At 38.3% G+C, this 60,948-nt stretch overlaps 1 protein-coding gene across 5 annotated transcripts; it reads right to left on the bottom strand.

Annotated features, from left to right (window-relative positions):
- Nucleotides 1-7,082: 7,082 nt before the first annotated feature.
- On the bottom strand, nt 7,083-60,686 carry kcnc2 (potassium voltage-gated channel, Shaw-related subfamily, member 2). 5 transcript variants are annotated; one of them, XM_077235037.1, is made up of 5 exons: nt 59,765-60,686; nt 19,660-20,575; nt 16,035-16,211; nt 12,117-12,210; nt 7,083-7,637 (listed from the first exon to the last, which is right to left on the bottom strand). In XM_077235037.1, the coding sequence occupies exons 1-4, from the start codon at nt 60,317-60,319 to the stop codon at nt 12,149-12,151; spliced, it is 1,710 nt and encodes a 569-aa protein (XP_077091152.1). In that variant the 5' UTR covers nt 60,320-60,686; the 3' UTR covers nt 7,083-7,637; nt 12,117-12,148. The 5 variants fall into 5 exon arrangements, with proteins under 5 accessions (XP_077091152.1, XP_077091150.1, XP_077091153.1 ...); XM_077235035.1 differs by lacking the exon at nt 12,117-12,210; XM_077235038.1 differs by lacking the exon at nt 12,117-12,210 and having other exon boundaries at nt 7,083-7,698.
- Nucleotides 60,687-60,948: the final 262 nt, after the last annotated feature.

The raw sequence follows: 60,948 nt of genomic DNA on the forward strand, positions 1-60,948 counted from the left end.
TGCCGACTGAAACCAGCATTTCAGATGTGAGCGGATGTAAGACCAGATCCGTTTCAATGACTGTTTGATTACAGTAATTAAAGTGCCTATAAAAGTGTTGCGTTATAAAAGACAGCGAGGCAGCAGTGGTGGCATGAATCAGAGCCTCACACGTTTCCATATATGCAACACAATATCACGTTTATGATTATAGCTATTCTGTTCTGAATATATGAGAGCTCTGTTATACTAAAAACTGTTTCAGATGCAACATTCTATTTCATAATGATGTAATGTAATGCAATCAAGATATAGCTCTGGCTCAATGACTGTGTGTGTGTGTGTGTGTGTGTGTGTTGACCTTGAGAACCCAGACACAAACACACACAAACTGCCTTCATCACTATGATGCTTCCTCTAATGAAGCAGCCCGTCTCATAGCAACAGATTCAGGTTGCCTGTACAGTGTATGGATCCAAATGTTGCCGTGGGTGAGAGTTTACGATTTATGACACTATGTGTGTTTTATGTCTTCAGAATTTGAGATTTATCCCTGTTAAGGGTTAATTCATACAAAAATCTTATTCCCCCCCCTTATTCCCCCCCCTATATAAATAATCACACATATATATATATATATATATGTGCTATATATGTGCATTTTAACTTTGGTTACAATTGTTTATGAAAAAATATAAGGCATTAAAATGTACTTTATGAATACCTTTATAATGCATTATACATAAAGGCTTCAAGTAAAGTGTTACCTAACTTTATTTTGCGTAACACAAAAGATGTATGAGAATGCTGAGCTCCAAGAACGACAACAAGAAAACATAAAACAGCCCATAAAACTGGTACACGATTAAGTCACAAAAACAGCTTTGAATAAGAAATAAGAAATTCCACTGTAAAAAAAAAAAGTAACAAACCTTGAAATTAGCAATACCTTTATAGTCTTATAGTCACATATAATCCTTTTAGTTGTAGATTAACAGATCATATTGATAAATATACTGTAGTTTTCTTACACACTTGAATGGACAAAAACACAAAATTATTCCAATATGTCCATTTTGTCGGGTATCCTCTCAAGCACAGTCTTAAATGAGTCAAATAAAGTCTTAAATGAGCACAAAGTGTTGTGAGAAAATGGGACACACGTGAGATCCGTGTCATGTGCAGCAGGTCTTAAAGTGACAGCAGCCTAATAAACCTGCTGCTTACTGTCATTAAGGATAATCAATGAACATAAAAAAAGAGAAATTCACCCATTTTTCTTAAGTAAATAACTTTTGTAGCTTTAATAAAAAATTATCTATATTTAATTTATAAATTATGCAGTGAAGACTGAAGTGTTTGCTTTATTCAATGTCTGGATATTTCCTACATGTTAGACCAAATATTTAAAAGATACTGTGTCTATGTTGTTTCTACATTAATTTGGAGATTAAATGTAAAATGTTATTATTATTATTATACTAAAAGAAATGAAGTAACATCTAAATTAGCTAACTAATTTTATTCAAGTCAAAAATATTTAGCATCTAACACATTAACCTGACTTCCTGACCTAACCTGAGTCAACCCAAATGCATTCATTTATACCAATAAAATAATTTGTAGAGGTCAAATCGGGTTGAAATATCCCTTTAAGGTAATAATTGCTAAAAAAAATTAAATTAAATTTTAAAAAAAACTATATTATCCCCAGCTCTAATTGGCATAATGCAACTATAGGGTATGAATATATTAAGATATGACATTAACATCATGATTTTCTGTAAAGCTGCTTTTAAACAATGTGAATTGTGAATTTGTCTTGACTTAACTTAGCAAAAATCCCTAAACATAGTACGGCTCTGTCATGAACAAGACTAGACAAACAAAATACTTTTTGGGAGAATAAAAACTGCCATGACCCTGCGGCTACAGCGAAACATTTAAAGTTTTCATGTCCCTGTAAAATATTACAGTGTTCGTATAGTTCTGTTAAAGTTTCAGATCCGTGTTGCCTGTCGGGATTCCGGCTGTGCGTCGAGTCAGGAAAGCGTCTGTGCTTCTGAATAACACATCAATTTATCAGTTTGACATCCATTGACATATCGCAGAACAATTCACAGTGATGCTGAAGTATCATTTGAGTCATGTATATCTGATTTCCATTTGTGAGCAATCACACTGCAATAGTACAACCTCCTACACGAACACACTCGCACACACAGAAAATGCTGCGCTCAGTTCAGCCGGCTGTATTTGGAGGGTAATTCAGCTGTTTTTAGTGTGCTGGTTAAACTTCATTACAAACAATACAGACTCACTGACTGTCAGTCAGACGTGAGTGTTCTTATACCCAGCTAACAGGGTTCTCAGGTTATGAACAAATGTCCTTCCAATAACGTTGATAGAACGCTCTTTCAAAGTTATCTAATGTGCCCAAAACGTTAAGAACATTTTTATTCATCGTAGATAGAACGTTTTTCTCCTGAAATGTTTTAGCTGGATGTTATTTAAATGTTACTTGTTTCGGAATGTTCAATGAATATTCAAAAAGTAACATTCCAATAATGTTTGCAACATGATAGAATGGAATGTTCCCTTAATGTTCGTATATACAAGAAGAAAAAAACAACGCTTGGAACGTTCAGAAAACATTGAGAAATATAATTAATTCCTCCTGATATTAAAAATTCAGAAAATATAAATCAAAAATATGGCTTTCTGTTCATATCTTTTAGCATTAAACTCCCATGTATGCTTAAGTACTCCTAAAAGTTGACAAAAGAAACTTGAATTCATTTAAAAAGTTTTCCTTGATGACAAAATATTCAGCATTATACAACATTTTTATTTGTCTACTAAAATACTCAAATGCAGAAAAGAAAACAGTTACATCCACACACCAGTAGTTGGTGACAAGTATCTGTCATTTAACGATTCATTCAAATGATTTGATTAATTCAGGAACGAAACATGTTACTATTTTTAATAAAGGAGTCACTGAATCATTCACTCAACCAATTCGTTTAAAATCCCAGATTTGTTCGGGATGAAAACGCCTTCGAGATGCGCAGTTGTTTCCGGTTGACTTAGTTTAGTTTTAAACTATTTTGTGATGGAGCAAAAATGCCTAAAATGTATGTTCCTTAATACTAAATTGTTTATTGAACAACTTAACTATAGTATTATTGAAGTGTTGTATAAAAGCAATATCACACTCGCAGTTGTGCTGTTGGTACTTGTTGGAATTTTTCACATATTTTTATTATAATATAGGTAGCAATTTGTTTTCATATTATATTGTTTCTTATTTTAAAACATTAACATCAAAAACATTATAAATGTATAAAGAAATAGATAACCGTTTTGCAATATGGCAGAGGGGGAAAAGTTATAATTAAAGTGCTGGTATCATCAGTTCAGAGAAAATCAACAACAAGAATCCCAAAGTCTTCCAATCAAACTCATGTTTTGCATACAACAGTTGATATTGCAAACACTGCACGCTTAGTATGTAAAAGATGGTGATTTCTGAGGGTAAATAAACAAAACTTGATCTTGTCTAGAAGCTGTGCTCACTTTAAGTGTGTGTGCGTGTGTGTGTGTGTGTGTGTGTGTGTGTGTGTGTGTGTGTGTGTGTGTGTTGTGGAGCTGTAGATCACACAGTGGTTCATACAGAGAAGAGCAGAGAGACTGTGATGCAATATTCATGCTCTTCGGTTCAGTCTTCTCAGAAGCGGGTTTGTGCAGAGATGGAGTTGTTATGGATACGGCAACTCCCTGGTCGTTATGGATACAGTCGCTCATGGGAGGCCCGCGGCCATAAAAACACAAACTCACCCTCCTGCTGTTTTGTTTCCCCACCATGGCAACGGTGTCCGTAGTGACGGGACAGAAGAAGACCTACATATTGAGACCTACATCAAGGCTGATGTCAGAGATGAGTGTCTGTTCATCTCGTCTGATCATCTGATTGTGTACGTGAAAACAGATTTGATCTACCCATAGGGGAAAAAAGAAAAGAAAACAAATCTAGGTCTATTTCATTCACCGAGGCAGCAGTGAGGATAAATCCCAGCTAACAGGTAACATTCTCAGAACACTCAAGGTACTCTCAACGATATGAACAAACATTCTTCCAGTAACGTTAATAGAATAGTTGTTCAAAGTGATCGGGTCTTTAATAATGTTCTCAAAACGTTAGAACAAAAGCATCATCTATGCATCATTCATGGAACGTTGTTTAAATGTTGCTACTTGTTTCGGAATGTTCAGAGAATATTCAAAAGTAACAATTGCATAATGTTCAAAGAATGATAAAATGGAATGTTTCCTTAACGTCCACATCGCAGAACACTCAGAAATAAAAATTTTAATGGGAATGTTAGCAAAACATTTTTAGAAAAAAAAAAAGTTGTTAGCTGGGATGCAAAGCAAATTTAGACTTTTGCTGAAAGTCTCAGATGTTTCTCACACATCTGGTGAAAAAGTGAAAGAAAACTCTGAACTATGAAAGAGCAACATCTGGCATTGTATATTACAAATATTGCTGGCTCTTTGATAAATTGCTTCTGTTCCTTTTTGGATAAATGCATAGATGTAAATCTGAGCATTGTCTTTTTGTTATAGTCCAGGTGATACAGCATGGTTTAAACAGAAAGAAAAGAAAGCTGTTTTTTTTAACAATGTTAATATGTTTATCTGACTGTCTCACATGGCATTTGAACTATACATATTCTTCAGACGTAGTTTATACATTTTGACCATGGGTCTTTGCATGCACTACAAAAGGCTGACAAAAGACTCCACAATACATGTTCAAAAGTCGAATCACTGAAACATGAAAACACTCCAGGTTCACAGTCTGCACAGAGTGGACGTACAGATACACCGCGGGACAATGAGACTCTTCAAGAGACACAAAAATACAAGATCTAAGTTCAAAAATATATACCTTTACATTTTGTAATTTATATTTGAAACGGTGCCCTGACTTCATAAAGCAGCAGATAATATTAACATGAAGAATACTATCCTCTTAAGTTCTGTGGGTGGTGGAGACACACACACACACACACACGCACACGCGCACACACTCACACACACACGCACACAATCAAGAACATGTCTGGTTCACATTTTAAAACCAGATTCCAAAGAAAGAAATTAATGCTTATTTTTATAAACAATAAGATTTCTTGTATTGTTTTTTTAGTAACAATTATTTATTTTCACTGTGGAATTTTTTTTTTTTATTATTCAGCAAGAATGCATTAAATTGATCAAAAATGACATTTATAATGTTACAAACAATCACTATTTAAAATAAATAAATAAAAAATGTTTTACTATTCCTCGAATAATCTTAAAGAAAGAAGTATCACGGTTTTCACAAAAACATTAAGCTGTTTCAACACTGATAATAACCAGAAATGTTACTTGAGCACCAAATCAGCATATTAAAAATGATTTCTGAAGGATCATGTGACACTGAAGACTAGTAGCCTAGAAATCTAGACTCACTCTAGCGGCAGCAAATTTTATTTTGCAGCCAGTTTAGTCTAGCAACTCTCCGTTGGCTTGCGAGCTGGAAAAACCAAACTCTATTCAGGCCAATCACATCGTGTATAGTCGGTGGGCGGGCTTAACATAATGACAGCGGTCTTTCGAATCGGCTTTGGCCGCAACTCTGGAAGACTTGGAGTTAAGCTCTTTTTTTTAAGAAAAGAACTAAGAATGGCACTGAAGTCCGTCGCTCTGACTACGTCACCTTCTTCGTTGCTCTGGTTGGTTGTAGCGCTGTCCTATTGCGTGCAGAGGGAATTTGAAAGACAACCGTTTATCCCGTTGAGCCCTGCCAATGGTGAGTTCCCAGACCTAACATCTTGATGTGGGTCTGGCTTGTCAGGCTAGAAGACTAAAGTAATGATGCTGAAAATTCAGCTTCAATCTCAGGAATTAATTACATTTTATAATATATTTAAGTAGAAAACAGTTCTCTTATATTGCAATAATATGTCACAATTTTTATCAAACAAATGCAGCCTGGCTGAGCAGAAGAGACTTCTTCTCATGGACACCTAACTTTTGAATGCTAGTGTATTTATTTTTCATTATAGGCTATATATAATTCATGTTGGAATTAGCACTGCTTTTAATTTATAAATAAAAAATGTGACCATAGTTGCCTTGAATATAATAAAAATCTTTCTGGTCTTAAAACGGGCTTCTTTTTTGTTATGCACAATGTAATTTATTTTGCAGTGAAGTGGGACCTGGACATGTTCTTGACATTCTCTCTCTCTCACACACTCTCACACACTCTCACACACTCTCACACACACACACACACACACACACACACACACACACACACACACACACACACACACACACACACACACACACACACACACACACACACACACACACACACACACACACACACACTCTCACACTCTCACACTCTCACACACACACACACACACACACACACACACACACACACACACACACACACACACACACGCTGATGTGACAGCTCTAATCTCTCCATGGCTGAAAGAAATGAAAGGATCTAATTAGAGCGAGTGTGTTCACGGCGCAGAGCTGCCGCGCGTGTGTTTCCAGAGGCTCTGCTGCGGCGTCTGTCACGGACTGAACTCAAATCACAGTGTGAATCGGTGCAGCTTTGTTTCACATCATTATTGCACATCACATCTGATTGTAGCACTGGGCAAATTTTCCAGGAAACGTGGACGGGAAAGAGAACTGCGATTAATCAACACACACATTTAAAGACCCCGTGACATTCAAATGGAGAGTTTTGTGGCTTCATATATGCTAGTGCACTCTTAAAAGCTGACAAAAAACAACTTTTAGAAGATGTATACATAAAAATAAAACATTTTAGCTTGATATGCATCTTAACTGGGCATGATTGACCAATGGCATGTAAACTAAGATATATTGGTTATTTTAAAAACGAAAGAAAGAAAACTGCTTTCATGAGGTCTTCAAGTGTCCCATTTGAGATGAACATCTCTCTCTCACACACACACACACAGAGACAACAATGAATCCACCAGAGATACTAGAGCAGATAAAAGCATAAATGACTGGAGGTCACATTTATTAAACGGATCATGTTTACTCTCTCTCTACTCTGTAGTTTAGTATAGTCGATACACCAATACTTCATTTTTAAACACTTGTGCCTCTACACATCATAATACACTTATTGCAACGACAGAGGCCTTGGAAAGGGATTCGAGGGGGTGTTGGATTTGCTACCTGACACAGAAGGGAAGCCACGGTGGATGTGTGTCCTTTATACAGATGCGACATTTAAATGGAGAGCCGACTTGTTTTAAGCAGGAAACGTTTCACTATCCATTTCGTGACTTTTTTTTTTTTGTGCCAGCTGGCTTTAGTCTGTTTCCACACAGAATAAACGGGAATTTCCAACGGTCATGAGGAGTCCGATCGATCAAGATGTCCGTTCACAGAGCGTCCGCTTTCAGAACCGTCCAATCACAGGCTTATTCTATTCCAGACTGTCCAATCCAATTCATCAAATCCATCTGAGTCTCTGCTGGCCCCGCCTTCCCCGTCTCTGGCCGATATAAACTGTACGTCAGCCAGAGGTGATACAGTAGCTGCGAACGCAACAACATCCGTTGCATCAGTAATGCGCAGAAATATGTGCAATTTCTTCTTCTTTAAAAAAAACAAAGAAACATTTATAGACCAAATATATTGCATCTTTGAACAAGTGAATCTCATAAAGAATGTCAAAAAATATCTGGGTCAAATTTCACCCTAAAATAAAAAATAAGAAATTATATTTTGCATGAATAAAAAGGGAAATTATAAAATTTTAGGACCGTTAAGATTTGCATTGTGATACTGTATTTTGACACTATTCTTTCGTCCTGAATTCATAAACTAAAACTGTTAATTGAAATATAATAAACTTGAACTGAAATAAAATAAAGTGTAAAACTTAAACTAAATGAAAATGAGAAATGTTGACTTGGCAATTAGCTGAAATAAAATAAGTTTAAGGCGAGACACTACATGTGAATAGGGTCTTTTTTTTTAACTAGCAGATATCACCATGAAACTTTGCCAGTTGATTACCTACATTAAGATGAGAAAAAAATGTATTACAAGTTTTCTGTAATTTAATGTTTAAATATGCAAATGAGGCATTGTGTAATTAAATATGCACTATTTTGCATATATTTAAAAAAACGAAATCTGAGTATTGGACAAAGCCAGGTCCAAAATTATTTTTTCATTGTGTTCATATATTAGATGGGGAAAAAATTACAGAGGGATTTATGGATATCTACTTTTGTTATCCTGTAAATCAGAATATATTGTCAATAGCCTTAAAAAAATTATTTTTATATAAATCAGGCTAGGAATAATACAGGTCCTTCTCAAAAAATTAGCATATTGTGATAAAGTTCATTATTTTCCATAATGTAATGATAAAAATTAAACTTTCATATATTTTAGATTCATTGCACACCAACTGAAATATTTCAGGTCTTTTATTGTTTTAATACTGATGATTTTGGCATACAGCTCATGAAAACCCAAAATTCCTGTCTCAAAAAATTAGCATATTTCATCCGACCAATAAAATAAGTGTTTTTAATACAAAAAAAAGTCAAACTTCAAATAATTATGTTCAGTTATGCACTCAATAGTCAATACTTGGTCGGGAATCCTTTTGCAGAAATGACTGCTTCAATGCGGCGTGGCATGGAGGCAATCAGCCTGTGGCACTGCTGAGGTGTTATGGAGGCCCAGGATGCTTCGATAGCGGCCTTAAGCTCATCCAGAGTGTTGGGTCTTGCGTCTCTGAACTTTCTCTTCACAATATCCCACACATTCTCTATGGGGTTCAGGTCAGGAGAGTTGGCAGGCCAATTGAGCACAGTAATACCATGGTCAGTAAACCATTTACCAGTGGTTTTGGCACTGTGAGCAGATGCCAGGTCGTGCTGAAAAATGAAATCTTCATCTCCATAAAGCTTTTCAGCAGATGGAAGCATGAAGTGCTCCAAAATCTCCTGATAGCTAGCTGCATTGACCCTGCCCTTGATAAAACACAGTGGACCAACACCAGCAGCTGACATGGCACCCCAGACCATCACTGACTGTGGGTACTGGACACTGGACTTCAGGCATTTTGGCATTTCCTTCTCCCCAGTCTTCCTCTAGACTCTGGCACCTTGATTTCCGAATGACATGCAAAATTTGCTTTCATCCGAAAAAAGTACTTTGGACCACTGAGCAACAGTCCAGTGCTGCTCCTCTGTAGCCCAGGTCAGGCGCTTCTGCCGCTGTTTCTGGTTCAAAAGTGGCTTGACCTGGGGAATGCGGCACCTGTAGCCCATTTCCTGCACACGCCTGTGCACGGTGGCTCTGGATGTTTCTACTCCTGACTCAGTCCACTGCTTCCGCAGGTCGCCCAAGGTCTGGAATCGGTCCTTCTCCACAAACTTCCTCAGGGTCCGGTCACCTCTTCTCGTTGTGCAGCGTTTTTTTTGCCACACTTTTTCCTTCCCACAGACTTCCCACTGAGGTGCCTTGATACAGCACTCTGGGAACAGCCTATTTGTTCAGAAATTTCTTTCTGTGTCTTTCCCTCTTGCTTGAGGGTGTCAATGATGGACTTCTGGACAGCAGTCAGGTCGGCAGTCTTACCCATGATTGCGGTTTTGAGTAATGAAACAGGCTGGGAGTTTTTAAAAGTCTCAGGAATCTTTTGCAGGTGTTTAGAGTTAATTAGTTGATTCAGATGATTAGGTTAATATCTCGTTTAGAGACCCTTTTCATGATATGCTAATTTTTTGAGACAGGAATTTTGGGTTTTCATGAGCTGTATGCCAAAATCATCAGTATTAAAACAATAAAAGACCTGAAATATTTCGGTTGGTGTGCAATGAATCTAAACTATATGAAAGTTTAATTTTTATTATTACATTATGGAAAATAATGAACTTTATCACAATATGCTAATTTTTTGAGAAGGACCTGTATATTTACAAATCCCTCTGTAAATGTCTTCATATTATAACTAGGTACAAGACTGGAAAGTTTGGTGTATAGGCTATACATAGGTGCTAATGAAGTGTAGATTTCGGACATTGAGTGAGAGAGAAAAGTCATTTTGAGAAAACAGGCTTTAAAGATTTAGCATCAGCCAATGAGATTGCGCATTTAGAGTAAAATCCCCCCTTTTACTTTCACGATTGGTTGCTGATAAAAAGGAAATGACCAAATTTGGATCTTGCAGTATTGTACAGGAGAGAGAGAGCTTTCTAACGGTGTGTGTGATGACAGGGTGCAGACAGCGATCACGGAGCAGCGGGATGATTTATAACGACAACTTTTGACGAATTTATGATAAATCTACAGATGCAAACAGACAAAGTGTAGTAAAATAAAGACCTAAATGTGTATTTTGGACTTTTTTTCACCACAAGTCTGAAAGAAGACATGTTATGAAGACAAATATCCCAAAATCTCAAAATTGACCAGTGAAAAAAAAACGATGTTTTTGCCTGCCGTGTCTCGCCTTAACTTGACGCACTAAAATAACAAAACTGTGCAATGCAAAAATAAATGCAGGTTTTATATTCATTATGCAAAATATAATTTCTTTTGATTTTGGGATTAAATGTGACCTCACATTTCTTTCACCCTAACATCAACATAACATCATAATTAATCTCTGAGTACATCTCTTATTGCATTTATGATCATATATAAATATTACAGCTTTTCAGTGATTTACAATCAAACATCCAGGCCGTGCAGAGTGAGCAAACGGCATTTCAGGTGTACACTTGCAGTCCTCTTTATTGCTTGTGAAAACATTTCAGGTAACATACTGTGCAGGGTGTGACACAAAGTGGCAAATGAAGTTTATGCTGAGGATGCGTGACAGAAAATCTCCGTATGCCAGTTGCTTAGCAACCTTCCCTTCTAGATTTACTCACATGATGCTCAGGATAAATCTCTGAATTATCTCTCGATTAAAATCCAGCATAATTAGCATTGGCTTAAAATACATAATGTATCACAGAGTATAAAGGACGCAGATGAATGACTCGGGTGACGTGAGTTGTTTGTTTGTAGTTAAAAATGAATGATGAAATATTTTATATCACACCATGTATTAAATTACATATGACTACGAATGTGTCTGCAAACATGAATAGAAATACATGACTTATTGATGCATTTACAGTTTACATCAAGAGAGCGAACTAAAGTCAACATGGAATCAGAAACATGTTCCCGTGCAAAAAAAAACACGAGAGCACGTTTTAATAAAAACATACACTACCGCTCAAAAGTTTAGGGTCAGTAAGATTTTTTAGATGTTTTTGAAAGAAGCCTCTTATGCTCACCAAGGCTGCATTTGTTTAATCAAAAATACAGTCAAAATCGTGAAATATTATTACGATCTAAAATAGCTGTTTTCTATGTAAATATATTTTAAACTGTAATTTATTCCTGTGATCGAAGCTGAATTTTCTGCATCATTACTCTAGTCTTCAGTATCACATGATCCTTCAGAAATCATGTTGATATGCAGATATGTTCAAATATCATCAATTAATTAATAATGGTTCATATATATCTTGAGCAGCAAATCTTCATTTTAACATGATTTCTGAAGGACCATGTGACACTGAAGACTGGAGTAATGATGCTGAAAATTCAGCTTTGATCTTACAATATATTCACATAGAAAACAGATATTTTACATCATAATAATAATGTCACAATTTTTCCTGTATTTTGGATCAAATAAATGCCCCTTCAGTGGGCTTTCAAAAACATTACAAATCATACACACCCCAAACATTTGACGGGAAGTGTATTTGCTCCGCCTCTGAAATGTTTTATTTGTTCAACCCTTAGTTGGGTAACGCCCATTTTTCACCATCCAATCAATTGCAGTAGTTAAAACAGCATTTCATGTTGACTTTGAATGCTTTCTTTAAATTGTATCAACATCTGTCTGCGCTTTGAACAAGTTAGGCCAATTAGAGTCATTCTCTCTCCCCAGTGACATCATCATCACACAGCACGAGCGCGTCTGTTACCTGTGAGTCTCGTCTGGGCCGTTCCCTCTCTTTTAAGACAGAACGTTCCCCTCTGTTCGGCTGAACCCCGTGAACACAAGCTCTGAGCAGTTATCTGTGTGTACAACCAGTGTAATGATGCCGGTTCAGTACGTGCCAAGAGAGGGTGGAGACATGCATGAGACGGTTCACGGATTCTCTTCAATCAGATCAACAACACACACACACACACACACACACGTCTCCAGACAGAGCGGTCCATGCACACACCAACAACACACTGGTAGCTCCAAACATGAACATTTATACAGACAAACAGACAATTAAATCCAAACCGACAGTGAGGTCGTGCTTTTCTAATTATATCTTGCTTTTGGAAGCATCAGTGTTAAATAGATCTGAAGTTAGTTTCCCGCTCTCTCCCTGAATTAATATTTTGCAAGTTGCAAGAAGATCAAATCAAATGTGTGAAGCTCACGAAAGCAAATTAAGCCAGTTTAAGATTTTTTCCATTGTGACATTTTTAGGACAATTTATTTTTTCATTTAAATTTTATCCCAAAAATATATTAATTGTCATATTATATATATATATATATATATATATATATATATATATATATATATATATATATATATATTTAAAATTTAAATTGTAAAGTAATTATACATCATGGTAGTAATTTATATAAAAAAGATAATTCTCATTAGCTACTGTAATACAATATACATATTTATATTTTAAAATGTGAAGTAATTATGCATCATTGTAGTATTTTATGAAGAAAAAAATTGATCCTGACTAATACAATATACATATTTAAATGTTTTATTTTTAAATTATGATGCAATTATGCATGCAAAAATTTAATAATTCTCATTACTGTTAAACAATATATATTTAAAATTTAATTCGGAAATAATTATGCATCATGCTAGAAATGTATGTAATTTAATAACTTACTAATTTAGGTTAACAACATTTTTTTATACTATTATACAAGAATGATAATCTAGTCAGAATAATCACTAAGAATAATAGGAATTACAAAAAAAAATCATGATTAAATGATTCAAGTTTAAATGAAATGTCACAATGCAAAAAAAGTCTTAAAATAGGCTTCATGTTTTTTAATTAAGCAATATATATATTTATTTTTTATGATTTTGTGAGATTCACCCTAAAAATTTTTTTTTTTTAACTTTCTCATATCACTCTATACACAGTTCTATACATAATAACCATTATATTCACAGAGGGAGAGTATAATGTAAAGTGGGCGGAGTCTCTGCAGTGCATGTGTGAGTAGGCGTGGCCTCAGAAGATGGACAGGATAGGGGAACGGGAGCGGTGAATCGGACAGGGCGAGGTCACTGGAGAGAGACGGAGAGTGCCGGCTATGTTGTTTAAGCTTCGGGATTTCTCAAAGCCTTCAGACATGAGAGAATGCAACATTAAGAGCACAAAGACACACAAAACAAATACAAAAGTGTTTCGTAGGACACGGTCACAAACAGGCGTGAGATATGTGCACACAAATAAGACCACATCACATTTACTGAAACACTGAAATGTCTAGAACGAGCTTTTGGCTCGTGTTCGTTTTTCATTTTGATCACTGAACATGTTTTGTGTGCAATCATGTGCTCAGTAATTGTGAGAAAACAAATTGTGAGAAACCAAAATCGAGCTAAATTATCAATACATAAATAGGGCATTATAATTTCCTAAACAAATTACTATGAAAACGATTTTCTCAAAGGACTAAAACACAGTTTAATTATGATGATGATGATGATGATGAGGAGGAGGAAGATGAGGATGAAAAAATTCCAGTCTGGATGGAAATGCCAACTAAAACAATACAAAAGTTGCCAAAAAGCAAATATACAAACTGCATCTTATTTCTGCCATTCACAAACAGAGTTTCATCAATGATCAGCAGTTTCGTATATAGAGCAGTGTACAGTAACACTCCTGACCATATACGTAATTCTAGATTGTTGTTTACACATCATGAAACGATGATCAATGCAAGTAATTGATATTGGTTTGTACATAAAGTATCATGTATATCTGATTGTGATTGTACATTAGAAATGGAAGACAGTTATTCAGAGCTCTTGTCCTGATGACCAAGATAAAATATTCAATAAAATAAAACAATAATATAAACATTGGCTCTGTACTATATTATAGATTGTAGAGTGACTTATCATGCACAGCCATAAAGCAACAATGTCTTTTTGCCTGTTTACATGCAAACCAATATGCTGATAACTCCGCTTAATGAAATAACCTGTTGTCTTGGTTTACATGCAAACCAATAACCTGGCAATGCAAGTAAACTGTCAAAATCTGACTTGAGTATTTCACATCTTATGTTTGTTGTATTGTTAAGTGAAGCATTAAAAACCGAAGAATGTCAGCGGGAAACTTACAGACTCATATATTATCCTCTCATGCATTTACAGATGCTGCATTTTGACTTCTGCACGAGATGAGAACACATTTTACAATTTCTGGGGTCAAAACAAAGAGTCAGAGTTTGCAATATGTCTCCTCAGCGAAACGCTTGCTCTGTCTGCATTCAGATTTGCAGTAAATTCGCAGTAAGGTTGCTTTCCTGTCACACATCACACACTTCAATAAGCCGACAGAACGCAGGTTAATGCGTTTACATGCTGGGAGAAATCGGGGTCGGGGAAAAAATCTAGTTGTGTTGATCGGTTTATGTTTAAGCCGTTTATGACTTTACTCTGATAAAGGAAAACGGGTTAACGTGTTTACATGAGCACATGTACTGTCGGCTTATTTAGTAAAACTGGTGTAAGAATGTGCATGTAAACAGGCTCGATAAGTCTGTTTAGCTGGTGCTGACCTTCTACTGCCCTTTAGCACTGGAAGTGTTGAGGGGACGCCAGCCTGGGACAAGAGTTTGACCTTACAAACTCGGCCCCACCGGGTGCCTTTGCCCTTGAGCTGGTTCACATTTAACCTCCCAGCAGGGTTATTAGCCTAGCATTTGTGTATGTCAAACAGTACAGCCATGTGGTCTTGCATGCCAACTCAACATCTGCCTTGTTATAGGGTCTTCATGCAAAGGATTAATGCAAAATGCAAAAGCAATGCAAACAAAAAACAATTTAGCCAGCCAAATAATTATGCATAGGTCGGACAGCAAAATAAATAGACTTTTAAAGAGGACCTATATTATGATCTTTTGGGCTTTACTATAACAGGTTTTCATGCTTGAATGTTAAAAACAAAGTTTTTCACATATTCTCCATTATTGCAGTACCTCTATTCCCAGTCTGTCAGTAACGCTCGGTTTAGTTTCTGTCTCTAAGAAGCCCCTCCTTCTGAAAAGCACACTGTGCTCTGATTGGTCAGCTGGATCAGTGTGTTGTGATTGGTCAAGCCCTTCGAGTGTGTTTGGGAAATACACTTTACCATAACCAAGAGTTTCAACACACTACTAACTAGCTCAACCAGGCCCCGCCCCTTTATTCTGCGTATAAATTATTTAAATGAGAAATATCGTGTTTGTTTCTGGACGAAAACCTTAAGACTACAATGGATGCGTTTCAGGGAGTTCAGAAACACTAACACTGATATAGAGAATAACTCCATTTTTCAGGATTAAACAGCAACATTACAGACAAATGAGAGTTGAACGTAAAAAAAGCATTATAGGACCTCTTTAAAAAAGGAGGAGAGCAAGGAAAACAGACTCATATTGAGCACGGCAAAACTATACAATATAAACCTTCTGAACAGTTAAAGTCCTTCATTTCCATCCAGTCAATGTTTATGACAATGGATTGACAGATATAAGGGATGAAATGGGTTTAGAGTTTAGGAAATGTGATGGGCATTTGTTTGGACATATATGCTAATATGAAGAATGGAAGGCTTTGATTGGACAGCAGAATATACCTGTTTTTCGAATAGCTGTATCTGCTGTGCAGGTGTAGTCGCTGGCGGCCAATAGGAAGCACGTGCCTTCAGTGTGACGGTCCTGTTCACGCATGCTGGAGTGATGGGTACGCATGGGTATCCGCTCCTCTGGAGACATGGTGATGTCACTTCCTGCGCTGCAGTCCGCAGACAACACTGGTGGGAAATGAAGAGCACGAACCGTGAAAAACAACATCTGCTTATTTGGGACACGGAACAACTAGAGACAGAGGTGAGAGGTCAGGCACAAGACGAAAATAGGACCGAAATTGGGTCGAACGAATGAGTCATCAGAAGCTGTGTGTGGCTCAGGGTTTACCTACATTGTGGGCATCAAATGTCCCAAATAAGGATAGTAAAACCTGAAATTGCCTATATTGTTAAAGAAAAACGGCTTTAAAAATATCCAAAATAATGCCTTAATGAAAATGTAACAATGCAGACAGACATCTGTGAGAGAGGAGACAAAATATAATTTACTCGTAATAAAATCAGCAGAAGATGCATTACTAGGATTTGGAAAATAACTGGATCTTTTTAAATGTATTATCTCATAACAAGGTTCATTTTCAATAACTTTCAAGACCTTTTTGTCATTTGTATGATGCATCACTGACTAACTAATATGTAATATCCATCGGTTCATATCAGTCCATTTACCATAAATAAAATATGGATTTAACGTGCATTTTTGCACTTCTGAGTCGATCATGAACTACAGAGCCTCTAAAGGGACATGATGGTGGGAAAAATATGAGGTGGGAGGATATAATGTATTTCAATGCTTTCCCTCTAGAAACTTTGTTTTTTTTTTTTGCTCATGAAGAACTCAATAGCATTGAAATATAAATTTTCCTGCCATTTCATATTTCTTAAGACATTTTAATATTATTTGTATACATATTATTGCAGCATTTATCAATTTATTGAAATTGCTTTATATTGTCAGTTTTCGTCTTAATTTCAGTTTAAGTATTAGTAATTTCGTTTGTCATTTTTTCATTTCTTTTTATTTCTATTTCAGTTTTAGCTTTTATCAGTTTACTACTTCACCGTAAACTTATTTTATTTCAGCTAGCTGCCAAAGCAGCATTTTTTGCTTTAATTATTCATCTACTATTTATTTCAGAATTATTTTATTTTTTATTTTTTATTATTAATTTTTTGTTATTTTAATTAACGCAAACTCAATTTTATTAGTTTTATTTTTTATTTTTAGTAAATAATAACAACACTGATCAGAAAAAACACCTATGAAAACAGGTGAGTAATGTATAGTATCTATATACTGGAAACCCTTTAAAATTAAACCGATTTTGGGTTCACCTGATCCAGATCAGATGCGTTTCTACTACATATGTGTTATTTGCTCAAAAACAGTTGCACAGCTAATTTAAGGCTCGACTTTTCCCACTGTTAAATCCAGTGAAAACCATTGAACAGTAAAAGCACATCACATGTAAATGACCAACATGCACAGCATCCTAAAATCTGACCAGCATCAAACTGCAGTTTCATCTCTACATATTCAGACTGAAATATCGCAGTAAAATCCAGCCCATCTTCAGGCTCCTGAATGCATCTCCGTGGCAACAGCGCTAGATCTGCTCCCTCTCTTATGCTCCGCTCTGCAAGGAAAACTGTATCTCAAACGCCATCAGCTTTAACTCTCCAGGAGAAAAACACACCTGACTCCGCAGTGGAATAGAAAGCACAGTGTTCCACTCTCAGAAAAATGGTACAAAAGCTGTCACTGTGGCTGTACCTTTTCAAAAGGTACACCTTTGTACCTAAAGAGTGTATATTGGTCCCTCAAAGGTACATATTGGTACCAAAAGTGTACATATTAGTACCTAAATGGTACATATAAGAAGGGTACTGTCCCAGTGACATCTTTTTTTTCTGAGAGTGCAGTTACTGAGTCTTACTTTAAAGTATAGTTCAGCGAAAATGAAAACTTCCTCATATCGCTCAAACCCTCCTTCCCACTTGTTTTCAATTCAAAAACTATGATGTCATTGATGTTTCATGCCATTTGGTTATTATGGCCTGGTATTGACCTGGTATTAAAATGCGTTCTGGTCGATCGTATCACAAGGAGACGAGGGAGACATTCTCGTTTACACCTGGTGTTTTAATCCATTTCTTTTGTCCACTTTCATCCACTGCTATCCTGTTGTCTTCGAGAGGAGGGTAAATGTATGGGCTTTTTCAGATCTTTCAATCTAATGGACAAAATAAGCTTGCGCAATTTACATATGAATGCAACCAGAGACTATCGACACTATGTGTGTTAGAAATCAGGAATGGTGAGAGAGCATTGGTGTGCTTGGTACGTTTTTCATCTTCAAACCAAACTTGGTCTGGCTAGAGCTCCTCCTATAATGTTAACGCATTATGTCAGTATGCCGAGAGTACGTTCGACCACATGAGCGTCTACACTATGTGTGGACTATGTGTTCCATTTTCGGAATGAAAATGATTTTTTTTTTCAGCGTATTAGCTTTTCATCAACTTACAAACCCCCTGCGGTTTCATTGCGGATCCACATTTGAAAACTCTGTTCTCGTTGAGCTCGGTAAAGCCGCAGTTTCCTCTGAATATCGTACCGTTTCTCCTCCTAATCTCCTCCATATCACTGTGGCGGTTTGCGTGACACTAACTTGAAACCAGACTTCATTCGCCCCAATGGAAAGCATATTTACACTGTCTGAATCGTTCCCTATAACCTATATAGTGCACTATTTGCCATTCACCGTGCATATAATAGTAAATGTGTGAACAAGTGACTGATTCAGCCGCAGCTTCAGCGACTATTTATAATGTGGGGGGCGGAGCTTCAGATTCTAGAGAGCATTTGATTGGACAGAAAATCTGATGAGAAATTGAACGCTACTTTTAATGTGATGACCAAAACATTATTTGTTCATCCTTCAAAGATTACCCCATTTATAAAACTAAAAGTTTCAAGATGTAGGAAAAATCACACTTATAAAAAAAAATACATTTTAATAAATAATACAAAATAAAAAAAACAAGGAAAGTTCTCTGCCATTTCTTTCTTTTTCGTATTGAACCGAACCGTTATTTTTGTTAACCGTTATACCTCTATACTACTGGTCTACCTCAAAGTTTGCCTTGATTGTTTTACGTTTACACTTACAAAACTTTTACACATTTTGTAACATTTTATTGAAGTTCAAGAGTTTCTTTAACACTTTATCTGACTATAAGACATAAAGAAGATATCATTTTTATTTACATTTTATCTAGTTTTTGACAGCTAAAACTAATATAATTTATTGTTTGCCTTAATAATGTGAATAAATAAATAAAAAAACTTTTCTACTTGTCTTTAAAAAAAAAAGGTTATAAAAAATGTTTTAGCTATACCGCACATCCCTAAGCTAAAATGCGGAGTGATGTCATCAAAATCAATGATCCATATCAGCGGAAGTGAGAGACTGTGAGTTTTGAATGCTTACATCGTCTAAATGCGAATTTCGTCATTTTTTTGGAGCACAATAGCTTATAGATAACAATAAGACTAACATATTCATACTACAAGACAAAAAACGACAGCATGTGTTGAAGAAGCTCTCACCTGAGCGGTGGCGCTCTAGTCCTCTGCTCTGCCCGAGGCACAGCTCTCCCTGCGTGCTGTTGCATGCCGTACTCAGATCCGTTTTGCAGTAAGACGGCGAGCCGGTCTGCACAACCTGAGGGATGTGTTTCTTTCTCTTCTTGGGGAGCTTCTGTTTAGCCATGGCTAGCGAGTAGTACATGCCAAAGTTATTGACGATGACGGGCACTGGCATGGCTATCGTAAGCACACCGGCGAGGGCACACAGCGCGCCCACAACCATGCCAGACCATGTCTGAGGGTACATGTCTCCATAACCTAAAGTGGTCATAGTGACCACAGCCCACCAAAAGCCGATGGGGATGTTCTTGAACATAGTGTGGTGGCTGGCCGTAGGGTCGTTCGGACTGGCTCCGATCCGCTCGGCGTAGTAGATCATGGTGGCGAAGATGAGCACGCCCAACGCCAGGAAGATGATGAGGAGCAGGAACTCGTTGGTGCTTGCGCGGAGAGTGTGTCCCAGTACGCGAAGGCCCACGAAGTGGCGCGTCAACTTGAAGATCCGCAAGATCCGCACGAAACGCACCACCCGCAAGAAGCCCAAAACATCTTTGGCCGCTTTGGAGGAAAGTCCGCTCAATCCGACCTCCAAGTAAAACGGTAAAATGGCCACGAAGTCTATGATGTTGAGGACGCTCTTGACGAACTCGAGCTTATCCGGACTGAACGTCACGCGCACCAGGAACTCGAAGGTGAACCAGAGAACGCAAACTCCCTCCACGTAGGTGAGCGCCGGATCCGTCTCGATCTCGTACTGCAGACTGTCGTTGCGAGACACGTCCGTCTTGTTGATGATCGTGTTGAAGGCCTCGTGGGTCTCCAGGCAGAAGGTTGTGATGGAAACCAGAATGAAGAACAAGGAGGCGAATGCAATGAACTGGGAAGAGAAAGAGAGAGAGACGGAGAAGTGAGTGCAGTTTCAAACAACGCCACTATATTTACGAGGTCAGCTCTTGTTTAGCTTGAATGGCGCTGACATCCATTAGCAACTATCGGTAGGCTGTGAGCTCTTGGTCTTTATACTGTTATTCAATGTCCTGTTGTCCCTGTTTTTATTTGTTGAGTCTTAAAAATGCTGTGTTGTCAAGGACACAGTGAAGGGAAGGAGTCACATATTTCTATGAAAGCCTGTGAAAGCTTTGCCAAGCAGTGTTAGAGAAACTGTAGCTATTTGGGATATAATAGAAGTTATATAAAAATTATAAATATGGAATATTTTAATGATGTTATTAAAAAAAATCTTTGATATATAATTTCTGATTAATTTAAGTATGATGTTATAGGTTTGTATAAAAATAACACACACATACATACATACATATATATATATATATATAATTGATTTGGAATCAGAACAGTATTCATTTGGCAAAAAACAATTAGTGATTTTTTTCACAAATATGATTTATTTTCTATATTATTACAAAAAAAATGCCATGGGGGTAACAATCATTTTTAATTGATACATGAACCCCCCAAAGGAATAGACTCATTCTTGTGAATCGGTTCATTTGGATGGCCTTTTAAAAAGCATTTCCCAAAGCTTAATATGAGGGAGAGGCGCAACTTTTTGGGAAGTCACATTTATTTACAGTATTGTCTCAGATTTAGTGCTTGTCTGTGGAACAGCAGCATTCAAATTGACATAAATAGCACTGCACTTTTAGTGAGTTTCTCTCCACCACTGTTGTCACGATAATGCGAGGCACAACAAAGCAAAACACTCTTCCAGTATCTTGGCCGGTCATCAGCGTGTAATATTTAATGTCAATAAAAGCCGTCAAATGAGTGAGTCAGACCTTATAGCAGCTGCGTTCAGCCCACACAACAGCACTCCCGTCCCGTCTGTCAACACATCACCTTAATGTCCACACAATTATTCAGAAAGCACACATCATAACAGACCCTGTGTGCCGTCACTCAACCACAAACATAAACACTCAATATTACTCAATTATGCTAGTTACTGCACTCGTATATTCACAGCGAGGCTGTGATGTGCAACTGCTAGAATAACAGATCAGCACAGAACTGAAAAATCCCCAGTCAAAGTATCGCTAAAGGCAGAAGCCAGCTCTGCCGAATGTGAAAAGACATCAGCGCGGGACAGCTTGTCCCTTCTGGATAGCGTCTCAAAGGGGCCTGTCTCCCGCTTTTACTCTTGCTTTGTTTTAGCGTCCTAATGAGGCTTTAACTCGTCTGGAGGGCTATAATCACTGCAAAGCCAGCAGAAATGATCAGGACCAAAGCATTATGGGATCAGACAATGAAAACAACCTCCAAACGCACTATAATAGGGTCTTTGTTGGTCTACTGCGCGTGCGGTACACTTGTAAGCAGTATCTAATGATCTTGTCATCCACCGCAGGCTTCAGAAGTCTAATGTGGGGTTTGGCAGTGAACGCAGCTGGCAGGATCTGTGTGGGGTTTCACATCCACACTAACCTCGCTTTATACCCCGTTACTTCATCAGCCAAGCAAGCAGCCTAAAGCTTAGCTATACTTTCATGTGTACACATATAGGCCATGGTCAGACTGCAGGACATTTTTATTTTATTTTTCTCAGACTGTTTTTCTCATGACAGTGTGAACAGCACGAACCACATGGAATCTGATCTTTTCGATTATGGTTTGGGCCACTTCAATATGTGGTCCTTAATCTGATACAAGTCAGATGTTTAGCAGTGCAACAGCATATCGGAATTCATGCGACCTTTACGTCACTGTTGATCGACTTCCGTCACAATTCTGTGCTGGAGTCACTTCAAAGATTTTACATACCAGAAATTATTAAGACAGTTGTGTCATTAAGTGACAGCTCTATATACAAGAAAAACATCATAAATGTTTAAAAACTCTTTTTGCATCCTCGTCTTTGTTTGTAATTTTGCCTGTGCATAACTTTGCTGGGTTCTCCGGCAGATCACACTATAAATAAATGCACAATCGCTTACTTTAATGTCATCCGTGTTTACTTCCGCATGCCAGCGTGCTGTGTGACGTCTTCTTATCGCAGTTTGAACATAGCCTTATAGGGCTTCCTTTGCTCTGAATCTAAAACCTTGTGAGCTGCTCAACTAGGCTGCATTTTTATGCACCTGACAAATAAATGTTTCTGCAATTTCTATGGAGGCAGATTTGTGGCTCAGTCTAAAAAAAGCTAAAGGTACTTGTGACGTAAAATTTAAAATATGAAATAGTGACATTATGAGATAAAAAGTCACAAATCATGTGCATGCATTTATTTTAAAAAAGACAAAAATATCTATATATATTAATGTTTTCTTTGTAATGCATTCATGCATATCATTTATAGGTGCATGCATATATACATGCAATTATATCTATGCATTAAAAAAAACATTACAATAAATAAATATTTTACGTAATTTGATGTATTCCATTACATCATTACAGACATGCATATATATATATATTAGGGCTGTCAGTTAAACGCGTTATTAACGGCGTTAACGCAAACCCATTTTAACGGCGTTAATTTTTTTATCGCGCGATTAACGGTCTTTTTGGCCTAGCAAACTTTGTAGTTTTTTTTCACATGCTTTTGCAATAGGACGCGGCATGGACGTTTTGAAAGCGCAAGCGGATCTAGCTAGACCGGAAACAAAACAACAGGCACGCCGCACACACTTGTTTGGGCTTGCGAGCCGGATGCGCGAGCGCGAATCTCTCTGCTCGCGCGTGGAATATAATGTGCCGAGCACGAATCTCTCTGCTCGAGTCGCGCGCTCTCAGATACACGCTGCTCTTGTTAGAATTTTCTCTGGGCTCGCTAGGACAATATGTGCCTGCACTTAAAACGTGTTCAGTGCAATCGCGAATCTCTCCTCTTCCCCAGCTAACAATTTTAGGTTATAAGAACGTTTTCATAACGTTCCCATTAAGTTATAAAAACGTTATTTCTGAATGTTATAGGAACGTTCAAAACGTCCAGTTTTGAGTGGATGACGAGCGCGAGACACCGAAATGGATGCCAATAAGATTCTGAATGGAACGTTTACTTTTAAAAAGTTGCCAAATGTTTCCATTGACGAGACCAAAGTGATCTGTGTGTTTTGTCGTTGTGAACTGAGCTATCATCATCGCAGCACGTCCAGTCTGAAATACCACTTGATGATGGCCAACACACACACACACACACACACACACACACACACACACACACACACACACACACACACACACACACACACACACACACACACACACACACACACACACACACACACACACACACACACACACACACACACACACACACACACACACACACACACACACACACACAGCTGATGCGAATTCTCCGCCCCCTCGTCAATATCAGGACCTCGTCAGTATTTCTTTCACCCTTTTATTGATGGACAGTGTTACATTGTGTGAGAGATTATTTGCTCCAAGTAAGAATGTTTTAGTGTGAAATTGAACACAATAAATGCCAATGTTGTTTTCAATAAAAAACATTTGCACAAAGCAAGCCGATCCACTGTTCCATGTTAATAAGAGCATTAAAATGAGAAAAAATAATGGGACAAAAAGAAATCAAGAGACATTTAGAATAGATAAAAATGTGCGATTAAATGCGATTAATCGCGAGTTAACTATGACATTAATGCGATTAATCGCGATTAAATATTTTAATCGTTTGACAGCACTAATATATATATATATGCATATCATTTAGTATTAATTTGAGGGTGTATATATGCATATGCAAGGACATGGATGCATTACAACCTTACTTAAAATAAATATATATCCCTGAATACCAGAAATAAAAAGTTTTGATGCAGAGGGTGAACAGAAATCTGATTCATAAAATACTGAAAAGTATTGCTAGAAAACTATTAAAGATGCACAATTATAATGAACAATATCTGTCAAAAACTGAGATGTGCCTGATCATTTCCAGAGTTGCTACAGCATGAGCAGCATTTTAAATCAGCCACTTATGAGCTTTTATTCAGTTAGGATATTGCCTTATAAGGCAGCTGCCAGTATACAGAGAATACAGCAACACAGCTAACTAGGATTCAAAAATGCAGCTCAGTAAGCAAAAATAGCAGTTGGCCAGGAGCAAGAATATTTAGTGTACATTTGACAGTTGCGATGGACGGATTAGAACACCTGGAAAAAAAAAAAATACGATATGTCCTGCATGGCAGAAAAATCTATTTGAAGCATTTGAGCTCCTTTGAAGAGAGGATGGTATTTGTATTGATGTTGGAGAGGCTTTCTATGCTTATAAGGAGGCTTTATACTCCTTTTTTAAGTCCGTGGAAAATGGATCAAACATGCACTCTTCTTGCACTCCCCGAAGTGTGTGTCGTGCCATAGATAGCGCTGTCTATGTTCTGACAGGTTCTGATGCTAATAAAAGAAAGTTCTGCTTTTTATCCAAAGCTGCTTAAAAATGGTGATTGATTCGTGTGTGGAGCTGTAGACGTAACTGTCGCCGTGAATCTGTGTGTGTGTGTTTTTGGCCGTGACTGAAGGTCACCTGTGGATGATACTCTCAGGACCCCCAGCTCTTAACATATGGCGGACACGGCACCGTCTCCAAGGCAACAGTGTCAGGAAAAGCTCCAGAGCAACAAGACCCCGGTGTGTCAGACTCCTCTGAGCATGAAAATCAGAATACACCCCATCTACATCACACACACACACACACACACACACACACACGCACGCACACGCACACGCATACTTGCTATCTAAATGAGGACAATGCATTGAATAATAGTTTAACAAGATGATTGACAGGCCGGTTTACAGTGACAGAATGCATGTAACTATGAGACAGAGTGCAATTTCAATCTACAAAAACCTGCCTACTCTTCTTTTTCTTCACAAAAAGAGTACATACTTCTAGGGCATAGTATGAGTAGACGGATTGAGACACGGTATGTATATGATGCTACACATGACACAATAGTCAAACATGGAAGAAAAATAGCTTAGTTTCTTAGACAGCAAAATAATAGATATAAAAAAAGTTTGTAATTTGATGTCGGCTTGAGAAAGCCTCCCTAGAAAGTTTTATAAGATGGAATTTTGAAGATTTTTTAGCTTTTAAAAAACTATTTATCACACAAAGGGTTAGGTGTAGCGCATTGCATTGTGGGATACAGTATTCTGTGGGGTGTGCTTTGTTACATACTGCAAATGTGTTTGCATCCATGCATTCAGAACAATCAGCATTCTGAAATTTGCATGCAGTTATTTGATTTCAAATGTTCGCTGTTGCATAATGCATCACATACTACTACTAAACATAGTATGATGTACTGTAGTACACTAGTGAACATAAAACAGTCTGAAGTAATGAATACAGATGAAGTGTGTCATCGTCATTTTAGACCAGAATCAAGTCTTGTCACGGCTTTATTTGCGAGCCGGAGAGACGGCGCTTCAACGCTGTGATTCACAGTCACTCAAATATTATCGCTGACAGCCACATGCGCACACACACACACTCGCTGACAGCTCTGTTATTATCCGACTAATGTATTGCGAGTAGTTCACGCACTTATCAGGGGTCTGGACGACATCCCTGTGGCAGGAAAACGATGAATGTCACATGGTGGGTGAAAGCATATCAGAGCCACTAATGGCTTTCAGAGGAAATCTGCTCAGAGGTTTAGTTCTGAGATGTGTGTCTGTGGGTGAGTAAGAGTTGTGTGTGTGAATCACGTCTACAGGTGTGTCCTATAGTCCCTGTTCAACAGCAGGAGCGGGAAGTCCTTTCACACCAGCGGAGGGAGGTTCCACAATTACACTCGCTCCTGGCATGCAACTTCTTATGTAGGTCATGCACAAAAAAAGGTGCATGTGGATCTGTTCCAAAAACAGGCAAGCTACACCAGCAGCTGCCTTCTAAGGCAGCATCCTAACAGGAATAAAAGCTCATAAGTGACTTATTTAGAAGTCTTTACATGGACTGCAACTCTGCATGACACATAAACAGTGCTCCTCACATGGAGACTTGACTCAAAGTTGTTTTCAACAGTTTTTAAATCAGCATGCTAAACAAACACCACAATATTCTAATAAACTATTTTTATTGTTCTTTACCGTTCAGAAGTTTGGGGTTCGGTAAGATTTTTTTATGTTTCTGAAAGAAGTCTCTTATGCTCAGCAAGACTGAATTTTTTGTATCAGAAATACAGTAAAAACTGAAATATTATTACAATTTTACAATAGCGGTTTTCTATGTGAATATATTTTAAAATCGAATTTATTCCTGTGATCAAAGCATCAGTCTTCAGTGTCACATGATCCTTTAGAAATCATTCTAATATGCTCAAGAAATATTTCCTTCATTAAACTTTATTTGCGTGATTGATATTAATTGCATCATAAGTCACTTTGCAATATAAAGGCCCGGATATAATATATTTTCTGTGTTCACTCAGCTTTTAAAGTATACTAAACCGTGGTTGAGCGCGGATGGACACATTCGAAACACGTGCGGTACAATGGCTTTATTTATCTACGAGACATCAGAGGGCAGCACTGGGTCGTGTCATTTAGCCTATACAACATTCGCTCGGAAGGAAAGAAGAGGAAAAGTAGCAGATCCACCATTGCATGCAAAGTTTAGAACAAGAACCAAAACAAAAACGATGGAGGATATGCTGCTTTGTTTACAGTTTTGTATCACTCTTTACGTACTCTTCTTCAAGTACTGCACAGTACATTTTCTGTCTCAAGAGTCCACTAGGTGGCAATACTCACAGTTGGGATTCACCTTGCGCATGCAGTGTTGTACGCGTAACATCCGCGCGGTCACAAAAAAATGGGTGTGTACCAAAGTAAAGTTTAGGCTTAAGTCACAGCATGATTTAAAAGATAAAGACGTTACTATACACATTCACTTAAATAAAATATATGCAATTGATTCACTTTATTCCACATCTTGCTTTTTTTTTCACTGACTCTGTTGCAGTGCATTGTGGGATTGCAGGTCACCGTTAGAGAGCTCTCTCTCTCTCCTGTACAATGCTGTTAGATCAAAATATGATCATTTTCTTTTTATCAGCAACCAATCGTGAAAGTAAAAGGGGGGATTTAACTCCAAATGCGCAATCTCATTTTACAATATAAATCTTTAAAGCCCTTTTTCTCAAAATGACTTTTCTCTCATACTCCAAGTCCGAAATCTACACTTCAGTAGCACCTATATACACCAAACTTTCCAGTCTTGTACCTAGTTATATTATGAAGACATTTACAGAGGGAACTGCGTTCCAGCACCTCAGATAAATTATTAAATAAATAGATTAATTAATCTCAACAAATCTCGCTGGTCCCGAGATGGACCGACTGACCGACCAACCTCCCTTCCTCCCTGCTGAACGCGAGTGATTATAAATGCCTGAAATGCACTCAAGGTGGTTGAGCGCGGTAAAGTTAGTTTAATGTTCGATATCTCGCCGGACATTGTTTTTCCTTGCCACTGTTCTATAGGGTCGGCAGTCTTACAAAGATATCAATAGCAGGATTAGTTTTAACATCATGTAACCATTATCGACATTAAATATTCGTTCAAAATCACCGTGCATTAGTGCTGCATATTTATACCTGAGAATGCTTTGACGCGTTTCCACAACGCAAGCCTAAGGGAACGTCTGCCAATTCCACTAACTGCGTTAAACGTAGCCTATAGTTTGTATTGTTTAAAATTACTTTTCAAATTCCAAAGCTTGTAGAAGGTTCCTATTGGCAATGCTGATCTGGAAGCCTTGAGTAAATTAACTTATCTAAGAAAATGATTCATAAAACTCATCAGTTGAGCCTATGTTTATTTTCTTCACTGACACAGACAAAAATGAAAAGACTATCAGTCAAAGCTCAGCTATAGGAGGGGAAGAAATACGGCAGGATAAGGAGACCGAGAGAAAAAGAAAGATTAAGATGACAAAGCAGGTATTGACAATTAATCGAATGCACACTGACATGGTTTTAAAGCTATTTATTATCCATTTTTTTGACCTTCAAAAGTCTTAAATTGCACATATGTAGGTCAGAGAAATCAAAATTTTCACGGGGGAGCATGCCCACGAAACCCCCTAACTACCTCACATTTAAATGCACATGTCTGTGTCTGTGGGTGGGGCTGTGCTAATGTGGGATGATGTGGCTACAATGCCAGGTCTCAATTTTTGGCCCAGTGTTCAGCAAATTTAACATAGTATCGTCATCACATCAGTGTTGATGGACCAAAATAAAACCATTAAAATATCAAATAAATAAGTATTGTGATATGTGGTGCCACAGTGACACTCTTGTCACAATACTCAATATGTTGTCCCACGGTGAGTCATTTTTCCTTGTTGCACCTACACAAAATGTGAGGGTTCCCCCACCTACCAAATCACACTTTAACCACTGGGGATTTGTAAATATATTATTCCTAGCCTGATTTATATAACATTTTATTCCAAAAAACATGGCGAAAATAAATGTAAGGATATTGACAGTGTATTCTGATAAACAGGAGTAGATATCCATAAATCCCTCTGTAATTTGTTTCCCATCTAATATGTGAACACAGTAAAAAAATAATTGAGCCTGGCTTTATCCAATACTCCGATTTCATTTTTTAAAATATATACAAATTAGCGCATATTTAATTAGATAATGCCTAATTTGCATAATTAAACATTAAATTACAGAAAACTTGTAATATTTTTTTTTCTCATCTTAATGTAGGTAATCAACTGGGAAAGTTTCATGGTGATATCTGCTAGTTGCAATTTTTACCCTATTCACCTGTAGTGTCTTGCCTTAAGCATAAAAATGAATAACGCACAAAATGTTGAGAGGAAACTGTGCATATCCAGCTATTATGTATCATTTTTGTTTTTAATTATATTAAATAAACATTTGTCTCACTTCGTTTGCCATCTAAAATAGAGTTAAGCTGTGTTGGACTTGAAGCGGTCTCGTGTGTGACATCAAAGCACCGCGAGAGCGATTATAGAGCAGACTGACGTATCGACGCTTTAACTTCAACACAGCTACTTTCACTGAGCCCGTAGAAATGCATTATGGGACAAAAAAAAAGTGTCTCTGGCTCTGTTCCAATCCATGATGAGTTTTCAAAGGCACAATCTTAATTCAAAAGGAACCTCATGATTGACTGATTTGAAACACTCTTCATAGGCAGCAACAAATAGCATTTTACAAACCATGAAAAAAGCTGTTTTTGTAGGCAGCTCACGGTGTTTCTGAACAGAGCCTGTGTGTGTGTGTGTGTGTGTGTGTGTGTGTGTGTGTGTGTGTTCATATGTAAGCATGCAATCTGGTGTTCTTCTGTTTTGTGCATTATAAATGGCCATCTCCTCTTCTTTCCACAGCAGTTGCTGTTTAATTCATTTCATGCTCTTTCAGTAAAGCTTGATGGGCTTTTGACAGTCAGACCGGAGAGATCAGCCCATGCCATCTAAACTCCATTAAAGTCACATCACGTTGTCATATTAAGTTTTCAGGGCTCTCAGTAAAACACAAGTTCATCAATATGCTGAGATCATTATTGTGTGCTTGAGCCAAAGGGCAAAAATGCAAGCGGAGACACATATGTTCATATGTTGAGAATGGCATAACACACGACTCCAATTGCTGATTAAATCCAAGCAAGGTAACGAGATCATGTAATGAAATTACATTAATATCATACTACTCTTACTAGTATGGTAAGTATGATTATTATGGCTAATACTCTATTATTTCTGCCATAAAAAAAAAAATGTAATAGTAGTATTCTACTGTTCAATTCAAAAAAGCCATTAAGCTATAAGTCATTTTAAATATATTGCAGTGAAATAATTTCTTCAAACTATCACATAAAGATAGGCTAACTCTTTAAACGCATATTCTTTTTAAAATAAAACCATTACAATAAATTACGTGATTTAAACATCCAGTCACGTTAATTCAGTAAATGAATCAGAAAATTATTTGCCAGTGATTCATTAAAGAATCGAGTCAACTGCTCATGAATCAGATTATAGTGTTTATTTTTGCAAACAGCCAGAAAAAAACCCATAAGAAACGTCTGTTGTCATTATATCATTCCTTTTGACACCAAATAGCGACGCAACAAACACTGATCCAGAAAATCTACTGACAGATTCTGTCGTGTCTCTCTCTTAAACGCCTGAGACGTGTCTTTCAGCGAGTCTGATATGATCTGTGCTCACAGTCGTATTAGCCATCTGTTCATCACTCCTACTCCTAAACGCCGAGTCAGTGACGTCATCGGCCTGGTGGTTCCTACTGTACCGTCAGAAGCTCCCGTACAAACACACACACCGTCCCGCTGGCGTCCCTGCAGGTAGTGGCAGATGTCCTGATCGTGTGTGTGATCTCACGGCAGGATTCCTGCTCTAATGACAGACACGCGGGCCATGAAAAACCTTATAAACAATGAACACACAAACCCCATTAACACTAGAATATAGATGGCCACTAAAAACCACAGTCAAATTTTGAAACTTTTTATTTTTGTCCCACCTTATATTAAGTGGCTTTAAGTACTATGCACTTACATTGAAATTGATAATTTGATATAAATGGACTTATTTTGTACATACACGTTTTTACATTGTACTTATATTTTGAAAATACCTGCATGTAATTACATCTTTAATTAATGTATGTAATTACATTTGTAATTACACTATATTGACCCTTCCCTTACACCTTAACCCAGCCTTAAACCGACCCATACCACACACACCTGACCCTAACCTTACCCGTATCACACACACCTGACCCTAACCTTACCCGTATCACACACACCTGACCCTAACCTTACCCGTATCACACACACCTGACCCTAACCTTACCCGTATCACACACACCTGACCCTAACCTTACCCGTATCACACACACCTGACCCTAACCTTACCCGTATCACACACACCTGACCCTAACCTTACCCGTATCACACACACCTGACCCTAACCTTACCCGTATCACACACACCTGACCCTAACCTTACCCGTATCACACACACCTGACCCTAACCTTACCCGTATCACACACACCTGACCCTAACCTTACCAGTATCACACACACCTGACCCTAACCTTACCCGTATCACACACACCTGACCCTAACCTTACCAGTATCACACACACCTGACCCTAACCTTACCCGTATCACACACAACTGACCCTAACCTTACCAGTATCACACACACCTGACCCTAACCTTACCCGTATCACACACACCTGACCCTAACCTTACCAGTATCACACGAACCTGACCCTAACCTTACCCGTATCTCACACACACCTGACCCTAACCTTACCCGTATCACACACACCTGACCATAACCTTACCCGTATCACACACACCTGACCCTAACCTCACCCGTATCACACACACCTGACCCTAACCTTACCCGTATCACACACACCTGACCATAACCTTACCCGTATCACACACACCTGACCCTAACCTCACCCGTATCACACACACCTGACCCTAACCTCACCCGTATCACACCTCAATAGCAGCAAAAGTGTTTTACAATACAACATGAACACAATAAGTACATTGTACTTATTTTTTGACGTAAGTAGTACTTAAAGCCACTTAAAGGGATCGTTCACCCAAAAATAAAAATTCTGTCAGTATTTACTAGGGATGGGAATTGATAAGAATTTAACGATTCCAATTACATTATCGATTCTCTTATCGATTCTCATTGGGTGAGGGAATAAGTACAAATTTGTTTGTTTGTATTAACTTATTGAACTTATAACTTAACTTATTTGTTTGTTAATTAGTATTAATTCGCTGACACAGCACAGAGTATTAGGGGTGTGAACCTACACTGGTTCAATTCGATATCTCGATGCATTACATGGACTGCATCCTCAATTTTCAATTTTCCTTCAAAAGTGATGTGTGCGTGCGTGCGCGTATGCGTGTTCGCCTGTTCGTGAAGTCTCAGTGACAGAAACCGTGACATTCCAGTTTAAGTTTCATGGGACTAAAGTCGGTTCATGCTGTGTGTGTGGCCAAATGTTTCTGCATATTGGAGGTAGTTCCCCCCCTTTGACGAAATGGAAATTTTACAATTGTTGCAAGTGACCGTATTGTTATGAGGCGTGAGTTTGAGTGTGTGTGTGCTCGCGTCTCATATGAGTATGTGCGTGGAGAGTTTGTGTGTGCACGCGCGTCTCATATGAGTAAGTGCGTGGAGAGTTTGTGTGTGCACGCGCGTCTCATATGAGTAAGTGCGTGGAGAGTTTGAGTGTGCGTGCGCGTCTCATATGAGTAAGTGCGTGGAGAGTTTGAGTGTGCGTGCGCGTCTCATATGAGTAAGTGCGTGGAGAGTTTGTGTGTGCACGCGCGTCTCATATGAGTAAGTGCGTGGAGAGTTTGTGTGTGCGTGCGCGTCTCATATGAGTAAGTGCGTGGAGAGTTTGAGTGTGCGTGCGCGTCTCATATGAGTATGTGCGTGGAGAGTTTCCGTGTGCGCGCGCGTCTCATATTAGTATGTGCGTGGAGAGTTTGTGTGTGCGCGCGCGTCTCATATTAGTATGTGCGTGGAGAGTTTGTGTGTGCGCGCGCGTCTCATATTAGTATGTGCGTGGAGAGTTTGTGTGTGCACGCGCTCATATGAGTAAGTGCGTGGAGAGTTTGTGTGTGCGCGCGCGTCTCATATGAGTAAGTGCGTGGCCCACAGAGAAGGAAATGAATAGTTGAAATAAAGTCGTTATTTTTGTTTGTTTTTGCGCACAAAAAGTATTCTCGTCGCTTGATAAACTTAAGATTGAGCCACTGTAGTCACTTGGACTATTTTAACGATGTCTTTAATAATTTTTCGGGCAACAAGTTTCAATCCCTTAGAAGCCTATGGAGGAGTGATCCAGCTCTCAGATTTCATCCAAAATATCTTAATTTGTGTTCCGAAGATGAATGAAGGTCTTACGGGGTTGAACAACATGAGGGTGAGTAAATACTGACAGAATTTTCATTTTTGGGTGAACTATCCCTTTAATATAAAGTGGGACCTTTCTTTTTACTTAAATGCACATTTATGGAAGCTGGATTCTGCCACGGAATAAAAATGTTTAAATATAATTGTGACTTATGACTTTTTTCCTCGCAATTGCGAGTTTATATTCCACATTTCTGAGAAAAAAATTCAGAATTACATGAAGATGTAGTTCTGCAAGATATAAAGTTGTAATTCTACTGTAATTCTTAGTATATCTCGCAATTCTGACTTTTCTCAGAAATGTAATAAACTTGCAATTGTGAGTTATAAAGTCAGAATTGCGAGTTTATACAGGCTGTTTTCCAGAATTTGCAACTTTATATCTCACAATTATGACTTTATAACTCACTGATTGTGAGGAAAAAATGTCAGAATTGCCAGATGTAAACTCGAAATTACAAGGGAAAAGTCAGAACTGTGTGATGAAGTGTCACAATTACCTTTTTTATTTTGTAGCGGAAACAAGCTTCCATAGGAATTTCATTGAGATGGCTAATCAAATCAAATAAGGCGGTGCTTTACTGTTCACAGAAAACAAACATGAATTCCAGCGCTTCAGGTTTTAACGATGAAAAAGTGTGGTGACAGTAGCTAAATATTTTTATTTTGACATTAGGATGTTAAACAATGAGCAAGTTTTTAATTGGAAAAGGATGAATCATTTACGTTATTCATGCAATTGTTAACTGAATGTGACGCAATATTTTGGACACATGCTCAAATTCACTCTTATTTATATGCCTATTTTTTTTCAATGATCAATCTAGTGGTGCATGTTATATCAAATAATAATAATAATAATAATAATAATAATACGAAAACTATGAAAAAGGGCACAGATTTGGTAACAAAAACATTTTAACTGCATCCTTGCATTTGCTGCTGTTTTACATAATCAGCATGACATCATGAGATGTCTTCAGACAGCAAGTGGCTACTTCTCATTAATTTAACATTTGCACAAGTCCAGGAGGAGATACTGTATAAACGTTCAGAGAGCCCAGAGGACACTTGATTGGCTGATTTAAATCCGCTGTGATCAGGGAGTAATTAACATCTCACTAATTCATGACTAATTCTAATGCATCACTGTGGTTTCTTACATGTTGCACATGCTCATCAGAGAAACGAGCGAGAGAGCGGTCACGTGTGCAAACACGAATGCACAAAGACCAGATGTTTAAATTCATTACAAACATTGCTTGCTTCTAAATATTTAATGAAAATAAATTTAGGACGGCACTTATCCAATTGATTCCAGTGGTTCATGCACAGCATCTATTGCAGATATAACCTTCATTACAACCTTCAACCTTTCATTGCAACTTTAAATTACTGCAATTAGCAAGATTTTACAAAGGCTCTATAGCCTACTAAAGCAACAACTAAATAGGCTAGTTATTTTGCTGTTGATTGTCATTATGTTCTACATGCATTGACCAATCATCCAAAATAAGACCAGGGTTGTGTATTAAGTGATTAAAATGGTTTAAAATGTTCATGTTCACTTTATTAAAAGACACAGTGCACACAATGCATGCTGGAATAACCTAAAGTAAATGTTGTAGAATTGGGCTAATATAAGAAATATGCTTCCTGAAATGTTGCCTACATTCACACACACACACACACAGCAGAGCTTCTCCTTCCCTCTGTGTTTTTGTAGGTTATAAAAAGGTGCAGCAGCCGATCGTGTGTCTCCACAAAGACTGTCATTGTGTTTTCTTCTCATATCGGGGTACCATGGTAACCGCACCCATCTCTCTCCGCCGCAACGAGGACGAGGGGTGAGCGAGAAGACAAGCGGAACGGGAAGAGTTGGGGAAGATGGGAGAAAACAACAGTGTGTTTGGCACAGAAGGGGATTTCAGGGGATTTCCCTCACAGATGCGCTCACACACACAGCGCCGGATCTGAACACAGACGCACATCCAAACAATGAAAGGTCATCTGTGTGTCCGTGGGATGAGAGAAGAAAGGACGGAAATAACAACAGATGGAGACAACCTGAAACTGAATGCAAATGACACACAAACCCTCAGCACATGACGGAGAGAGAGAGAGAGAGAGAGAGAGGAGTTAATCTCTCTCTCTCTCGCTCGCTCTGACAGGCTGTCCGGCTCGCTCGGGGAAGCCGGTTAAACTCGTGCGCTCGGCACGCTTCCAGCAACCCACGTAAAGTAGAATATCAAACACTTCCAAGCCTTCGCTGCATATCTTAATAATTCAGTGTAACTTCAGCACTCGTGAGACAGTCTTGATGTGAAAATGCTTTAAATGCACTGACATCACACTCTCGTACAATACTGCCCTTCTGAAAGTGTGTGTGTGTGTCAGTGATTCGTGTGTGCCAAGTCAAAATTAATTATTTGTTTAACTTTTTAAGCAGTCTGCAACATTTATGGTAATTTATGGGGGAAAAAGTCTATTATGCCCTTTTTCTGTCTTTGTTCAAAACACATTATTTTTCACATATTCTCCATTGTTGCATCTCCTTTCTTCCCAGTCTGTAAGTAACGCTCTGTTTCGTTCCTGTCTCTATGAAGCCCCTACTTCTGAAAAGCACACTGTGCTCTGATTGGTCGGCTGGATCAGTGTGTTGTGATTGGTCAAGCGCTTCGAAAGTGTTTGAGAAATGTCCCGCTCCTTATCATAACCTCCAGTTTTAACACACTACTAACTAGCTCAACCAGGCCCCGCCCCTTTATTCTGCGTATGTATATATATTGTGACGTGTTCGTTCACGAAAGAAAGCTTAAGACTACAATGGAGGCGTTTCAGGGAGTTCAGAAACACTGACACTGATATAGAGAATAACTCCTGCTGGAAGGACTTGGATCTTTGCAGAGCTTTTTCAGGCTTAAACAGCAACAATAAATGTCCTGCTATTCTGTTTTGTTCATGTATAATCTACTTCTAGCCATCATAATAATACAGGCTGTAAAAGAAACAAGGAATTAAATAGTCTTTCCCCAAGCCGACTGAATATTAGAAGGTGCACACAGTGTCTTACACATAAATACAAAACAACACCATAATAAAACCCAAAATGTACATAACTGATTTAAAACAATTGTTTAAAAAAAACCCGTCAAATGTAAAGTCTCACAGGAAGAATTGTGAAAATATCAGCTTACAGTTTTTCTCTGTAAAGTAGAAGATAACTTAATTTTTGCCTCCAAAAGTCTGTAAATTTAACAGTATCTTACTGTAAAATTACTAAAATGTCCTATTAGATCTACCTTTTTTTTAATAGTAAAGAAACTTGCTGTAAACCAATTAGCAGTCTTTTAATGTTAAAATAAAAAAACTCTAGTGAACGCAGAAAAAAAACAATAGCAAGACCTTTTCAAGCAGTATTTCCATGTCTGTAGCAAACAGATGAGAATTTGCGTACTTGCAAAGTACTAATACTGATAATAATACTAATACAGCATAAGCAATAGTAACAGTGATACTAGTCTTAGCATCATACACTATTAAACAATTTGGGCTAGGAAAGGTCCGTTTTCTGTCTGATTTATTTCTGAAAGACTTACATTGAAAGCGTGAAGCGTGCCCTTATGAGTAGCATCCATTTCTGCTGGAAAACAACAGACGACGGGTATTTAAAGATAATTAGACTGGGCATATGGAAGATGAATGAATTCACGTTTCTGCCTGATGCAATTATGAAAGGAGGCGCTGTCGTATCCCTCCGACACTCCAGAAAGAGTTCTGGCACAAATGTGTCATTCCTTTTCTAAATGGGAATAAATGCATGCAAGAACACATAAAATGCATCCTGAAATAGTAACAGTCGCCTCTGCTCGGCTATTAATACTTCTCTGAAACAAAAGGTGCGATCTCGCTTTCAGAGATTTCAACTTGCGATGCGATCTGCACGCCACTTTGGCGTATGAATTTTTCAGCTCTTTTCAGACGGCTTTTGTCATCACATCTTATCTGGGTGCATTGTCATCTTCTTTCTCTTTGGTTTTGGTCCTCACAAGGAGCCAAGGCTAGGGATTCAGCTGTTGCTATGGTGACCGCATTACGTAAGTTATCATAGAGATATGCCGGGTAGACGAGGACAGGTGTGAAAGCGTGATGCCGTTGTTGCCAAAGCCGACTCGCGCAGATTTGACCTTCTGAGCACACACACGTAACTGTCACAAACTATTACTGACCTGATGGTGTACGTGAAAGTTATGCTATAGCGTTTCGGCCATCAGACAGACACATGGCGAGCTTAAGGCAACTTACACACGCACTTATTTATGCATATATTATATACTTTAATTACCAATATTGTTACTATTATTATTATTATTATTATCTTAGAATATATTTGTATATTATTTTTAAATATTTAAACAACGTGTGTGTGTGTGTGTGTGTGTATCATTGTTATTTATTTTGGAATATAGGTTAAACATAAAATGTTAATATTTCAATATTAATAATATATAATTAGACAATAATTATAATATATACATCTATGCATATGTTAATATTATATAATTTTAAATAAAAGTAAACATTTTATTATTATATCATTTATTATTATAATACAAATCTATGTATTTTATTTAGAATATATTCAAAATGTATACTTTTTTAAATCATATATATCGTATGTATGCAGTAGCGTACCGTGGGGTTTCAGTCAGGGCCTTAAGTAACGCATTTCTTTCTTATGCTATGATGCTTGTATTTTGTCTGATTAAGATATTTCGTATTTTGTAGGGGTTGGGCATTTCAAGCAAAAATAATATTCGACGATCGCTGGCAATAATTTGATTATTATTCAAACCCCCCCCCCCCCCCCCCCCCATTACATTTCATATCATTACATTACATTTCTCTGTACTGTATGCCTACGTGTCGTAGCCATTAAAGTAAAGTTAGTTTTATATACAGTTTATGTTTAAATATGTTATTTTTTCCATTTCATCTATGTTGATTATATGAAAAGTGATCAGCCTATCAGCCAGTATGAGTAGCCTAATCATGCGTAATATCGAGAGACATCATTTTGACCGCTTTATTAAGTTTTGTTTTTTATAAAGCCCTTCTTTAAAGTGAATTTTGTTTTGTATAAATTGTATCTTAATTTTGATCAATGTTTTAACCAATTGCCTGGATTTAATAAATAAGAAGCAAATATAGCAGCCTATAATCAGGACACGGAGGCGCCGACGCGATATATCTTGCATCCCACGTGAACTGGAGCTTGTCTCATAAATGAACAGAAACTCAGAAATATATCTAAGCTTGAAATGTCTACTTTTAAACAAAACAATTCAAAACGAAAAGAAACAGACAACTCTCTTATAATCCGTATGAAGTGTGCATTTCTCTCTGTAGGCACCTTCACAATACTGCGAAGGTGCACGAGTCAGCATCGTCACAGAAAACACTATTTATTAAGAAACAATTCAAATGTCTCCTTGTTATATTTGACACATTCATAATGATTAGGCTACATTTGCCGGTTCTTTGTGGCAAGCTTTATGCGTCTTCTAACTGATCGAATATCGTGACATCCCTATTTTGTAGCGGGCCATTTATGGTTTTTCACATTGTTCAATAAAGTTCTTGGTAAAAAAGAAAAGAAAAGAAGCTACTGTGCCTAATATTATTGTATACAGCTTGTATTTATAATAAGTCTTCTTCTCTGTTTAACAAACGGCTCTTAGCCACCAATTACATTAAACTCATAGTTTAGCTAAGGACTTATAGTTTAAAAGTGTATATAACATGGATTTAAAAATAATATGAAACACACAACCATGAATGTTGAAAAATATTTTCTGCATTTATTTAAAATGATTAAAATGTATTTAAAACTGATTACAATATTTATATACATAAAAAAATAATTCATACAACGTAACTTTTTTTATTAATAAGCTAGTCGATGAAAATGCTTGCATAGCGACAAAACTTACTCTTACTCTTTTACAAAACATTTACAAAAACTTGGTCCCGACAGGGCCTTTAACGTCAACATGTTGAACAAGTCTGCTGGCTCCAGCATTAAACAGACAGATGTGAACATGGTTCCTCACAGCACTTTGGTTCCTCATCCCGTTCCTCACTGCACTTCCTGTGTGAATGATACTGTGTGTGTGTCTGTGTACGTGCGTGCGTGCATGCATGTGAGGGAGAGAGAACAGGGGTCAGCTGACAGCACTGCGAGGGTAACAAGCTTACTAACTCCCCTCACAGTGTTGTCAGCTGCACCCATAGACAGTAAAAGAAATGCTGCACCCCGTTCCTCGCTGCACTTCCTGTGTGAATGATAAATAACCTGTTCCGCTCAGTGCTAGCTGTTAGCCAGTCATAGCGGTCATAGTTACCCTCAGTGAAGTGCCGCACAAAACCTTTTCCGGCCTTGGTCAGCCCATCCAGCTTAGGTGTAGATCTTCCTTTTTAAATGCTCTCTTTCTTCTCTCCAAACAAACGCCTTGAAAAAGGCACACGAAGGAGATCATCAACTGGACCGGTAAGAGGTGTGAAAGCAGCGGCCATAGCTCAGTTCACTGACATTGCTCACAACCCGCCAACATTTCAAACGGTTGATGACATCAGCGGGGGCTAGCGCCGACACATCGCTGGGCCCTGAGGGCGTTCTGTCACTGCACATCGAAATTTGATTGGCTAATGATACACGTCAGTCAAAGTTATGATCAAATGGGAAATGGCAGCTTCAACGGAAGGGTAGCTATACTTCCAGTGCTGGTCCACGGAGCTGTGATGCGTTTAGATGACCATATGGAAAATCCAGCTCAGCCTCACAAAAAATAACCATATTCTTTATGATAATATAATCGTAAAAATGAACAATATATATTTTACATATTAAATTATATTATATTATATTTTAGATTCTGACAGGGCCAGCAGAGAAGGCCCTGATGGCCCTGACAGCCCACCTCTGTATGTATATATATATATATATATATATCATACATATCATATACATTACATAAATGTTATATATACATATGATATAATATATGTAAGATATAATCCTTTCAATTTGTTCCTTTAAAGTTGCCTGTGTAGGGTCTGGACCAATCAGACACACACTAATTATTCATATTCACTATATTTAATGAATATAAAGGTCTATGAAACTCTCCCCCAAAACTAACCTCACAAATGAAGTTACTTTGTCAGCCGGGTGTCCGGTTACAGAACACTTTAAGACTGATAACAGACTTTACGACCTCAAAGGAATGTGGCCACATGCGCCACATGCTTAAGAGAGAGAGACCATCTTTAATTAAATAAACTTTGCGGTGTTACTCTGATCTATGAAGGAACATGCCTCACAGAAACTGTGATGATTTACTGTCTCGTGTACTATTAGGTATAACAACATGGTATGTTTGATTGGGGTGTATGTGGTTGAACAACCACCCAACGGTCAATATAACCTCACCTGTATCATGCTTCCTAGCAAATTAATCCTCATTTAATGACACACACTTTGATGTACATCACCTTCTCTTAGAATGCAATGTGAATTTGTTATGTCTATTTGAGCTTGAATGAACAGTCTAAGCATGCTGGGGACAAAGACCATAAATCAACTAAGAGCCGCTTCCCCTCTCGGACATGTCACCTTACTCATAGGTCCATTCAAACCTTAGGGGTTGGTTCTTTTCTCAGGGTATATCAGAGGTAGGCAACAGTGACCGCCCTCTCTTAGTTTTTTCATCCAGCCGCAACACTGTTCTGGTGAGACTGGGGAGCCCCCTCCCCCTCCACGGGGGCCCCAGGGCCCAGCAGGCCTCGATTCCAACCAGATCCGGCCTCATGGAAAAGAGAGATGACTCTCTCACAAAGAACCAAGGACAATCTCAAGAGTTTTGGAACAAAGACTCCAACCAACAACGACTCCAATCACCCATCCTTCCGACTTCCTGACTTCTCCTGGGTGCTCGGCGTGGCCTCAACAGAGTCCCAGGCCTTGCCCAAACCAGCGATGCGTTCCTGGAGAAAGAGAACGCTCAACCAACTTCCACTTGACACTGCCGGAACCATCAACGACTTCAATTTTCAACAACTTCAAGAATTGTTCCATTACAAATGCAAGTATTCAATTCAATGAAATGTGAAAATGAAATTCTGATGGTTCTTCTCATAGACCCTCATCCGGTTTCCAATTTCATCCTATCACTAACCTATTTATGTATTCATGTGTGTATGTTGTTTAGTTTATTTATATTCATATAAATATCTATATTTAGTTAATAAAACTTGTACATAATATGTATTTGGTTCTGTTTTGCTTGCAATACAAGTCACTTTACGATCACGGTTTTTGCTACTGGCTCAAAGTACAAGTACAGGCGAAGAAATAATTATTCTTCGGTGGCCATGGAAGATACCCTTTTCTTAGAATAAATTAATAATCAAAAGAGTTCGTTGGAAGAACTGATTAATTTATTGTAATATTAATTCAGCCACATCAAGTTAATCCAATTAACTGACCCAAATATTTATAATTAATAATAACAAGATATTATTGATTATTAATATTTCCAAAAAGCGGAGTTCCTTACACCTGTTTGAATGACCAAAAGGAAGACGTGGAAGGTTTTTGAGACCAGTTTGAACCAAAGAAATTACAAACGTCAAGATGAGTAAAAAGTTGGCTAAATCAGTTATGAACCATATTTAGTGTGAAAAATGGCTGCATCCCTCCAGAAATTTGATCACAAAAACTATTAAGGCACAAAGAATGCATGAGTAATAATGTATTGCAGTGGCACAATCTCTACAAGCAGAAACCTGTTGTCTCCTCCCAGTCTTTACGGGACACTACATCATGTGTGCGGCGTCACGGTTCCCGTGGCTCTGGAGACCTGATGAATCATGAATGGTGGTGTTTTAGTCTGGGATTTGAGGTAATTTGGCTAAATGGATATAGATAGTACGGCAGCTATTAAGAGAGTTCGGAGAGATGGATGGTGGGATGAGCGCCCAAGTCAAAATGAACCATCAATTTTTTTTCAATCCGCTCCAGATGGGGTTCCTAATGGATGGGAGTGTGTGTGTGTGTGTGTGTGTGTGTGTGTGTGTGTGTCCGAGGTGAGCGCAGCGGCACGTGAAGGGGAAAATGTGCTGAAGAAACATTATAGGGTGAATACAAATTGTTAGGTCATAGTGAAGCTTATAAATGATGTAATAGAGAATACATAATATTGTTGTTTTAAAACTTGAACGGAATTGAGCTGGATGAAAACACTTGTTGTCTTTTATAGAGCGTATATAGATGTATATAACTTGACCACTAAAGTGTAGCGTCTGGACCAATCACACACACACAGATTGTTGGTTTTGTCTATTGAATAGTCCGGCAAACTCACTCTCCCAACAAAGATCAGGAAGCCCCGAAACTAACATCCCAATGAAGCTAACACCACTGGCAGAACTCGGGGTCCTGTTACATAGATAAGGATTTTTACGACCTCTAAAAGGGAATTCCTGAGAGATGTGACACTCACTTAATTCTCCTGAGAAGGAGAAATAAACCCTGTTAATCCTATATATTCTATATATATATTAAGGGTGTAACGATACACAAAACTGACGGTTCGGTTTTCCCACAGTTTTGACGTCTTGGTTCGGTTTGGTTTAGAAAGCTAAAAAAAAAAATTTTAAACAGTGGTTTAATGAAAAAATGGTGTCTTTGTCTTTAAATTAATTCAATTACAATTAAACGTTTTGCAAGGATTAAAAATCTGCTAATGCTGTAAACTATATAGGGAGCCACACATTACTATAACATTAAAGGTTAACAACAGAGCCTAAATTCAGATGCTATTTATTTTTTAGATTTAATAATCAACACCCAACACATTGTATGAAAACATTTAAAGAAAACATAAGGCAGTTTTTGCATTAACTTTACTCTAATTTGTTATTGAAATATAATAATTTACACAGTTGCTGTCGTTTTCATGAAAGATATTTTAAACGTACATTAAAAAAATCAAGATATAATTAACAGGTTAAGTAAAATATAATATATAGGATAATATAGTGCATTTATGTAGTGCAAGAGTTCATTTCTCTAGGAACCAACAGTTGTGGACACTGAATCACTTGCCAGCGGAGGTAAATATAATGCTAGTGACAAGCTATGCAGTTTTATTGACGTCTTTACGCTGCTGAAACACTGATTGAGCTATGATGCCTTTCAGTAAGTATACTGTATTTTTCAACATACCTTCAGCTGTCCATTCATGTTTATTCTGTAACTGAGGAAGAGATGATGGCGTTTACTCGCGCTCCGCGCTGCCGCTTGAAATGAGGAGCTAGTACAGTGATCTGTCACGCCACTTCAAAGAGCGCCAAAACGGCATATATTGTTTGATTTTTGTGATCAAATAGTCCGAATTTGAAGATTGAATATTCTTTCTCTTAAACACCCAATGAAATTACAGATTCAAATGTGCTTTCTGAACACAAAGAGTCATAAAATCTCCCTCCAAAGGGACAACTTCGGATTGGCTCACACACCCCCAAAGGGTGTGACATCTTCACCATTTTAAATCGCTGATCAGTCTCTCTCTCGCTCGCTCTCTCGCTCGCTCTCTCGCTCGCTCTCTCGCTCTCTCTCTCTCTCGCTCTCTGACTCTCTGGACGCTCTTGGCTCTGAGCCCCCGTTGACCTTCTCTTGGTCCTTCCTGAGAAGTCCTAATGTGAAGATGATGCTGAACTAGAAGTTTTCTAAGGACCCCAAGCTTGTGCCAGGCTGCGGCCTTGTCTTTCCATTCACCAAAGATACTATATATATATAGTATGTATGTAACTTATGTTGCCTTAATCAAAAATGTTCATTAACTTCAGCGTTACGTGATACTATTTCAAAGTAATTTCTGTCATTTTGACAGATTGCATTTACCTGTGAAAACAAACCTTGAAAGAGACGTGAGGATTTGAGGAGAAAAACGAGAGATTCTTCATGCATTCCAGTGAATTATTAATGGAATATATCGTAAATTAAATTCGAACGGACCACAAATGTGCAGTAGCCTATATGTTGTCCTTTTTCAAACTTTTACAGTGGATTGCAAAGGGAAAAAAGAAGAAGATAATCATGAGGAAAAGAAAGCAGCGACTGAAAAGACCTCTTGCCATAGATGTTCTTGTTATAACATGTCACGTTAAAATACCAAGTGTAACGTTATTCTCATGATGTCTGAAAATAAATCATGAAGGAAAATTGACAGCTCATCCAGTCAAACTGACGGATCAGCTTTATTTGTAGGACAACCTTATGATTCGTTTCAGTTTTTTTGAATGGAAGTTCCCCAAACCGGAAGTGCCACCCATAATTCAAAACGCAGTAAGGTCGTCAGGAATAAGGTGAATACATGAACCTTAACCCTTTAAGGTTCAAAAAAACCTTTACTTTTTTAAAGTGTTTAGAAGATACAGTAAGTGTCCTGTACCCTTAAATGAGATCAGATTCATCTGTGGAAGAACAAAGGAGACAGAAACACAGATCCATGAGCAGGCCGGTCTGACAGAATGAGGAGAAGCGTGAAAGAACAGCAAGTCTTCTGATCAGACAGACAGATTCCCGAAGGCTTCGCTCGCTCAACTTCTGAATCACTGATGCCCTTGCCCTGGCCTTCTGAATTTCACCCCCATAATCAAACCAAATCCCTCATGAGCGCAGGAGAGACTCTTAGAATAATACAGAGGAAATGAATCCACCCGAAGAGCCTCGCCAACCCTGTATTGTTCCAAACCCACTCAAGGTCAGGGATGAGCGTAAGACTATCTGTCTACGAGGAGCAGATGAAAAATGCTCACTTTATGATGCTTTCACAGAGACTGTTCATTAAAGAAATAACATTTCTGCCATCATTTATTCACTCTCATAATGCTGCAAACTCGTATGACATTCCTCAACACAACAGCAGAATAAAACTGACTAAAAGCATCACAAATGTGGTCCATATGAATAATGCACTATATTCTACGACAAAGTTTAGCATTTTAACAGCATTTAACAGACTGACCTTGAGTCAGTAAATGAACATTTTTGTTTGAACTATTAATTTAAAAAGTCTACAATATTGTAAAGCATCATTCAAAACATTTCAACATCCATCTTGGATATCGCAAGAACAACCGCTGCCATGAAACAGATCACATCAAAAACTGCTCTCTGACAACTAAATTAGCTCGTCAGATCACAATTTAACAACACATTTCATAAACTACAGTACATCAATAAACCACATGTACCAGGCATTATATATTTATCATATATAACTGAGATTTCCCACATTAACCATGCATGGCTGTTTGGTATAAATAAATTAGACTGATTGGATACAATTAGTGATGTCAAATCGATTATTCGCAACCAACATAAAAGTTTGTGTTTATATAATACTGTGTATTACATAAAGACAAACTTATGTTAGATGTGATTAATCGATTTGACATCACTAGATACAATATAATGCCAAAAGATCCCCTCCAAAAATATATTATTTATATATATATATATTTCCTACATCACAGACACTTACCACGTCCTAGAAGCCCGCTGAAAAGAGACTTCTTCACAATAAAACGTATAGATATTTAAAAAAAAGGCCAGCTTTAACATATACAGTTGTATAGCACTAAGTAACACACAAGACCCAACCCATCTTAGTTTTCTTCTAAACATAACTGGACTCCCAGTTTGTGTGTAATTTCACATCACACGTGAAAGTGGCAGAAAACAGGCAGCGCTGAGCAGCAGCAGGTGTGTGTGTGTGTGTGTGTGTGTCTTTGTTTATATTACATTGCAAGGATAGTAAAACCTGAGATCCCCTAGAGTGTGTGGACCAGCCAGCAGTCCCCACGAGGGAAATAGTTTACTAAATATACTAAACTTTGAATTTTGAAAATGTAAAAATGCATAAGGTTTTCTGTGATGGGTAGGTTTAGGGGTAGGATTAGTGTAAGGGGATCGAATATACAGTTTGAACAGTATAAAAACCATTATCCCTATGGAGAGTCCCCACAAAGATAGCGGAAACCACAAAAGTTTGTGTGTGTGTGTGTGTGTGTGTGTGTGTGTGTGTGTGTGTGTGTGTGTGTGTGTGTGTGTGTGTGTGTGTGTGTGTGTACAGGAGGATGAAGGAAGTGTGCCAGCGGGAGAGAGAGGCAAATAAATGATAAATCAATGTGATCTCATTCTGTCACTTAAAGCAAAGTTATCTGGAAAAAAGGAAATCATTCATTTCATCCTAACAAAATAATCTTTGAGTCTGTAATTCAAACAGCACACATACAGAAGAAGATATAGCACCAGTGTCAGCTTTTACATGTTATTCAAGACCAATATATATTTATGCATTCACTGTGAAGTTTTTTAGAGGAACCATCATTTCAACCAAACAGTAAAAAAAAAAAAAAAAAGAAAGAATTAAAATAAACAAAATGAATCATTTTAATAAATCATTTACACACATATGATTTTGCAAAGTTGTAAATGATAGATAGATAGATAGATAGATAGATGGATAGATGGATGGATAGATGGATAGACAGACAGATCTAACGATGACAAAAAAACACTGAATCGATTTATTGAATAGAACTATTTGATTTGATTCACAGAAATGAATCAACCTTACAAACGAACTTTACAAACAAAAGTAATTCTTGTCATAATGCTCTCAGTCTCACAAGTTGTAAGAGAATCATGTAACTAATCAGTCTTTAGGAAACTTATTGCCCAAATAAATCATCATGATATTTACGATGCTTTTTAGTTTTAGTTCGCCAGCAAACTCATCACAAACATATTGTGATGTGAATATGCAATATCTCATCCATCAAGCCTCATTAGAAGGAGCTATAAAGTCAGAGTGCTAGACAAAAACATGATATGTACACTGTGTCTATTATTAGTCTGTTATTAGTTTAGAGGCGAGACGCAGTGTCAGAGTAATGCAGGTTTATAAGGGGGAAATGAGAACAGTATTTTAGAAACACTTAAGACGTGTTAAAGTTTCCCAGGGTAATAGCAGCTCTCAGTTATTACTGCCGTACAGAAATTGACTGACAGCCTCCACACTGACCTCAAATGATGGGTGATTTATAAAAAAATCGTCATGATATATTCAAAATGATTGTGTTAATTTGAAAATCAAGCAACACTGTGACTTTTTTAGCTATTAATCTCCCTGAAGAGTGTGTAATTAGATTATATTGGTCCATATAAAAATGATTAAATATTCTTCCTTAAGCTGATTTGTGTGCAAATCATAATTTGATTTAAATATTTTTAATTACATTTATACCATTTTAAATCTGTATAGTTGAAATAATGGATCTGGAAAAAAAGTGCTGTGCTGAAGAACCTCATTTGGTGTTCTTTGTCAAAAATTATTGCTGGTAAATCTCCCGTTATGTTATATTAATCACAGAATATTCGATTCAATCTTTGTGTCATCTTGTTTTCTTTCAGTTAGCACAGGTTTTGAGTTTGTTTTTTGGAGGTGATTTATCGTAGGCCTCATTGATCTGAGCTTATACACCTCAGTGTTTGGGTTGATATAAAGAGTGTATAAAAAGAATCCAATATTTTTCAATAATATAGCATAATGTGAGATTTATTCGATATTTTTTGTAGGTCTGTCATTTTTGACCGAGAACATCACTAGTGCAATAAGGTGGGTGCTATACGTTTTTATATAAGAGAAAAATCAGTAAGTTTTAGTTGAATGTGATGACATTAACTAGCATTTTTGGGAAAAAGAAAATCCTCTCCAGGTCAAAATGACCGGAACACAACACGAGGGTTAAAGTCAGTTCAGATCAAATACAGAAATACCAAAATACATATAAAATACCAAGACCTAACAAACATGAAACCAGCTTTGGCATCAAAGCTCTCCTAGTAAACAGAAATGTAAACTGATCTTACTGGATTACATAGAGTAAATAAACATCGATACAGTGATACTGAATCTCTGTAATAAACCCAGCAAGTGTTTGAAATGGATCTTCACAAGCGTCTGATATGAAACACTCAAACTGAGTTTGACATAAGCATAAAAATACATATACTGTACATAGATCTAGACACACACACACGGCCAAAGGTGATACCTGGATGGGATATTTATTTTTAATGACCCAACAAGTTTGATTAAACCATCTAATTATGAGGAAAAATATATATTTTTTAAATATTCTTCTTTTTTTTAAATATGAGGGAAGTACAAAACACTAAACTTGGTTAAGGCATTTAACTGAAAAAAAATATTTGATAAAAAAAAAAGCCAAACTACAGCAACAGGTTTTATTTTACTATGCAAAAAAATGCACATAAAAACAAAAAGCTCACCAGGAAAAAGCATACACTGACTACTACATAATCCTATTTCGTTGGTTCTGGCATGTGTTCATCATTTCTTTCTGAAAGCCTGGCAAAAACATGATGTCCATACAATTTGGCATGTTTAATTGCGTTATTATCACAAATAAAACAATTGACTCCAAGCACAACTACGCAAAATCTTCTTACAAAATCTTTAACAAATGTTTAATAATGTTTAAATAAAGGGCGAAGATTCATTACTTTTGGTCACTACACTTTAGTATTTTTCATTTATATTTAAGTACATTGTACAGACAATGTATTACAGGATTGCTTTCTCTGTGAAGGATAAACTTTTATCAAAAACAAGCTACATAAATCACAAGACAAATCAATGCAGTCTATGTACAGTAGGTTTCAGAACAGAGTGTGATGTGAATCAGAAAGTCAGTCAGTTCCACAAATAAAAACTACAATGACCCAGATATCAAATCTATTATTTGAGGTATCAGTACACAAACTGTATCTACAGGACTTGTACAGTCTATGAATGTGACGGAAAGGTGCAACGACAAATCTCACTGTCATACAGATGGAAACAGAGCAGACCGACAGAGACAGAGAGAGAGAGAGAGAGAGAGAGAGAGAGAGAGAGAGAGAGAGAGAGAGAGAGAGAGAGAGAGAGAGAGAGAGAGAGAGAGAGAGAGAGAGAGAGAGCAAAATCACAGTCTAGACTCATTGTTACTAAACTGCGCTTATGCATGCAGCTCTACTATACGTTCATTTCCTCGGCAAATGACTGTAATTATTATTACTCAACAGCAGCGAGTTGAAAATGTCATCTGACATGCAGCGATGAAGCTTCAAATTAAACCATATAGAAAAGATCATCATAATAATACTGTTGACTGTAAAGGTCTCTTGTTGTTTATAAAATGTTGCATAATATAAGATTTAAATGGGCTGTAATGTGATGTGCTATGAAGACTAACGTTTACAAAGCTTCCTCAACTGTTTACTGAATTTTCTATTTTCCTAAGCCATTTTGGTAATGAGCTCATTAATATATGACCTCCCTCATTTGCATTTCCACAGTCAACCTGGCCAGTTCAGCCAATCACAACAGAGCTCATTTACATACTTAAAGGTACAGTTGTAGTAAAAAAAAAAGCTCCACAGTGTAAAAAAATTATTTCTTTAAACTGTGAGAAATGAAAGAGTATGTTTTAAAAGAAAATACAGTTTTAGTTTTTCTACTTAATTTAATGTTCAATTCAATGTGTTACCTGCTATTTCTTTGTAATTATTGGCCAAATTAACTAGCGATTTCGGAGTGAAATTTGTTTCAAAGTAAATCCTAAACCATTTATTTTTAATGAACTTCAGAAACAACTTTCCTTTTCAGCTGCTCAACTCAAACCATTTTCATTATCTGATCAATTCCACAAAGTATGAAGTTTCGAAAAAGAAATTTACTCTGAAATTGCCAATAAATTGACAAATTACAAAGAAACAAAAAGTAACATTGAATTAAAAGTGATTTTTTTTGTGCGTTTACTTGAGAAACGTATTCCAATAATCTATTAAAAAAAATTACAGTGACATGTTTAACTCACTGGTTGCAAATGCCATTTTCATGTCGACAGCAGCAAGTGCTAAGATTTATCTTGATTTCACAAACTCAATGTTCAACTGTGTGCCTTAATTTAGTCTGTGAAAGCATGTGTGCGAGAGACAGACAGTAATAGATGCATTAGAAAGCGCGACAGGCTTCCTCTCCTGGCTTTTGAGTGCCATTCAGACGAGGAGATCTTTCCCGCTCGGCTGAAGTGACTCCTAATAGTTAAACCTGGACTAGCAGCCCGGCTCAACTCAACTCAACTCAACAGCATAATTGCGGCTGCCGGCGTACAGTAGCACAGTGAAGAGGCCTTCACTTAATGGAGTATATTTTCACACCAACAGCGAGTGAAGAGCCTTAAATGTCAGCGCTTAACACCGCCGCTACATGTAAACTGAACCGTATGAGTTAGACGTGTGACAGCTTGCGCGTCTAAACCATTTAACCTTGCACTACACAAGCTAATATTTTCCAATTACGCTCTCCGAGTGACACCGTTCATAAAGGAGCACGACACTGGAGTTGGTCTGATCAGCGTCTTGAAGGTGAATGGTTAGTGGAGGAATGTGAAATAGAAATCCGATTGCTGTGGTTTCACAGCTTTCTGGGAGAAAGACGAGCCGTTTACAGGCAAAGCTGCATCGATTCTGCATCTGATGGGAAAGGACACGCGGGTCAATCGGATAAGACGTCGAGCTCCCGGTGACTGGATCGGTTTTGTCCAAGTTTGGAGATTCAAGACGCCGAGGAAGAAACGTTATGATCCAGAAGCCTGCAGAGAGGACACACACAGTCCAAAACATCACCCCCAAAACATGAGAAAGAAAAGGAAAAAAGGAGAAATAGAACAGGACAGAAGAGGAAAAAAGGGAGAAAAGATGAAAGGTAACCTCTGTAACACTTTAAAATACTGTTCCGTCATTAATGAACAAGAACAAACGAGTAACGCAATATTAACACTAGTAACAACTATTAAAGGTGCATTTTGTAATGTTTCTGAGGATCTATGGTCAAAAATACAATATAAGATCCATAACTAAGTTTTCAGTGGTGTATAAAGACCTTGCATAATGAACCGTTATGTTTTTATTACCTTAGAATGAGACATTTATATCCCCATAACCGCGGGCGCCCCCCTTCTATGCCGGTCGACATGTTGTGTCGTCATGTTTCTACCGTAGCCGACAGCGAACACACAGCGCGTTTCGTCACTACCTTGAAAAAGAAGTTTTCAGTGGTGTATAAAGACCTTACTTAATGAACCGTTATATTTGTATTACCTTAGGATGAGCAGTTTCTATCTACACACACCGCGGATCCTCTTACATTGAAATGCGCCGACATGTTTCTACAGTGGCCCTAAACGTACAAATGTGTTTCGTTACTATGTTGCTCTTCGTGAAAGGAAGCAAGCTTAGTTCAGCGAATAAAACACTGACACAATGATGAACAAGTTACAATACTATTCGCAATAACATAGTTTTACTGAATAATTAAGTAAACATATTTTCTTAATTTATCCTTGTAAAGAAACCTCATTGCTGTACTGCTACTCTCTGCTGTCTCAGACAATGACATATCTTCCTGTCGGCCACCGAAACTTTTGTTGGTTGCAATTCGTAACCTCACCACTAAAATCACACACTGCACCTTTAACTGACAAGAAACTAATTATTAAGTAACGGCGCTCAGTTGAAAAAGGTAGTTTATTATTAGCTATTCAGTAACTACATTTTTTTCATACCTCCCAGAGAACTAAGAACTATTATATACAGGTTAAAAATCAACAGTGAATAATTAATTAAGTAAAAATAATTAAATAAGGTAATGGTAACCCACTAGTAATGACTGATGTATTGCCAAAGGAATAACAAATTATTTGGATCAGTACTGTAAAGTGTACATCATGATAACTACCTAATGTCGCGTTTCCACTGCGTGGTACGGCACGGCTCGGTTCGCTTTAGCTCGGTTTGCTTTTCAACTGCAGTTAGTACCGCTTCAAAGTGGGTGGGATTATAGACTGATCGTTATAGTTTATCCGCTCCACAGCAACGTCTGCACTTCGTCCACTGACCACGATTCAGCCATTTCTTTTTTGGAAGTTTCTTTTCTTTCTTTTTTCTTCAAGCAAGTCAAGCAAGTAGTTTATAACAGGTGCTACAGTGGTGGGTGTTACTGGCTATTTAAATCTAGCGGGTTTAATGTCTCGCAAATACAATGACGCAGGTAGTGACAATTCTGTCTGACCAATCAGTGATCTGCAGTGTTTTCACGTCACATTTTAGTATCGGCACGGTACGCGTGGAACCTCAACAGAGGTGGTACCATTTAAAGCGAGCCGAACCGTGCCGTACCGTACCATGCAGTGGAAAAGCGGTATAATATTGTAAGTCATTGTAGGCTTTTGAGGTTTTTGTAGGGTGTTAAATATTAAATTTGGTAACACTTGAGTCATTAGTGTGTTCCCATGATCTTCACTTTAGAATACTACTATCTACTATCCAAATAATTAGTAGTTCCTTTAAAAAGATGTTGTTACACTTGAGTCATTACTATCCAAAACCTTACAAAAACCTCAAAACCTTACTGACAATCAGAGCTACCAGAGAAAAACAGAAGAGATTGACTATAATCCATATTTTGAAAAAGAATGACGAGAAAAGGCCAATGAGAGACACAGTAAACTTGGAGACACTGAGCTGCTAACTGGAGTGTGAGTTTCACATCCGTATTGAGTTTGAGTCTGGCACACACTGCCCTTGAACTCAACACAGTGTGTGTGTGTGTGTGTGTGTGTGTGTGTGTGTGTGTGTGTGTGTGTGTGTGTGTGGGATGAAGACAGCATCCCATTTTAGCTTCAAACTAACTATTTGTTCACCTGAAGTAACGCTCTTTCCTGCTCAACGTCTTTCTTATACCTGTTATTGCTGTAAAGGAATGAGAATGTCCTCCCATGAGCATGAGGGTAGTGCTCTATTTTTACTCCTTATTTGAAGAATAAACTAAAGCAAAAGTTAAATGCATGTGTGAGAAGAGTTGACAATGACAACAGACAAAGAGGACATGTTTAAAGATGAAAGATGTCGGGATGAGAAAAGTTTGTACAGTACGATCTCATCTGAACGGATGGAAATGTAGACATCAAAAAAACGTCTCTGGATCCCCCCCCAAAAAGTTGACAGCATGTGGTCCGTACAGTGATATCTGACAAGAGAATGCGTCCATTGAAAACGGCTAAAGCAGTGTATTTATGAAGTGTGATAGTGGTATATAAAGGAGAGAGTAGAAATGTCAACGTAGAGTTTTTGCTACACCATATTTGCATGGATTGTGGTGGGTTTACTAATGTACATACACAAAGACACATGGAGTAGGCTAATGCAAAAATGTTGAATAGAGCATGCAAACAATCATTCTCAGTTATTTCAGCTGAATGCCAACAAAATTACTTGTACCGTGATAATATTTTGCACTCATTCCTACCTCATTCTTTCAAAACAGTAACACTATTAAACACTCATGCGCTGAATGGCTGTCAAAGCACGTCTTGAAAGTTTTCCTCCATTAGTTAAAGATCAGTAGAGCGGCTTCGTTTTCAGTGTCATCTAAAGATAAACGTAGGCGAAGTATGTCTTTATGCTTTTTGATTTTGACAGTCGCAGGCTGAATGTGACAGGTTGGAGTGTGTGTGTGTGTGTGTGTTAGTGTGTGTGTGTGTGTGAACACAACATCTGTACAAAAGTTTGATTTGCTATTTAATCAGCGATTAGTGGAAGCAGCGTGTGTGTGTGTGTGTGTGTGTGTGTGTGTGTGTGTGTGTGCGCGCGTGCGCGCGCGTGTGTGCGTGTGTGTAATTGGCCTCGGTGGTCTGAACAGCTTCATTAAGCTTGTGTTACTCTCTCCAGCGGGGCGTTTGAAGCCGTGGACCGGCTCAGCCGAGGACTTGAAAGCAGTTTGTGCAGATACGGGAAAAAAGCCTATGCAATTATCACAGCACAAAAGACAGTCCTGGCCGAAATGAGCACACTAATGCATGTGTGTGAGATTCAAACAAGCTGAACATGAAAGCCAAAACCCTCCCTTGTCCAGAAGTACACCAAACGAAAACATCGGTGTCGAGCGACACCTTGTTTAGCATGGCACCCTGCATTCGGTTTAATTTCTCCACACATCTTTCTCTCTCGTATTTTACACCTACAATGGTTCGCAGTGTCCTCCCGTCAGCAGCGAGAAAGACAGATCTGTAATTACTGTCTCGCACTAAAATGACACACAGAGCCTATAAACAGTGCACTTCAAGGAAGATGCTAATGTTGGATTAAAAACACTGGTCAATATGTTGCATATACATGCATGTTTGTCTCAGTGCATGAACACAAGCACTATACAATCAGAAAGCAGCCACAGGCAACTGCTACTAATTTAAATGCAACAAGTGTGACAGCAATGATAGTAAACAATGACTAGTTTTGAAAAAGCAGTGCTTCCATTGAGATACATGGAGATGTTTTTGAGGGTAAACATGATTGAAATGCCTCCACGTCCGGATAGAAAAGCCTCCTCAGAAGTGGTTTTAATCAACTGCAAACTTGCATAAATTTTTTCATCTGGTGTGAAAATGCACAATTTTGTCATTTACTCACTCTCATGTCATTCCTTTCTTCTGTTGAATACAAAAGAGGATATTGTCGGTGTTTTGTCATTTTTGGTAAACTGCTCCTTTAAGACTCCACGCTACATATTCTTGTTAGTTTCACTCAGACGTGCATCATATTATGGTAAAATTGAGACACATTTTAGATGCACAATGACTTCATCGTCATTATCATCAACTCAAGGCTCCAAAACATCTGAAATTTCACAAACCTTATTTTAACATTATGGAACAAAAATGAGTAGCAAATGTTTTTTTCATGTTGCTTTAAAAAAATTGACCCAAGCAACAATTTGCAGACATTTTAGATGCACAATGACATCATAATCATCGTCAACAACCCATGGCTTGATCTTAATGACATCATTGTTCTTAAAAATAAGTTTTGGAACCTTATTTGTTGGTGAAATGTTCCTTAAAAGATCTATGTTTCATTACTGTAATCGAACAACACGGACACTTACATCCCACGTAAAAACCCCCACTGCCTCAACACATGCTAAACTCAACAAGATAATCAGCACTCAGCGAGTGATCTAAAGAAAATGACTGACAACAAAGTTTAAGCTGCCGGCATCAGCATTCGGCTCATCTGTGCCCACATAAATACACAATCTGTATGACCGTGTTATTTTTCCCAGTGCATGAATCATCCACACAAACAATATGTCACACACGCACTCATTTCAAACAGTGCCAGAGGATACGAGCAGACGCAGACAGTGTTTAAAGGCAGGTTTGTGCTTGACTGAATTCCTGAAATCAATCGCTGCTCTGAATGAACATGGGCGGCCGATGAGCGATAAGGTCACCATGGAAACGGTCTCGGCGCAGCATCTTCAGACGTGTGCCAGTGTTAACCTCTTAAGTGGCAACGGCATGCTCGGCATCAAAACACAACATGATCACAGCCTCCGCTACATTAAAAGATGGATTAAGAGAGGCAGAAGACATCATGGGAGCACAATGATGCAAACTAGAAACTGCGAGGTGAATTCTGGGTAATGTGTCCTGCTAATAACATGTCTCTGTTCGAAGAAATTTGCACATATTTAAACACTCATTGAGCACAAAGCACAAGTATCTTAAAGGGATAGTTCACCCAAAAATTTTAATTCTGTCATTGATTACTCACCCTCATCTTGTTCCAAAACCATAAACCTTTCATTCATCTTCGGAACACAAATAAAGATATTTATGATGAAATATGAGAGCTTTCGGTTCCTCCATTGACAGCTACGAAACTACCACTTTGACACTTCAAAACGTTAATAAAGAGATCGTAAAACTAATCCCTTTGAATTGAGCGTTTTAGTCCAAATTTTCTGAAGAGACTTCATGGCTTTATATGATGTAAAGATTTAATTTAGGCTTTTATTAACATATATACATTAATCAGCGAACATGAACAAAAGCTAATCGGAAACTACTTGACGCGCGAGAACAAACCTCTTGCGGAAGCTCAAACGTGCTGCGTAAAAGGAGAATGAACCTCATTGGTTCTTGCAGAAGCTCAAACGTGCTGCGTAACACGAGAATGAACCTCATTGGTTCTTGCAGAATCTCAAACGTGCTGCGTAACACGAGGATGAACCTCATTGGTTCTCGCAGAGGCTCAAACGTGTTGCGTAACAAGAATGAACCTCATTGGTTCTCGCAGAAGCTCAAACGTGTTGCATAACAAGAATGAACCTCATTGGTTCTCTCAGAAGCTCAAGCGTGCTGCGTAACACAAGAAAGAACCTCATTGGTTCTCGCAGAATCTCAAATGTGATGCGTAACACGAGGATGAACCTCATTGGTTCTCGCAGAAGCTCAAACGTGCTGCGTAACACGAGAATGAACCTCATTGGTTCTCGCAGAAGCTCAAACGTGTTGCGTAACAAGAATGAACCTCATTGATTCTCACAGAAGCTCAAACGTGTTGCGTAACACGAGAATGAACCTCATTGGTTCTCGCATAAGCTCAAACGTGTTGCATAGCAAGAATGAACCTCATTGATTCTCACAGAAGCTCAAACGTGTTGCATAACACGAGAATGAACGTCATTGGTTCTCGCATAAGCTCCAACGTGTTGCATAACACGAGAATTAACCTCATTGGTTCTCACAGAATCTCAAACGCGTTCCGTAACATAAGGATGAACCTCATTGGTTCTCGCAGAAGCTCAAACGTGTTGCGTAACACGAGAATGAACCTCATTGGTTCTCGCAGAATCTCAAACGTGTTCCGTAACATGAGAATTAACCTCATTGGTTCTCACAGAATCTCAAACGCGTTCCGTAACATGAGGATGAACCTCATTGGTTTTCGCAGAGGCTCAAACGTGTTGCGTAACAAGAATGAACCTCGTTGGTTCTCAGAGAAGCTCAAACGTGCTGCGTAACACAAGAATGAACCTCATTGGTTCTCGCAGAAGCTCAAACGTGTTGCGTAACAAGAATGAACCTCATTGGTTCTCAGAGAAGCTCAAACGTGCTGCGTAACACAAGAATGGACCTCATTGGTTCTCGCAGAAGCTCAAACGTGCTGCGTAACACAAGAATGGACCTCATTGGTTCTCGCAGAAGCTCAAACGTGTTGCGTAACAAGAATGAACCTCATTGGTTCTCACAGAAGCTCAAACGTGCTGCGTAACACGAGAATGAACCTCATTGGTTCTCAGAGAAGCTCAAACGTGCTGCGTAACACGAGAATGAACCACATTGGTTCTCGCAGAAGCTCAAACGTGTTGCGTAACAATGAACCTCATTGTTTCTCACAGAAGCTCAAACGTGTTGCGTAACAATGAACCTCATTGGTTCTCGCAGAAGCTCAAACGTGTTGCGTAACAGGAATGAACCTCATTGGTTCTCACAGAAGCTCAAACATGCTACGTCACACAAGAATGAACCTCATTGGTTCTCGCAGAAGCTCAAACGTGTTGCGTAACAGGAATGAACCTCATTGGTTCTCACAGAAGCTCAAACATCGCGTAACACGCGAGAATGAGTAATTTAAGTATTTTTCAATTTTGGATGAACGCTCCCTTTAATCTTAGTCAGTTTGTCAAGGTCACGGTTACTTCTCATTAAAATTTGATAAAGCAGACAAAGCCTGAGATTACATGTCTACAGAAACAATTCATTATTGATTTGATCAACAGCTCTGATGAGCACCTCGCCTCCTTGTTTGATCCATCTCTGCAAAATTCAATCAATCACGACCAATTAACCCATTTCCACAGACCACCTCAAGTTAAACTCCCAGTTTACCACCAAACTTCCAATTTGACATCCAATAATATCATGAAAATGAAAATGACATAATATGGGTTAGGTTAATGTGAACATTAATCTAAAACAATTTCTCTCATTGTAATCATTTGAAGTAAATTTACCTTCTTTCTCTAAATAAAGAAAACTTTCAATTAAACTGATATAAGGTAAAAACTGGGGGGGGGGGGGATATCCTTATAGTTGAGTCAGACCAATCTGAAGGTTTTAAACTAAAACACTAGTAGATGCATTACAGTGAAGAGCAAAATAAGTTAAGACATTTACTCAGAAAACAAAGCAGGAAAGGAAAATCTCTTTAAAACTGTATCTGTACAGTGCATCTGAATTGTCCTGCAATAATCTCAATAGTTTATATTTTTCTTTCCCACTGACATTACCAGCCTCCTCCAACCCATCGTTTAAGACTATTTCAAATGCCGACTAACTGAAGCTCCATTATGGTTCTGGGTTGTGTCACGTAAGTGTGGGAGGGCTGTGATTATTTTCTCTCCCTTAAACAGGCCAAATTTAACCAAGAGTGTTTTAACAGAGGATAAAATGCCTGCACTTGACAAGTTACACGTCCTTGACAATCTAATGCTGAGATTTAAAGGACAAGCTTTCATCACCGATATGTGACTGACACCTGTTACTAATGTAAATCTGGAGATTACGCGCGTTCAGATGCATAGGCACGGGCGCTTAAAAACACAAATCTTCACGCATGCATGCATGGTCTGTGATTTGTTTTGCTTTGTCTGGATTTGAGAGTTATTAATATGTGACACCTACCTCTCCAATACGTGTATCTGTCCATTACGCACACCATTACGATTCACGAGCACGAGCGCTTACGAGCACTCATTTTTGATGCATGCACAAGTTGTGATGTCTTTACTAAGTTTGTTGAAATTGTAACAGGTTTTAAACAGTTTTAGGTGCCCATGACGCGCTCTCGTCCCTATCCTAACACGTTTCCAGCACCGATACGCACATGTTTAGAAACATGCATGAAAACTTAAACACAAAACAGACTTATATTGCATTCACGCATGCCTGAGTTTAAACGTTGTTTGGATGCTCTATTTAAGCACTGGAAGAGAGTCGCGCGCGCGCAACCGTTTGGAGACTCCGCGCTGGATGCGCTCTTACCCGGGCGGCTCTAGAAGAGTACGGGTCCTCGAACAGGTTCCAGACGACCGGCTGCCACTTCCTCCACCTGCTGACGGTACCGTCTGCGGATACCACATCCTCGATGCCCAGTCGCTTGCCGTACTCGTCGTCCTCGTCGTTGTCCACGTTCATCTCGAACACATCCAGCGCCTCTTCAGCATCCCGGTGCTGTCGGTAGGTCATCCAGCAGCACGGCTCCACGTCCGTCTCATCGATGCCCCAGAAGGACAGCTCCTCCTCGAACAGAGGTCCGCACACGTCCGCCGGGCAGTGCAGCTTCCCGGTCCGGTAGTAGTTGAGCACGTATGCGAAGACACCCGGGTGCCGGTCAAAGAAGTACTCGTTGCTGCGCGCGTTGTACTCGATGAACCCCGGGACTTGTTGCAGCTGGTCCAGAACCGACTCGAGGTCAGACTCGGAGGCGAGCAGGGCCAGACGCGTGCCCGGCAGGGTCTTCAACGTGGTCCGGTAAGTTTCGTGCCTCGTGCCCCCGACGTTGAGGATTACCCTCTCGTGCTCGTCGAACTTGCCCATCTCTCAAAGTGAGACATGACGCGAAGGGAGTAACGTTACTCTACGATGCTGTTGCGATGCTTGAGTACTCCAATAGTTCAAGAACAGCCTCATTGAACTGAAGTGTCGAACCGAAGGCTTCGCTTTGTTCCTGGAGCGCGAGAGGAGAACTCACTCACGCTCCCGAGCGCGTCTCTGAGGGGAATGAGCGCGCGTCTCCGACCAGCCCTGAGCGCGCAGACAGGTAAAAGACACGGCGCGAGAGCTCTTCCTTCTATCGACCCATCATCACCTGAGAGCAACAAGCTCTCTCTCTCTCTCTCTCTCTCTCTCTCTCTCTCTCTCTCTCTCTCTCTCTCTCTCTCTCTCTCTCTGGCAAGGACACACCCTTTCTCTTCAGTGGCATTCGGCATAAATATAGCCTATTCATAAATATGATGATGTCATATGATGGTTGTCACACCAGCTCGAAGATGTTCAAATTAGATTCTGAATATTTTAACACTTTACAAGCTTGAATTTACAAGCTTGAGTTCATCTTACTTTACCCCGTTTATTGTCACATATAAATGTATTCAATTTTAAAGTTTATTAATCCTGAATTTATTCGAAGTTGATTCGAATAAAGTAGGCCTATCCGAGGTTAAAGG

The sequence above is a fragment of the Siphateles boraxobius genome, unplaced genomic scaffold, assembly GCF_051911475.1.
Source record: "Siphateles boraxobius isolate OS27281-9 unplaced genomic scaffold, OSU_SipBor_1 19, whole genome shotgun sequence".
Lineage (NCBI taxonomy): Eukaryota > Metazoa > Chordata > Actinopteri > Cypriniformes > Leuciscidae > Siphateles > Siphateles boraxobius.

Excerpts from the sequence above, each read along its gene's own strand:
- kcnc2 (XM_077235035.1), bottom strand. The coding sequence starts at position 60,319 with ATGGGCAAGTTCGACGAGCACGAGAGGGTAATCCTCAACGTCGGGGGC. Across the intron at positions 20,576-59,764 it reads ACTCTTCTAGAGCCGCCCGG|TTCATTGCATTCGCCTCCTT; the intron begins GTAAGAGCGCAT and ends TTCTCTTCCCAG. Across the intron at positions 7,638-16,034 it reads TACAGCTATTCGAAAAACAG|CTACTGTATCACCTCTGGCT; the intron begins GTATATTCTGCT and ends TTGCGTTCGCAG.